General features: G+C 45.8%; 1 protein-coding gene and 1 pseudogene across 1 annotated transcript in view; both read left to right on the forward strand.

Moving 5' to 3' along the window:
* Nucleotides 1-4,711: 4,711 nt before the first annotated feature.
* Nucleotides 4,712-22,358, forward strand: LOC120849651 (annotated as a pseudogene).
* Nucleotides 22,359-66,626: 44,268 nt separating this feature from the next.
* LOC8038712 (carcinine transporter) overlaps nucleotides 66,627-72,089 on the forward strand; it is a 242,551-nt gene continuing 237,088 nt past the window's right edge. Inside the window, exons 1-2 of the mRNA XM_042291995.1 lie at nucleotides 66,627-67,161; nucleotides 67,395-67,498. Of these exons, the coding sequence (XP_042147929.1) occupies nucleotides 66,760-67,161; nucleotides 67,395-67,498 (506 nt within the window). The 5' untranslated portion in view covers nucleotides 66,627-66,759. The remainder of the gene's footprint in view (nucleotides 67,162-67,394; nucleotides 67,499-72,089) is intronic.

Genomic DNA, 72,089 nt, shown 5'->3' on the forward strand with positions numbered 1-72,089 from the left:
AGTCGTCGCGTTTTGTGGACGGCCTATGGCTATGCAGTCAGATGTACGGGTGCGCGTGCTTGAACGACGATTATATCTGTGCATGCGCCCTCCTGTCGAAAATGCCACTGAAAGCTGACCACGAGCATAGCGCTCGCAAGCTGCACCAAAGAAACCATTCCTCTCAGCTTTATTTATTCACACTCGCTCGCAACTTTTGAATTGTTTAACTTTCCTCAAGAAATGTTTGCGTTGGATTTCCTTGGTAGATTTAGAAAATAATAGAAACTTGAATGCAGCCTTTTTAAAAGTGCAACCCATGGTGCCGCTAGTCTTCGAGGCCGCCTTATTTTGGCCAAGTGTCAAGGGAGCAAGAGAGCTACGTCATTGTTTGTCGCGGATGCGAGTTTAAATGTATTAGACACGAATGCTGCGTCAATACTGAATATGAAATGGGTTCTAGTCACAAGTCTCGCACTAAAAGCGATGCCCAAAATATGGCGGCCGAATATGTTACCCGGTGGTGTTTTGAAAAGAGTTACCAATAACGGTCGAAAGAATATTCCACGTCAATTTTTTGTCCGGTGAAAACCAGACAGGCATAAACAATGCAAAATTTAGCAAACACAACCCTGGACTTCTAAGCAATAGTGGTAGATTAGAACAGTCTTCAGAAGTTTCGTTTTGAATTCCGGCGTAGCGGGCCTCGCATGCACAGTTTGACGGTCTCAAACCTTAGCAGAATTAAGAAACAACTATATATATATATATATATATATATATATATATATATATATATATATATATATATATATATATATATATATATATATATTAATTTACGATACCCAGTTTTTTACAACCCTAAAATGGAAATACGCTTTATCTTAGAGGAGTAACAAGTCCCATATCACATGTTTTGGTAGTGCTTAAATACTGCCGTGTTGTAAGAGTGTTTTTTTTATTTGTCTTTTTTATTAGGCCGTCAAGGACAAGGGTTTTGTTGACCGCACAGCATGCCCATATGCCGTCCATCAAAAAAATTAGAAGAAGACCAAAGGAGGGTGCTCGTCGTGAAGCACCAGGCAGTGATGTGCGCAGACGGCATAATTTGACGGCTGGACGAAACCTACAAAGACCATGGGCATTTTTTTGTTTGTTTAATATTAGAATGCATAAAATTATCACAGTAAATCATGTTCAAGCTTTTGTACTGAGCGAAATACCTGTCCAACTGGGCTGAAAGGCATCTAGAAATATTTTAATAAAAAACGTTTACTAACGACTCCCATTTTACTTCTCAGATGTGCGTGTGAATATTGCATCTAACCAAATTACAGTGTTACTGTTGAATTCAGCATTGTAAGAGTAGACTATGTTGCGTGGCCTTCTATTGCAAGAAAAGACCGTAGCACAAGTGAGGCAGAAACTGGCCAGGAGCTTAAGCTGAAAAACGCACTGTCATAAACACAGAAAAGAAATAAAAGGAAGTGTATAGTGAAGCAAAATGATTTCATGTCACCCCCCAAGGCAGATACATACACTGCGCTCCACTGTTAATACGAACACGAAAAAAAATCGCTTTTATTTGCAGTTTATTTCTTTGACAGCTATTGAAAAAGCTGAAAATTTGTCGCTCAGATTAGTGCCCCAAACGAGCGCTTTATTCCACACCAATAGGCAAATGTCAGCCCCTCGAATTTAAGGTGAAAAATGAAAACAGGATATTGAATGCTCCCGCTAACAGTGTCGCGCAGTGTACATAAACACCAAGGCACCATATCACAAACCGAACCATACGAAGAAGAAAAGAATGATTTCATTGGGAAAAAAAAAGTAGAGATATATATGGAGCACTCGCTTTCGCTAATTTTCACTGTCTTGCTGCCTGAAGTAACCAAACAAAATATCTGTCCGTTTGCCGACTGCTTTCGTCTTTGGTTTTTAACCTTTAATTTTTGGCTCTGGAGAGCTGCGGCACCGCGGAAAGCAGCAGCCCGTACCACCGAGGCCCGCGGTGCCGCGTCTAGGGAACATGGTAATGTGATGAGTATATAAGTGCAAGATGACGACGACATGGGTTGTTGGTATTGGGGAGGGTGGCAGTCCGATTCGCAGAAGTCCAGACTTCGTGGAGGCGGGTTGGGCGGGTGAGCAGCAAGCTATGAGGATCTTGCACGCCGTTGGATCAGTGCATGAAGCAGCACCAGGAACATAATGGCGCTATTGCTCACTGGGGTCCACTGGGGTCAAAGAATCATGCTCCAATGAGGTAGTCCAGCCGAAGTAGAAGCTGCCGCCTCCGAGGAACCGAGGCCCAGGGCTCAGATTGAGACACCGCCGTCGCCCGGTGTGTCATCCTCTCAACGTCGTCGTCGTCATCTCGCATAGAAAAATCGAGCCCGCTGGCTTAGACAAGGCAGCACCTGTTCCCACCGTTCAGGGGCCGTGAAAGGATTGCGGCCAGCGATTTTTCGAAGCAGCCAGAGGTTCTTGACTACCGTGAAACGTTTTCTGGGGAACGCCTTTTCAAACAAAGTCTGCGCAGCTTCTTAGTGCAGCGAGGTTCATAAGGGTCAAGCGCGCTCCCAAGCATGATTTCAAATAGCGAGCACCCGCCTTACCAGAAAAGCACCATCTAGTGAACCTTCACTGAGAGTGGAACGTACTTCTCAAAATGGCGACGATAGCGGAGCTGACGCTCCACGCTCAAATCCCAGAGCGGGTCGCGCATGCGCGATGGCGACTCCGCTTTCCATAGAGCGGAGCGGGAAACCGAAAACGGTCTACTAAAACTCTCTAGTATCTGCATACCTCGTTTCACCTTGCGATGGACTGCTGCGGACGCTACGAGTCATCCTAGGCAATCCAGCACCGTGAGCGGGACTGCAGGGTCACGCGACACTCAGAAGGCACTTGATTGGTTTCGATGGCTCTCGTGCTCTGTTGAGGTCTATCGTAAGGTGAAGTAGACTATTGTTACCGCTATTGGTATGACCGAACTGGCTAGACCTGCAGAAAGACCGACCCGCTCCAGACGAGGCGTAACCGTTGCTGTGAGGGCAACTGAGAGGAGAGCAGGGTGCTAGCTGCCACGGAGGTTGTGGCTTCCACGCGTCTCGGCTGTCCGGTCTGCATTCGTGCTCCTTGTCCTGCACCCTGTTTGACGCGGTGAGAAGTCAGTTGGACGGTGTTGTTGAGAAAACACGGAGAATGTCAATTCGAACGGTGCGGTATTACTCCGTTAATTGTATCTTGATGTGAAGAGCTTTGTCAACGCTGACTGCCCGACCCGTCGCCACAACGCGAACAACCGACACCGAGGTAGAAGAATAAATCGGTTGGTACCAACTGCTGCCTAAAACCGCCACTCGATCAGCGCAAAGAGGAACATCACAATTCGGACGAGAAGACAATATAAATACAGATCGAGTCATGGCATCGTGGAAGAGATTTTTCGACATTAGTCGCGAAGAAAATAAACAAGCTGCACGCTAAAAGTTGTGCAACGAAACTATACACGGCGCTGTCGGCGTATATCATCAAACTTTATTCGCCATCTGAAGAGGAAACGTACGAGAATGAGTATGCGAAGGGTGGAAAAGGGCAGGCGAACCAGCCAAAAATTGAATTTAATATGATAAGAAATATCCAGATTCGTGAAGGAAGCGTGAACTTATGCGTTTAAAAACAGGTATCGGTGACATGGTCTATACGGTCCCTCGTGCAGCGCCGTAGAGGTTGCATTTTGTCAGAGGATGTGTTCTTGCCGCTTTGCATGGAGTCGCTTCCAGCAGTGTACTAGCCGTGATGCTGTATTTGAAGAATACAGTAATATAGCTTATTCCTGCGCCACGCACGAACTAGATATTTTTATGGTCTTATCAAACAAACACGCTGGCCGCGTATGTCCTGAAAGTTAAATGCAAAAAGCTTAAAAAGAGAAAATAAAATGAGTGGAATTGAGTTTTGCTGTTTGTTGCGAGCCACGTGGTAGCGTGACCGATGTCTTAAACAAGCATCGACATATCAAGGGGCTTTCTCGATGTTTTTGCAGTACATTGTAAATAAACACTTTGTGCCACCAGCGGTCTGCTTAGTAAAATCAGAGCTCTTTTAAGGAATTTAGCTTTTTTTTTTTTTTTTTTTGCAATTGTCTCTGCATTTGATAATGTCATCTTTATGCTGCTTATGCCGGCAACACAATGTAGCTGTCAAGTGCCAATTTTTACGTTGAGGAATTAAAGGAATAGAATGGGACGATTCAGCCATTCCAGGAGTGGGAATGGGCCCAGTGTCTCCATTCCTAGGAATTGAAAGGAATTGAATTATCGAACTCTAATTCCCCGGAATGGAATTGGAATGGAATGGGGCTGCCCATTCCGCAACACTGATTGGGACATTTCTTCGTCACGTGATCCGTGGAACCAATTAAATAAATACTGACAAGTAGCTGTTCTTTATACAAAGGCACTTTTCTTTCAGGTGTGCCAGCTTCATTTTGCTGACGGCGACATTCTTCGAGTGACATCGCACATCGATGCTGCTACAGGGTGCACCTTAACGGTACCCTTACAGTACCCACGACTCTGCCAAAGTGCTGTGCCGTACAAATTCCGACACTTCCCAAACTACTTGTCGACTGATGTAAATGTGAGAGAAGATCCAGAGGCCAGAAGAGTACGCCTGAAAGCCGATGCTCTCCAAACGGCAGTTGCAAAATCTATGGACAATGCCTAGGCACATTGTTGACGATGAAGGACCATGGATCAAGTATTTAATTGTCGTGGATGCTGATTTGCGTCTTACATTCCACGCTGGGAAAACGGCGACCAAAAGGCTAGGATCCAGTTTACAGATTCCTGCTGGCGTCAACAGCAAGAGGGCACTAATGAAGCTCCTAGAGGGCATTGAAATGTGGGACGACAGCGTAAGCACCCGGTATGTAGATGAGGACATATTCGAGATCATTCATCTGCGACTTGGCCAGTTGTCCACAACACCAGCAAGAGGACAAAGTTCATGCCATTCTGTTCCTTAACGAGCAGTTGGCGCTACTATTGAAGAAGATGAAACAAAGGCGTTACTGAGTCGACTTTATGATTTCCTCCTTTTTTTTACAATATCTGCAGCAGTGGTTACATTTTTCTCCCACACCCTATGACCATCCGCTCAATCTGCTCATCGTACGGGATGAATGCCCAACACGAGCATGGAAGTTCAACATTCCTGAGCTATATGAAGGAGACGATTTTTGACTTTGATGATCGCCAGCGTTTCGTGACATGGATGAGGTTCACATCAAGCCTTTTTTTTTTACTATAAAGGTGGAAACATCACCGACGTGGCACTCAACTCCACGGAACCAGCTAACAGTGCGTTTGTTTTTATGCTTCAAAGCATCACGTCCAACATTAAGGAAGTTGCCCACATATTCCCTGTACACCGAGCGGACGCGAAGTGTCTGCACAAGATGTTAAGAGACGTGATTTGTAAGCTGTAGAACATCGGTTACAGGGTTGTGTGTATCGTGAGTGATAACAATGCGGTGAACAGAAAGGCGATGTCCGACTTTGGTACACCGCCACCCAAAGAACCACAGATCGTGTATCCACACCCATCGGATCCTTCCAGGCCACTTTTTTGTGATAGATCCGGTGCACATCCTCAAGTGTATTTGCAACAATTGACTCAACCAACAAGATGACTAAGTTTGTTTCTACTACCCAGAGTTTCAGGGTGAGCCGACATGGCAGAGCCGTATGCTGCGAGCATCTTATGAAACCATCAGAGATGCTCACAACTTGGAATGCGAGCAAGTGCCGAGGTTTGGCAACACTCTGTCAAGGAAGGCTCTGAACCCGTCAAGTATTGAACGGCAAATTGTGAAGCTTGCTTTGCTGATCTTCCGTGAGTCCTTGCCCCATGCCCTTCGTGCATTCGGATCGAACGCAAGCCTCCGATACTGTGAGGAAACAGCGAGCTTCATCAAAATCATAGTGAAATGGTGCAACATTATGAATGTCAAAACACGACGCAAAGGAATGGAAAAAAGGAATGACTCTCAAAAACCACTCTTTCCTTCGATGGATGATCCCAAGGTGGATTTTCTGTACAACCTTGTTGACTGGCTCGAAAAGTGGAAGAATAGGGACTTTACCGGAGGCAAGCTAACCCCGGAGACCCATGCTGCTCTCCACCAGACGATAAATGCACTCTTGGAGTTTGCCAGGTACTACTTCGAAGAACTGCAGCTGTCGTGCTTTCTCTTGGGGAAGATTCAGACGGACCGCTTGGAAGAGCGCTTCTGAAAGTACAGACGGCTGACTGGATCCCAGTATCATGTGTCGACAAGGCAATTTTATGAAGCTGAGTATAAACTGCGGCTGCAAAGCATTCTGCCAAAAATCGCCACAGCTTCCGGAAGTAGCAGCGAAAGAGGCGAGCAATGGGAAGATCTCTTCAAATGCACGGATGCCTCATGCCCCAGTTGCAACGTCGTAGTATCTGAGGAAGCGCTGTCACAGAAAAAGGACATCATCCCGGTCCTTGTCTATGTGGCATGATATGCGGTGTATGCAAATGTGAACAAACTCAACTGTGAGAAATGCAGAGGTGCATTGTCAATAGACAAGACAAACACGGTTTCAGTCATGCAGCAGCACTACCACCTTATGAGAGAACTTGACAGGGGAGGACTCATTCATCCGACAATGTTTGTTGTAAATGCAGTGGCAAACAACATATGTTGTTGTTGTTCAACTGTCGAAGCAGCCAGAGTTCTTGCAGATGCGGAACCAGCGGCAGGCGGCAACAGAGCTCAGTGGTGAACTTCTAGCCAACGACGAATCCTCGGACTTTGACAGCTGTGAAAATGGACACACGAGCGAGCAAATGCTTAAGCATATTTTATGGTATAGCACAAACAATATGTTGAAGAATCTGTGCCGCAGGTTAAATGACAACATAATTGATGCGAACGCCGAGGCAAAGAAAAGGGAAGCAGAAACTCTGAGAGCCAAATCAACCATCACTGAACCTGCGCAAGTTCGCCACAAGTCTTCCGATTCAACTGCCACTCAGTGATAAGTCTTTCGGCTTTTGCACCTGTGAAGGCCTCCATCACATTGCAGGCACCTCGGTCTTATATTTCATTTGTGATATCTTGTTGATGACCAACTGGGATCTGAACATTATAATTGTTTATCCTGATAGTCACCCAACCAAAGAACTCAAGCCCTTTACTGAACAGAATGAAGACAGTATGTTTGTGCCTCTAACTTATGTGCTGCAGGTTTATGCCACATTATTCTGTGTTACTTGTGCTCTTTCTAGAGTACTGTGGTGGTGATACGTCATTGAAGTCGACATGCAGTATGAGTCGTCCATGTCACGTTGTCGGAAGAGCTACAAAACTGCATGTGAAATGCACATGCGCTTCTATATGAGAACCATTCGATAGACGAGAAGTTTTCTTCCTCAACTGTCTCAGGTGAGAACTGCAGTATTTACAATTACCTTTTATAGTGCTGAATGCAAGTCATGGGCATAAAAACTCTTCAACTATTTACCTTTAAACTGAAAACCTACTTATCAGAGTGTAATGCTGTCCAGATTCAGTTAGTTGGAGTTTGTAGGTTTGTCAGGTGGCATTGAAGTACTATTTTTTGTACCTGAAGAAACTTTTTTTGCCACAGTTTTCACAGAACACTGCGATCTGCCTAAGAAACTAGATTGGGGCTCTGTCACTGCTGCCAAGCACGAATATTTCGATGTAATGCGACTAACATATTGAAGCAGGCAGAAGCAACAGACATGCTGCACCAAACTAGTTACAACTAAGTTCTTATGACAACATTACTGGCTTGATAAAAATCTTTCCAATTTGTTTCAGGCATGGGATGGAGTACACAAGTTTTCTCCTATTAAAGCTTTTGTTGCAGTGTAAGGTAGCCATTTACCTAATGACTTACAAGAATATGAATGATAAAATTTTAGTGACATTGTAGCTGACAAGTTTCATGCAATCTTTCTCGTAAAATGTTCACTGCTTTTGTAAATATTGCAATGGCAAGTATTTGGTGCTGTACGTTTTGCATTTACGCATGCAAAAAAAAAAGGAAAGAAACAGTTTGAGATCTAAGGAATTAGACCACTAATCTTCAGTGATGACTTCCAACATTTTAATTTCACGCAAGGTTGTGGTTAATTCGCAATCACTGCATCTAGTCATTTCGTGATAATTGCTTTTTATAGAATCATTCATCTTCAAGGAATTACACCACAAGGAATATTGCTGTTCACATATGAACTCGACATATCTTGTGACAATGTTAAACACGTACAGCATTCTTCCATTTATCGTCGAAAATCCGACGCCGCAATACTTTTACCGGGTAATAAAATCAGCTTCCGAGCTTACATTATGAGGGCAGTGGCAGTTTAGCTAATGAAACACGCTTGTGTGACTAAAACGCGCCGCTGCGATGCTCGATCCACGTGCGTTGCCTTCGCTTCGGCGCTTCGACGCGAGCCCGCCTTTCTTTGCCCCCTTTACCTTCCTTGGCGAGGTCACACAAGGAGAGCGCTACGGCCTTCTCTTCTAGGAGGTGTTGGGTGATATCACTTGCCTGCACAACGGGTAGCTGGCATCTCCCCTCCTCCTCTTCCCCTCCTCCTCCCTCCTCATCTCCTCTTCCCTTCACCTCTCTCCTCCGCCACCTCCCTCCTCCTCATTCTCGTTCTTCCTCCTCTTCCCTACTGCTCCCCTTCTCATCCTCCATCCTCCTTCCACATCCTTCCCTCCTCCTCTTCCTCCCTTCTACCCGCGCGATGCATCATAAGACGTTTCCATAATGCAACACGCGGGACACTCGTGACGTCCCTCGTGACATCATTATGGGACTTTTTCCATAATGCACCGCGCGGTTACGCCGACGGCGACGCCACTCAAGCCGGAAACGGGCGCCTAAGAGCTGCGCTCTAAAAGGTAAACATGGCCAGACAGAGCGGCAAAAAAAATGGAGCGTTTCTCTATTCGTTTCATAATTTATATCCACCCCATTGCACGTTAGCTAAGCGTAACGTAACACATGGCGTGCCGAAGTTTTCCGTACGTAGGAATCTACTGGGCACTCGCTCCGTACCGGTCTATCCGTTGGTCTACCTCAATCGGAACCTCCGCACTGTTTTGCGGCGGCCATTTTTAATGCACGTTCTGCTCGATGTACTTTGGTGGTTATAACAATTATTGCGACGACAGGTTTCGAGCACAATGTTCTTCAAAGGATCAGGACAACCACTACAAAAAGAGCAGCAATTTCCGTTATGCATCGCATGAAAAGGAAACGACTTTTATGAAGCAGTCTTCTTTTTTTTCTAAGAAAACATGAAAAAACCATATAATATAATTTAGAATTGCAACACTTACCGCCAAAAAGGTAGCGAATGAACGTTGTGGTGGGCTATTATGCCACAACTTGATTTTGACTGGGGCTACTGATCCATTTTCCATGAACACCATTCAAGAGCACATAAAAAAGCTTCCAACGTCAGGCGACCATTAGCGCTGGGAGCTTGCGTAAGCAAAATAAAATTGTATAGAAACTGTGCACGAAACCTCAACTCCATCCAGAATTTTCAGGTATCTGGCACGGTCGGTTGCTTCTTTTGGGAAGATGCAAGTTGTTGCGGCGCGTCAGGCATGGCCTTTCTGTAGATCGTTTCTTCTGTGTGCAGGCTTGTCCCGCAGCTCATCTGTAACCTGTCTCACAGGCTGTCAACAGATTGAAACAACTTTTAAAAGAAAACTATCGCTCCTCGAGATAGTATATTTAGCTCTTCTAACTTCATTGTCGGTTAACTGTTGTGCACAAGCCTGAGCACTACCAAGCTCAGCTCAGTTTTCCACTCACAGTTGATGCTGTTTCTCGGTGCTATACCGAGCCGATAGTCCCTCAAAGTTTTATGTTTTTTGCCATTGAACTAGATGTTCTCTTGTTTCTAAGTTCATTGACACGTCCGAGCAAACTAAGTGCTCGAATAGTGGCATACCTCCTCTATACTGACAAAGATTGGCAGATCGCCACGAGAAGCGGCCGACGAAAGTGAAAAGGTAGAGCGGCAGACAAGAGGCTAGAGTGCCTTCATACACACGCGCGCTTTTGCTTGAGTGGTGACATCTCAGCCATTTTTCCGCCCAACTGTTTTTTTATGCATTTTGAAGTGCGTGCAATCCGGTGTCACTCAGCTCGAGCGCCTAGCTTTGGCTAATGCGTAGACGCCATTTTACCGCCCAAGTCACGCACCAAGTGCGCGAGAGCGCCACGCGCTGACACATTCAGGGCAACAATGGATGTCTTCACCCTGAGACAGACAGACATGTAGGCACCCTACAAGAGGCATGCAACGGGCGCCCCACTGCGGCGAGACGCCGAAACACACTTGTTCCGAACAATGGAATGTCCGCTCGTGCTTCTCGCGTTCCTCGGACTACCACTTCGTTTCTCGTCGGGTTTGAAAACCATGTTTCGGGTCCTCGCGGCTGCAAAAGCTGTGGGCTGACTACAGGCTCCCCGGGAAATGCTGTGTGCTACCATATCCTCGCGCTCCAAATCCGCAACAGGGCACTCTATGGCTCCGTCATGGAACTGCCAGCCTTCGTGAGTATAGAGGAGGCTATGGTATTAGCATCGTTGTTTTTTCGCTCCCGCAGCGGGAGCATTACGTGAGTGCGGTGGGTTCACGTGTTCACGAAGACAAACAAGCAGACGAGGACGAAGCAGACGACAAAGCGATTCTAAAGAGGTAAGATGACTGGAACTGCTTTTTTGCACTGCAAAGCGATGACTAAAAGTAGCATGGCGGCGGCACTACTTCCGGAATGCACGCGCCTACGCAGTTCAGTTAGTGACATCAGTATATTGTTGTCTTGTTTTTCTTTGATTGAAAAGCTGCGTATCATCGAACGATCATAGTCAGGCCAAATGTAGCGCTATCTGTCCGAACCAGATGCCAAAGTTTCAGCATCAATCGTTGTCTTAATACAAAGTTACGAGGAATTTTCTTAAATTTTTTTATGGGAAAACGGAGCCTGAAAATGCATGGAGCTGAATGGCCTGAGTTGCCAAAACGGACCTTATTTTCCCACTGAAATTTTCAGAAATTCACTTATAAATTTTGAGTAATCTAACGGTTAGATTTGAAACTTTGGTATCTGGTTCGGACTCCTAGCGCTACATTTGGGCGGAGACTGAGCGTTCGGTGATGCGTCGTTTATTTTTACGGTGAAAAACAAAACCTAGAAATTTCATTTTACACAATGTAGATGATCCATGTTTCCGCGAAATAAAACAAAAATAAATATCAATCATTTCGATTTACATGTGAGATTCAAAGATGCGCATATTTTCGTCGGAAGACCACTTTTTTTTCAGAGAGAGTCGATAAGAGTAGCTCATGGCGAAAAAGTATGTGTGCCCACTGATGCTCCATGGAACCTTTTGCTCGTACGCAGTACGCTTATGCTTCTCCAAGGGTTTGTGACTCATACTTCACGCATACTGAACGCACGATTCGATCTTTAAAATGACGCATAGGAGGAAATACCCTGAGATTTAGAAAATACTTCATTAAAACTCATTCTTCCTTACAAAAGTACACCCCCCTCCGTTTTTTCTTTCAACTTATTTTACTTGCTTGCAGATACATTTCGAGCCAACCGCATGTTCGATAAAAAAAAAAAAAAAGTCCGGCAGGATCCACTGGATGCAAGCACTGAAACCATCAACTGCTTCTTTTTTATGACACAAAGTATACTTGCTAATAAAATACTCAAGTTCCTAGAAAATGAATTTTATACAGCCAGCTGAAAACCACAGTCGACTTACAGAGCCTCATGGGTTAGAAAGCATTATTCGCTAAGCTCCTTATACATTTTACAGAACAAATGATACTCGCATGAGGAGAAGTGGGTGCACCCTAAGAAATAGGGGGTGTACAGGGATACACCCCTTGTCCCATATGTAACACATCAAAACTACATTTCGACGTCCTGTCCACCGACGTCGAGCTGGCGATCCCAACTTTTACGGGTGGTTTGATAGTTAAGCGATACAACTTATTAAAATAGCTAATGTACTCATTAGCTATTTAAGCTACATTTTAGGCTACATTAAGATAATCAAGGTTTTTTCAGCACTGCTGCAAAACCTCAGTATCTGTTTTTTTGTTGTCTTTGATACGCACATTAGCTATTTAGTACGTTATATTTAACAGCAATCAAGCCGCTTGCAAAAGTTGGTATCACCAGCACGACGTCGGTGGACAGGACGTCGAAATGTAGTTTTTGGGAGTTACATATGGAACAAGGGGTGCACCGCTATACACCCCGTTTCTTAAAGTGTGCGCGTAAATGGCGCGTTGCCACACTCCCCATTTAACTAGGGCTGAGCACTTTATTGATTAAGCTACCCATCGATCAATTATTGCTTTAATCGCGATTAACCTTTTTTAACTGGTTAATCATTTAAAAATTTAGAGACAAAAAAAAGTACAAATCTAACTCTTTCTACGCAGACGTGTATGGAGCTAAACTTTAGGGGAAATATTCACCTAAAGTAAACTGCAGGGGCGAGGTTTGCAACTCCAACGGGGGGAGAAGGTTATACGCCTCCCAGCTACGTTAAGGTGATACAGTGTCCATTTAACACAGCAGAGACTATAATGAACAATCAAAGGAGTTAGCTATTGCCTAAGAATATATACAAGGTGTCACAAAAGAATTTACATGGTTTTTTGTACCGCAAAACAAACTGTAGGCATCGCCGAACGCTCATTCTCCGCCCAAAGGTAGCGCTAGAGGTCACAACCAGATGCCAAAGTTTCAGCCCGATCCAATACATTATTCAAAAATTATGAATGATTTTCTGAAATTTCAATGGGACAATGGAGTCCATTTTTGCCCGTTTTCGGTTTCTGGTGCCATGAGCCCCATGTATTCGAAAACTCCGTCGGACGCCATTTTCCCATTGAACTTTTCAGAAAGTCACTTATAACTTTTGAATAAGGTATAGACCTTTCCAGCGGCAGTCTCGAACGAAGCGATTTACAGCGCGCGCCCCTGGTTTTGAGAGGGTACGTCAGTGTTGCCCGACTGCGCTGAGCTGTGGGTTTTCTAGTCAGGGGGCTGTGGCAGCCTGCGTAGGAGCACTTCCGGACGCTGATGGAGGCTAAATTGCCGCGTTCAATTTTTTATTTTGTGTTCTATGGTGAAAATAATGTCTAGGGGTCTTTAGGAATGCATTATATAATTTTTGGGAACCAAAACAAAGAAATGAAAGCTGTTTTCGTGAGTCCGTGCGCTACTCAACAAATGCAACTGGAATGTTTGGTTCATTTTATGTTGATCAATTTACGGCACCATACACTCAGTCGTGTCAAACTACAAAGGTCTTAACCGTCAAAAATATTTCACCAGATAGGATATCCAAACTGCATAGATATTCTTCGCCCACAACATGAACCGTTCAACAAGTCTCATCAATGGAACAACATATATTGTACGTACCCCACGGTGCCGCGTTATCCGAACAGGAATTGAGAAAGGTCTCAAATGACACAGCATTTCCAATATACACGGTCGACGATAGTCACTTCACGACGATCGGACGGAATCCGGTGTGCTTTGGGGCACATGTAGAAGAGAGCCGCTTTTTTGCACACTTTCAGAGCAAATGAAGAAGCGTGTCTATTCCGTCCCCACACCCCGGACCCGACCCTATCAGCTATTTTTCGCGAAGACCCGGAACATAGCCGGGAAGGCTTTTTGGAGATTATCTCAACGGAAATAATCCTCCAAGAACGTCGAACTGTCCGCGTCGCGGGCTGCTTGACGGTCGCTCGCTTCGTTCGCTCCCTGCGAAGGCCGAGCTGGCTACGAGCCCTAGAATTCCCTGGTTCTCATAGTGGAAGATAACACACAAGGGGTAAGCATCCTAAACAGGCAAAAAAAGTAAAAACTTCCAAGAAAAGCCGGCGAACTCCGAATGCACAATGCAGGTGGGGAGTCACGCTGACCGTGTTTCCACAGCTCAGGCGGGTGGCAGAAATTTCTGGCTGATAGGGGTCGCTCGATTCGCAAAATGGCGGCTGCCAGAGAGCACTTTTTGCAAAGGTCTATATGATCGGGCTGAAACTTTGGCATCTGGTTGTGACCTCTAGCGCTACCTTTGGGCGGAGAATGAGCGTTCGGCGATGCCTAGTTTATTTTTGCGGTAAAAAAACCCTGTCTTTTTTTTTGTGACACCCCGTATATACTGAAGTAATAATTTGTGAGCGTGGGTGTACTTTGTCTGTTCTCAACCACACATCAAGGTTCATTTAAAATCAGAAATTGTACTGCCCCGTTTATCACATATTCAGCAAAGGCAAAAAAAAAAAGAAACTAATTTTGACTTTTTTCAATGTAATTTTTAAGGGAATTTAACGAAACCGATTAATCGATTACCGTATAAACCGGAATATAGGTCAAATTTATTTTTGAAAATGAACCTGAAAAAGTCGACCCTCGTCTTATATAACGGTCATTAGCGGAAACAGAAAAATCATCTCGCAACACTGGGTGGCTGAAGCCACCATCTTGTTTTTCCTTGCAATCGCTTTGCTGTACAATCACAGAGTAATGTAGTAAACGTAAAGAGGAGGATACAGAAGCCCAGAGCCGTATATGTAGAGAGTGTGGCCATTCGTTGGGAAGTATTGGGGAGGAGGACAGATCGTGACGCCCCAAGCGGTTAACTTAACAACTACACGGATGGGGACAACAAATACAATGACGCAGCGCTCGGCCGGCATAACCGAACGCGGCGTCAGCGTTCGGCTGGAGTTCGTGCTCACTGGCGAGGAGGAGGAGGAGGGGCTCTTTTGTTTCCACTACGGCCTGCATGAACAATGCAGCATGCACGATCCCAGCTCAGCACAAAAGCCGAAGTGGGTCAAGCTCACATTCTGTGAGGATAGATCCGGCACTTAACTTCGCTCCGTCGATTGTTAGTATTTTTTTACATTAAACTGTGCCCGGCGCTCTATTGTAGAAGATGACATGGCCATGCCCATAAGGCCTATCGGCATGTGCACAGGCCTTGTGTTGAGTAAACACCGAGCGTGGGGAAAACAAACGGGTCAGAGCGCCCCCTATAGTTCGATCTCCTGCCCAAGAGGAGACAAATGAGGAGGCTCCATTGGCCGAAAGTGGGCTGGGCGTGTTCCAGGGCGTCTTCAGAAATTCGAAAGTGACCAACCAGAAGCCGGAAATAATACCCTGGCGGTGGTCGCGAGAAACAAACCTGATAACTGCATCGGAGTAACTCTCGGTGACTGAAAATATGGTACACGTGATGTTTCAATCACGCTCATCCAAAATGATGGTGGAAGAGTAGCACTAGCGGAACGATCGATTTAATCCTAACGCCAAGCGCCGAGGGCCGGGAATCTGCCGTCCGAGCCAGTGGCGTAGGCAGAGGGGGGGTTTGGGGGGTCAAAACCCCTCCCGAAATGGCAAAGCTCCCCCCCCCCCCCCCCCCACAACGGGGCCCGCTCGCTTTCCTGCTCACGCAGTCGGTTTTGCACGAGGCACGAAGCAACGGGGGCGCACACCTTTTGTGATCAGAATTTCGTGCTTTCGACTAGAAATTACCGCGGATAAAAAGGTAACTGTGACTAGTGATATTAGAATGCAATTTACAGGTTCTCTTTATCATCTCATTTATGCCAAGTGCCTAAACATTAAAATGAAGCCACCTTCGTTCACGGAAAAAAACATCCCGGACGTCCTCCGCTTGAACTTTAATGTCGCGGTGAACATTCAAAAACGCTATACCTCGTTTCACCTTAGGTCCGGACGTAGCCGATGCTTCAAGCGCGAGCTCCGGGCTTTCAGCGTCCCTGCCAAACACGCGCGCTCGTGCTGTGCAAGCACTGTTCAGGGCCACATGTTCACGCCTGTAGCATCGGCTGCGTCTGGAATTAAGCTGAAACGAAGCACAGACCGAGCAGTCGCTCACTCGAAGTGGACTCTCTCACGTATGTTTTCAACCGTCGTAGTGAAGAGAACGAGCGCTCAGCTTCCGCCGTTGCTAAGGGGGGACACTACCCATAAAAGAAAAAATATTTCTGCCAAAAAAGTTGATTTTGTGAAATGACATATTTACATCCACCAGCGTCTAGAGAGTATTCCTAGAAAGTTTAATTAGTTTACACTGCATTGTTAATTTTTTATAAATTAATTTCTGTCCACCAAAGCAAAAGAAAAGGTAGGGTTGGGAGCACTTCGAACACATTTTTTTCCGTTCCACTTTTTAGTATAAATTCCATTTTAGTCAGTCTATCGTTTGATAATAGTAACACCAGGGAAGGCTAGTTCTTCATTTTTCCTGAATGAAATTTAATAAGGAATGCGGCTATGGAATTTTTTTGCCCTTTACAGGTGTCTTTTATAAAAAAAAAAAATGTTGACATTTTGTCGAAGGCACAGAAGAGCAAAAAGTTGACCAATTTTGCAGAAGAGACATTTTATAAAAGTAAATTACTTTTTACAAACATCTTTTCATAGCCGCACCCCCTAGGCATTCTGCTACATATCTAGCGCATAAAAAACCTTGAATATTGTGATAGTTTTCTGACGATAGATTAACTAAACAATGTAGGCGTGTTGCTGATAGAAGCTGCTCTAATTTGCTTCTCATTTAACCAACCGACAGACCCGAAATTTTGTTATGCACCCTCTAGCATGACCACCAGCCTACCCTGTAAATTTCATTAATTTTAAGCCAAGTGTTTAAAAGTTGACCCTCCCAGGGGGTGTGTCCCCTTAAGGGCAGAGCCACTAGGATCTTGAGGAGACGATGGACGTTCTGAAATAGTGCCTCGGGACAGAGGGTGACCGCCTCTATACCGCAGACGTGACGGGCGCTTCACGTTTCTCCCTGTTGCATTGGACGCCTAAAATTTCCCTATTTTGGCGAAGTTTCCCTCACTTTGCGAAAATCGTCGCTCACGGATGCGATGAAGTCCGAAGTCCGTCTTGTTTTCTGCTTTGTATGTCAAGGTGGCATCCGATGCAAATCCTTATTACTATTAGCTTAATCTCTTCGTTGCACGGAACATCAGAAACTTGAAGAGACAAGCCTTCATACTCTCACTACGCACAGGCGCAAGGCTAGTCAAGTTCCTTTCCACGTTCGGCGAGTAGTTTCTTTGTGGTGCGTCATGTCATTTCTCCGAGTGACGGAACGACGAGTTCGGACTGATGACTTCTCCTTACCCCGAGGATATGCTGCTGCTGCCTTTGGATCATGCTGCAAGATAAAACGGCCTAGCAAAGATAATACTTTCTTTCCTTCGGCATCTGGTTCTGTAGCACGAATTGGTTAAACGTTTAATAGATAATATATTTTGTTTTTGTGATTGTTCAGAATTACCTTCGCCCTAAATATGGGTCCCTGGTGTTTGTGCGTGGCCGGTTGCTCCAAGTTTACAGTGTCGAAAAAAAAAATATTTTTTGCTGTTTAATTTTAATTTTCTTTTGTGAAAGTATAGCTATTTTTGTGTTTTGTCTGGCCTTCACGCGTTGGTGTTGCGGTGCTACTTCGAAAAGCGAAGGGAGTTTTGTGTTGTGAGAAAGCGTTTAAAGTTGGTGGGCCGCAATTTCGCAATTACGACGACAGTAGAACAGTGAGCCACCCCGCCCGTATTCCTGCAAGTGCTCCGTTTTTAAAAATGACAATGCAGCGTTACCCGTTTTATCTTAACAGCGTCTCCCTAATCTTTGCCTGAGCGTCCGTGTCGGCGAGCTCACCCTCCGTCATTGACGGTGGGGTGGGAGGGGGGGGGGGGGACATGCCGTTGAACCCCTCCCGAAATAAAATCCTGGCTACGTCACTGGTCCGAGCGGTCACACTCTGTCCGAGCAAAACGGAGTTGAGCGGCGCATTCATTTCTTACATCTCTCTGCATGATCATGATCAAAACAACATGTGCACCCTATTTTCAACCACAAAGAGTTACTATTCTTCACTCTTACGGGCTTATTAAATCCATTTACGAATATATCCTTTTGATCAGAACTGTTTCTTGCTACCGCCGCTAGGGGATTCTTTTCGGCTTCTGGTTGGTCAAGAGAGCACGCCAAGCCCTCTTTCCGAGTCTGGCGCACGCCCCGGCTCTGCCCGCACCTCCCATTGACCAAACTCTCTCTATATACGGCTCTGCAGAAGCCGATTCGCGGCCCAGATAATGCGTTTAATGCCCTCCGCTACGTGGCGCTTTTCTGTAATTTGGTTAAAATTAGTTAGAATTCTTTCTGTGAGAAAGATTAATTTTTGAAATTGTTATGCTTTAGAATTATTTTAAGTACTGAAAACAACTAAACAGCTTTTATCTAATACGTCACAAAAACCACGTGGTGAATGGCGCCTGCCATAGCCTGCCATGGGCCTGCCCGCCTGCACGCCGTCACCTCAGCATCATTCTGCGTGGTCTCTGCTCGTCAGTGCATCATTCGTCCGTGCCGTGCGTGCCATCCGTCTGTGCCTTCTGCTGCAGCATGTTCGGTCGACTTTGCATCAAACAAGGTGACGCATCACCGCCCGCGTGCTCGCATGCTCGGTGTGAGTTTGTGGAACCGAGTGGCTTGAGCTTCTCGCGCTGTTGTTTCCGTCGGGCTGTCGGGCTGCAATCGTATGTGCACCTTGATTTTCGATGAGATTTCTTTTGAAAGGGACTTGACTTATGACCCTGCGAACGACATTGCCCGTGGATTTACAGATGACAGTGTTGAGCGGTAATGCAGATAGCGCCTTGATTGTCGTGCTCTCTGGAATTTCCAGGAGGTGGGTTCAGCCCCTTGCATACACAGTTGCGCACACTTCAACCATTTCAACACCGTCTTCTGTTATCCGCAGTCTCCTCATTGTTCTCACTGCAGGAGCGTAAGATTGTTGGCTTCACAGTAAAGGCTTTGGTCTGTGACCAGGGGGCTTCTAAAGTAAGCTTGGCCAAATAACTAGGTGTGTCTGTGGGTAAGCAATTTTCTGAAGTTGACAACGAATATGTTTACTTTATTTTTGATGTTCCGCACCCCATCAAAACAACTAGGAACAATCTCCAAACAATCAAATTTTGCACTGGAAATGAGGTCCTTGAGTCGTCCCATAATGTTAAACTTTATCATTCTACCCATAAAATAAGTTGCGATTGGCTCCGAAACTTACTGACACATTTTTCGAAACCCTTTCAATAACATGAAAGTAAAGCGTGCCGCAAAGGTAATGAGTGACTCAGCCTTGCAATCCTATCCCTTGTTTATGTCAAGGAACTACTTCAGGCAGCCATGGCTATAGCCTATTTCTGCGATGGGGATGGACAAACTTTCTAAATAGCTCACAATTCAAGAAGACAGGGCAAAAGTTCCGTCATGCCATTTTGAAAGGAGAATCTGAGGCGCTCAATTTCCTTCACCTGCAACTCGGATGGATTTCAGCATGGAAGTTCCAAAGTAGGAGGCAGCCACAAACCATTGGGTTACATTAGGTTACGTCCATTTTTATTTGAACCGCAAACAAAACCGTGGCGGTGGTGTGTCCATTTTGATAGCGGACACTGGTTTCGAGATTGTACCCGAATTTTCTATGATTACAAACGACTACGAAGCATTATGCATACGCAAAAACCTTGAAGTGTATTGTGTTATCTACCGACCACCAAATGGAAATGTATCCCAGTTCTTTGAATTTTTAGACAAGCTATTCACCGCTATCACTGAAGTGACGTGCAATTTCACCCTTGGCGGTGATCTAAATATTGATATGCTTGATGTATCGCGCAACCAGACTGAACTTTTATTATTGTTGTCCGCAAATAGTCTTCATAATGTAATATCTCATCCCACACGTATCACAACATCATGTTCTTCCATGCTCGACTTGTTTATCACAAATCATGAAAGCTCTGATATTACTGCTGGGGTGCTGTGTTCGGACCTAAGTGATCATTTACCTATATTCATGCTGATTCATAAACAAAATCTGTCATCAAAAACTCAATCCAATAAGGCTCCTCCCCCGAGATATGTACAAGATATCAACGAAAAAACACTGCAGGCATTTAGACGGAACATAGAGACAACAAACTGGAGCAGTATATTCGACATAGCTGATGTAAATCAAGCTTACGACAAATTTATCGAGGTTTTTAAATATATTTATAGTCTTTCATTTCCATTAAAACTACTTAAGAAAAATAAACGTGCGCGCAAACCATGGATTACTGGGGATCACTTAAAATCAATGCGTATCAAAGCTTGCTTATATAAAGATTTTTTAAAGACCCGAAACTTAGTTGTGCTTGCAAAATTTAAGACGTTGAGAAACCGTCTGAACGCAGATTTGAAGCGTTCAAAACGTAGCTACTACAACAATCTTTTTGACTCAGAATGTATGAAACACTCGGACTTAATTTGGAAGAGGCTTGGTGATCTCTTGGGTAAAAAAAACAAATTGTACTAAAATAGAATCTTTAAGTATTGATGGAATAGAAAAATCTGGTTCTGCACTTTCAGATGCTTTTAATCATTATTTTGTAAACGTTGGGTCAGGAACTTACTGTAGTGACGCAGGAAATAATATACCAAGAGTTTCTGAGACAATATTTTTTTATCCTGCCGATGAACACGAAGTTTATGCGGCGATGGCCAATTTACGCAACAACAACAGTTGCGATGTTGATAACATAATTATTAAACCTGTTAAACTTGTCATAGATATCCTTGCGCCTTGTTTAACACATATTTACAACCTTGCTCTGACATCAGGAATATTTCCCATGGGTATGCAGACCGCGAAAGTAATAGTATTGTTCAAGAAAAGAGATAGAAATTGCATAGGGAACTACCGACCTATTTCTATTCTTCCCATTTTCTCAAAAGGCCTCGAAAAAATTCTGCACACGCGAATTACAAATTTTTCAAATAAGCATAAACTCCTAACTGACTCTCAATTTGGTTTCAGGAAATTCAGGTCAACCGAGTGTGCACTCTTACACCAAAAAGAGATAATACTGGACAATTTAGAAGAAAAGTTGTCAACAGTCGGTATATTTTTATATTTCAGTAAAGGCGTTCGACTGTCTTGATCATGGTATTCTTTTAGATAAATTATTTTTACATGGTTTTCGGGGTGTTTCTTTTTCTTTGTTAAAATCATATTTTCAAAGTCGTCGGCAATATGTTTCAATCAACGACCATATGTCCTCTTTGCTAGGTATTAATTCTGGTGTTCCCCAGGGAAGCATTTTGGGACCACTTCTATTTCTTTTTTATATTAACGATATTGTAACTATTGACCCTGATGTAAATTTTATAATTTACGCAGACGATACGAGTATAATCATTTCTGATAAAAATTATGAACATCTTGTTACCAGAGCAAATATTGTTCTATCTAAATTAAAATGTTGGTGCGAAATTAACTCCCTCCATATAAATACTAATTAGAGCAAGGTTGTAATATTTCAGCTACATTCTAGAACTCAAACAAATTTATTCCTTCCTTTCAAATATGGTTCTGATATTATTCATTGTGTTGAAAATGTCAAAACAAATATAGAAACATTTTACCTACCAATATCAAACTTCAAATTTTTAAATCATTATTTTTCCCCGTCTTAGGATACGCGCATCTGATATGGGGATCCACTGGTTTAACCAACTTAAATTTGCTCCGCGTGCTGCAGAAAAAAGCTCTTCGTGCAATAGCCAATGTTCCTGCGACCTCACCATCATTGCCTCTCTTTGATAAATTTTCCATAACCGACGTGTCAAAACTTTACAGTCAACGCTTAATATTAACGTACCAATCGGCCCTAAAAGGTAAATCCAAAACATTTCTGAACCTCGCTGACCTTCATTTGCAAATTCCAATTTATCAAACCCGTCAAATACATCCATGGCAAATACCAACATCACGTACAAACTTTGAACATCAAAGAATTAAACATGCACTTCCTCACTTACTAAATCATATCGCATCGCTAGAAATTGATATCACTTCAATTAATAAAAATAGCATCGTTAACATTGTAGAAAAAAATGCACATTTTATGATTTATTAACATTGTATAAAAATGCACATTGTATTGTTTTTCTAGATTTATTTGCTTATGAGATGATCTCTTGTTGCGTTGTCTGCCATGTAGGGGTGCCAGGGGCTCGTCAAGCTGCATATAAGCAGCTTTTTTTCTTGGTATCCCCCATCATATCATGTGATGGAAAATAAAAGCTGATTTGATTTGATTTTATTTGATCATAGGGTCGCAAGTTAGTATGAAGAGTGTCCTCGTGCTCTGGGAGGAGTTTTCAAACAGCCATGACCATAAGTTCTTACTTATACAACACCTGCAGCAAGACCCACATGAGAACATTTTTGGAGCTATATGACAAATGCTGGGCTCCAATACAAGCCCAAAGGTGTATCAGTTCACCTCAGGACTAAAACACATAGGGATAAAGAAACTGTTCAAACTGTCGAACAATGGAAACGTATAGGATGACAAGGCTGACCTAGTTGCCAATATTTTTGCACCATGACAGTTTAATTTCAGACAAATTGGAATGTCTTCGAATTGATAACTTCCCGCCACTAGAGGATATTTCTGAGCTGACATCAGACATCAGGTCTAACATATTTGATGACTCGTCCACTTATCATATTGGGGGCTATTTGATCAAGCATTTCCTTGAACTGACAACCCACAGTTGTGGCTGCTCTCAGCTGCTGAGGGAAGTGTCTGACCGCTTGACCAGGCATCACCAGTACTTTCTTGTGTTTAAAGCATACCACGTGCCTGAAAAACTCTTCGTGAATCTAGTGTGCCATCCCAGGCTTCCTTTAATTTCATTCAGCAGCTAGAAAATCGCTTTCTTGCCGTAATTCCATCGTAGAGTGTGGCGCATGTTCGAGGAGTGTGTGCTGTCTTGTATCACACTTTCAGGTCTGGGTAGTTTTAGCTTTGCTCAGACTGCCACAAATTTTTTTTTTTTTTTTTTTTTTTATGTTTTGCAGAATATGTTTGTGTTGGCATGTTCGATTTCTTAACCGGAACTTGGACAAAGTTTGGTTGCACTCTTCAGTTGCTGTAAAGCAACTACACAGGTTAAACTGTTAATAGTGTATTAACCGAGGTAGTTGCCAAATTAAAAACAAAACGTGATTAATAATTGAGCGATGCAGCTTGCACTCTAAACATTTGTTTTCCTTATTTAAAGCAAATGTGTATCACAGCCCTTTGCAAAAGTATTTATCCACTTTCTACAGAATGTCTATAGAAAATAGTGTATAGAGGCTATAAATATTAGAAAGAAAATGTATCCACTGTCTCTATTTTTAGCCGATTTTTTAATCCATACTTCTTTTCCGATGAAATGTATTTCTGGGAATGTTTAGGGACCTTGAATCTTGTCAGATTCCGAATAGAGTACTCATTGTTTTGTGATGGCTCGCCCGCAGTGTGTTTCAAGCTATGTAGATTCGTGTTTTGTATTTGCCAGAAATTGGGAATTTGCACTCTCTTCGCTGTGTGCTTTGCACTCTTATTATACTCTTCAGACCGGTAATGATAGCGATGTCTTATTTATTTCTGCACTTACTAAAGTGACCGAGTCGGCATGAAAGCGAATGGATCATTCAGCATGTTCCCTGTAGAAAAATTTTGTTAACTTGGTTCCGTTAAAAATCTATTATGAAGTGTACGATATGCCGAACTCCTTCATATTCATTTATTCTTGTGAGTACTAGTATACGTTTCTTAAAAAACATACAGAGCGTCTGAAGTAAATCATGTATATACGAATATGGTCCAATAAAATGTTTTCGAACCACGTACTGTTGTTGATACCAAAATGCTCCACCAGTCAGGAGTAACTGTGGAGATTTTGTAACTTCAGTGTTTTACAAAAAAAAAAAAAAAGATATGCATTTCTGTTTTGTGAAGTAGAAGCTTTGTTTTACGCATTTTGCACGGATTCTATCGTAAAAATTAAAATAAAACTGTGTCAATATTAAAAAAAAAAGAAAAAGGAAAGAAACAGCGGCTCCGGGAGCCGAGGAGCACCCGAGAGCCTAGCAAGGCGCCACGTGAGAAGGAAAGAGAGGGAGGAAGGGATAAGGAAACGGGTACTAGGAAACCGGAGCAGAAACGCCCAACCTGAAACCGAAACCAACTTGACCGGAACAGGAACTAGATTATACTGAATGCCGCCCATTAGGAGAGCTAGCTGTCACTCGTCTATCTGGGCCGCTAGGGCCTACGGCAGTGTCCGATCTTTACCTTGTGTATATTACTCTATGGTACAATCGCCTAGTACTCGTCCACTTGTCACGACGTTCACGATTAACTATCGCTTGTGATCCTTGGTTTGTTACATCTAGAGTTGCCGCTCCCGGAGTGATAATGAGCTGAAGTAGAAGACAGCTTCCAGCCAGCCTTTAAGAAGAAGGCAATCAGCAATGCAGAGATCCACGGGAATCTTGCAGCGCAGCGAAAGTTCAGTGTGTCGGAGGAACGCATACGCTACCGGCGAGGCCAGAGACAAAAACAGGCGGCGTGCAGCAAGGCGAAGGAAACCTCATTTCGTGAAAGGCGGTGTCCCCGAATCGAAGACAAAGGTGGCAAATTTTATTCCGGATCTGCGCGCCAGATCGCCACCTTTGACGTCGGAGTGCATCCGTACGAAAGCCGTCGAAGTCGCTCGCTCGTGCCTCCGGGCTCTCGAGGGCGCAATTCAAAGGGACGATATCGTCCCTTTGAATTGCGTCAGCGATCTTGTCGTCGGATGAAGGTTCTGAAAGATCCGAGTAGTAACGCTCGCGCACTTCCTGTTTAATTGCGTGCGAAGCAATTAAATAAATGTGCCGTATTTCCTCGTCCTTCCATATACTTGGCCAATTTTGTGACCAAGGTAAGGTTGCAGTTCCTTGCCATAAAAACTTTTTTTCACTTTTTTCAACTTGTAAATTAGGGGGTCGACCTATATTCCGGTTCGACCTATATTCCAGTTTATACGGTAATTAATCGGATAAAGCATGGCGATAAATAGGTTAAAATTTTTATTCACCTCCCAGCCCTCCATTTAATATTTTTTTAAGCAATTCATCGTGGAAATTGTGGTCCTCAACTGGTTGCACAAAACAGCAGGCCCGTGGACTGTTTAGTTCATTCATGGAAGTGTTATTTACAAGTTTTGATAAGCGTATAAAAGCCCTTCGGCGACTTGAAAAAAATAGACGTTGTACCTTTAATTCAACATAAATGAAAATATCATATCTTTATATTTTTGTGCTTTATTCATAAGTGTAACATATGCCTTTGAGGTGCGGCGACACTGGTTTACACTGTAGACAAGACATTTAGCCAGTGCCGTACGACTGCTAGCCTGGGGTCTTTCCAGTGCATCGAGCTGTAGTGATACAGGACCGCACGCCAGTACGCTGCCCATCCACATCGAAAAGGGCAGGAGTGGCAACGAACCCAGGATCCCTCGGTTCTGCAGCGCTAACTTTCGCTCTACGTGCGGTACACTAACACGTTCGGTCACCGAAGGAAGACATTCCTTTCTTAGGCAGTGGACTGCATACGTCGTCATGAATGAATGGGCGGGACTATCTTTCAAAGGGGAAGGAGGGAGGAGGGGGGGGGGGCTCAGTTTACACTTACATTCTGTTACAGTTGAAAATGGGGTAAACATACTAGGTTTGTGAAAGCGGCTTTGCTTCGACTTCCCCACATTCTTTTTTTTTTTTTACATTTTGGAATATTCGTCACGTATCTCAAACCTGTTTTTTTGTTGCCTATTCCGAAAGTCGGAAATTAAAGCTAAAAGGTTCCTGTTCACCAAGAATGATGATAGTGGAGAGTGGAGACAAATGGGACAATTTTCGTACTATAACTTCGTGTGCTGTTTATTGGGACCACAGAAACAACTTAAATTGTCCTAAATGTAATGTGAAAGACCACTCACATCTCCTGAGCTTGACTTGTACGTAGTTCAACTACTCTGCTCAAGCAACTGTAGTTTGTCTACTCTTCTGAGTAGTTTAGTAACTTTCAATTACATCTTAATTTTGGTAATTAGTAGTTTACTTTAATTACTTTTTCCGAGTAACTTCTACTCAAATTACAAATTACGTTCAAATTTTAGTGGTAGGTTTGCTTATAAACAAAAGTAACTGCACAAAAAGAGGTATCTTGGAAGATCAGCTGATATTTGCAAAGAGGGGAAAACATATGGCGTCGGCAAAGGGGGGGGGGGGGGCGGGCGGGAGGGAGGGTAATAGTACGAACGGTCCGAAACTTCCTAAAATATCCACGAGCCCCCCCCCCCCCCCCCCCCCCCCCATGCTACGACCCCGCTACGAGGCCCGGAGAGCGGACAGACACGTCGCAAATGAGGCCGAATAAATGCAGCATCAGCGCCGAAGGCTGGCGTTTCTTTGTGTCCCGACGCTCAAGAAGGTTTGAGTGATATGTATCGCTAAGCGAAGAGGAAGAGAAAGTCGGAAACGAGCTTCCATCGCGCGCTCAGAAAAAGACCTTTCTTACCGACGCCATGAACTGTGGCGGACCTTCAGTTTAAACTTGTAAATAAACGTGTGTCTTGATCGGGAAGAATGTATCAAATTGGCGACGAGGATGGGATGGCGAACCCCGAAGATGGACGATTACGGCATTCACGGACGTATTCCGGAGTATAACCCCGGAGGTAACTGGAGTTCGGGGCTCGAACGCTTAGAATTCTATTTTGAAGACAAGGACATCACCAGCCCCGGGAAGAAACGAGCAGTGCTACTGACATCGTGCGGTGAGACGACCTATGACATCGTACGGGCCTTACTTGCACCGAAAAGACCTTCGGAAGTCGAGTTCGAGGAAATCTTGAAACGCCTCAACGATCACTTTGACCCGAAGCCAGCGGAACTGCTCAGCCGTTTCAAATTCCACCAAAGAAATCAAGCGCCTACAGAAACCATTTCTGAGTACGTCGCCGCTCTCCGAAAGATAGCCATACACTGCAACTTCGGAACGGTGACAAACATCATGGCCACAACCACAACCACGGTGACGGCCACGACAAGTGCCAGTTCGTCAAGTGGGGAGGCACAGGCGGCCCAAACGCCACAAACGCCGCAAACTCCGGGGGCCATTTCTTCTACGGTACTGCCGCTAGAGGTCATGCTACGCGATCGATTCATCTGTGGCATTAAGGACACGCACCTTCAGCAGCGCCTGTTAGTCGAGCGGAACATCACGTTCGACCGAGCCTACACGATGGCCTTGGCGACGGAGTCTGCCACCAGCCAGCAACGCCAAATACAGGCTAGCAAGGAAGGCAAGGTACAGAACTCCACGGCAGTGAAATCCGCAAAAGACGACAAGCAAGCGAAGAAACCCTGCTTTCGTTGTACAAGCATGCATTCACCGGATGACTGCAAGCACATAAAGGCAATATGCAACTTTTGCCACAAGAAGGGACATTTGGAAGAGGCGTGTTTCAAGCGTAAGGCCAAATTCCAAGAGACTTCAATAAGTCGTACGCATCACGTGACAGAACCGGAACACGAGACCCATGGTGACCTGTTCGCTGTTAACAGCGTTACACAGGGAGACTCCTCAGGGATTATCGCGGAAGTTCTCGTAAATGGTCGACCTCTCAGCATGGAAGTGGACTCCGGAGCCTCACACCATAGCCTCCTCTATACGGAGAAAGCCTGGCACATCGACGACGGAGCCATAGAGCGCGCGGCCGCAGGAAAAAGGAGAGGAGGAGCGCGCCGAACGGTGACCAATATGGTAGCGCAGAGCAGAAAGGGCAGACCTAGACAGCGAGCGCTTGGGTCATGAGCGGCCGCTCCCCGAACCACGCTTGTTTTTGTGTTTTCGTCACCGTCGTTTTTGTACTCCGGGAGAAACGGGCGCGGCGATTCGAAAGGGCGCAGGGAGAAACGGGAAAGGGTGGACGTTGAGTTTCTCCTCTCCACGATAGCGACAAGAAAAGAGAGAGAGAAAAAAAAAAAGATTGTTTCTGCGTTTGGCCGCTCGCTCTTTTGTGGCGCTAGCGGGCAAGGTTCTCTCCGCTCCCGTTTCTCCGCCCCTCCTTTCCCATTTACGGCGGCCGTCTTTTCACGCGACGCGCCAGGCTTTCTCCGTATAGACCTTTTCCACAAGGGCGCCGCCATCTTGAATTGACGTCACTTCCAGTATGGGCGAAAACGTAACTTTGCCGTTGCCACGCCAATAGAAGACATTTAGGATATAAGCCTAACCGTCACACATTCTCGTTTTGGCTCGCCTCTATTTTTTTACTAGTTACAGGTTGAAACGTTTTACTTTTTTTTCGTCGCCCATACTGGAAGTGACGACAATTCAAGATGGCGGCGCCCTTGTGGAAAAGGTCTATACACCTTTCCAAAAAACACTCGACCCCAGGGGCAACAAACCGTTCGTGAGCCCAGTCACTGAGTTTGAGGCTAGACTCTCACTGGCGTCCCTCCTAACCCTAACCGAGTGGACTGTGATTTCAATTGGCGCAGCCTGCGTAGGCGCAGTTTCAAACGCTGCTGGCGGCTAAATTCTCGTCTTTTCCCGCTATATTTTGTGTTTCATGGTACATGTATGTTCCCGAGGACATTGAGAAAGCATTGTGCCACATTTAAAAAAACAAAAAAAGTAAAAAAAAAAAAAAAATCTAAACTATTTTTGTTGGGTACACGCGCGACAGAACGAATGCGACTGGAATTTATAGTTCTAGTTATTTGTTTTTTTCTTGCGATAAGTTTTGACGGCACCGCGGGATTCGCCGCATGTGAAACGACAAAGGGCTTTGCTGACAAAAATAAATTGCAACAGAAGAGGGCCGAAAGGCATGCATTTTACACGCTCGCAAATAACGTGCTTACCGATGGACAGGACACGGACATACAATTGAGGAAGTGTTAACATTCGTACGTACCACACGATGCAGCGTTATCCGAAACGAATTTATTTGAGAAAGATCTCAAATAACACAGTCACAGTCGACGACAGTCACATCTTGACGATCGGACGGAATCCGGGATGACTTCGTTTTGGGGCACGTCTTGGGGAGAGCTTCCTTTTTTCACAACCGCACCAAGGCAAAGAAACAAACGTGACTGACCCGTTTCTCACCCCAACCCGGACAACTGTTTTTGGAGATGGCTGAGGACTTTACGCGGATTATCTCTGGGAGGGGGAAGAACAATGTTCGCAAAATCGCGTCGAGACCCTCGACGCGATTTTGCGAACATTGTTCGACGTCCTTCACGTCTTTCGTTTCCCGTGAATGTCGAGCGGAAAAGCTTGAATGGCAGGCACTTACCAGCCTTATTTCTCACAATGGAAGATAACACAGAAAGGGTACCCAGCACGCATAAAAAAAATTAAGTGGAAACTTTCAAGAGGGGCGAGAAAACGTCGAATGCAAAACCGCAAAAACGTAGGTAGAGAACCGCGCTGAGCGGGTCTTCACAGCCCCAGAGAGTGGCAGAAAATTTCTAGCTGATAGAGGGCGCGAGAGTCGCACCAACCGCATCAGCATCAGCAACATGGCGGCGGCCTAGGAGCGGTTTTTGGAGAGGTGTATCGAGGAGGCTATGCTCCCACACAATAATCAGCTCCGACACGTTTGAGCATCTTTGGCAGGGACGGCCACCTAAGCTCGATCAGTGTGACCTCTCCTTGAGCGTCTGGGCGGGAGACCGCATGCACCTGGCTGGGAAGTTGCCTGTGAATGTACGATTCAAGTACAAAGAAGCTCGTTTGGAACTTTACGTGGTTAATGGAAGAGCAAGTCTTTTTGGTCGAGACTGGTTTCCTGCGTTAAACATTAAGGTGTCCGGAGTATACGCAGTGTCTCCAACAACTCTGGAAGATCTTCTGACGAAATATAAACAAGTGTTCCAGGGTCAGCTCGACGGTCATGTCGGCGAACCAATACACATAGACCTACGACAAGATACATCTCCGAAATTCTTGAAGTGTCGGCCGGTTCCCCTTGCCCTGCCTACCGCCGTACACGATGAGATAAAAAAGCTACAAGCGCAGAAAATTTTCGAGCCTGTGAAATCATCGTCCTGGGCAACACCGTTAGCGATCGTCCGCAAGAAGAACGGCTCACTACGGTTATGTGGAGATTACCGGTGCACAGTCAACCCCGCACTTAAGCCAAACGTATATCCCCTTCCCACGGCACCGGACTTGCTGTCCATTGTACAAGGAGGGAAGATCTTCTCCAAAATAGACCTCCAGCATGCGTATCAGCAATTGCGCGTCGACAAGACCACGGCGGAGCTACTGACTGTGACAACAACAATGGGGCTCTTCCGCGTAAAACGAGTTCCTTTTGGAATTTCGGTAGCGCCTCTGCTGTTCTAACAGTTTATGGATACGCTGTTCGCAGGTATCGAAGGCACCGGAGCATACCTTGATGACATTATGGTCACAGGGTCAACCGCAGAAGAACATCTACAGCGTTTGGAAGCCGTTCTTCAACGCCTCGAGGAAGCTGGACTCCGCGTCTCTCAATCTAAATGTAACTTCAAGGTTCCGGCGATAGAATTTCTGGGTTACCACGTTGACGACAAGGGCGTCAGACCAACAGCTGAAAAAGTCAAGGCCATCACCGAAGCACCGGAACCGAGCAACAAAAAGGAACTGCAAGCTTTCCTTGGCATGCTGAGCTTTTACAGCCGCTTTCTGCAGGACAGAGCATGCACGGCCGAAAGGTTGCATCGACTTCTTGACAAGGATGCCAGGTGGTGCTGGGGCGAGAAAGAGCGCATGGCGTTCAGACAGCTCAAGACACTCCTGAGCTCAGCACCAGTGCTTGCGCATTACGACGACAAACGACAACTTGTTTTGTCTTGCGACGCCTCGCCCTACGGCGTTGGGGCAGTATTGTCGCAGCTGAACGACGAAGGAGCGGAAGTTCCAATTGCCTATGCGTCCAGAACACTGGGCAAAAGTGAATGGAACTATTCACAACTAGACAAGGAAGGACTAGCCCTAATCTTTGGCACAAAGCACTTCAATCAGTACATCGCCGGGCGACACGTGACTATCTACACCGATCACAAGCCCCTCCTGGGAATAATGAGCCAAGGTCGGCAGATCCCTGCAATGCTCTCACCCCGCATGACCCGGTGGTGCCTGCTACTTGGAGGCTATGACTACGATTTGCGCTACCGGCAAGGCAAGTCACATCAAAATGCAGACGCACTCAGCCGTTTGCCTTTGCCAAGTAAGAAGGACGAAGCTGCACCTCCAGGAGATATACTTCTCCTGGAAGCTATAGAGTGTCCACCACTAACAGGCCAACACATAGCACGACTAACCAAAGAGGACCCGACGTTGTCGACGATCTACCAAGGTTTACAAGACGGTACCACCTCAAACTGGACCGGAGACGAGTTCATGCCATACAAGCGTCGGGAACACGAGTTGTCAACACATAATGGTTGTGTAACGTGGGGAGCACATGTAGTTATCCCGCAAGCGGCTCGCGAGCAAGCTCTGAAAGCGCTGCACGCCAATCATCCAGGTATTGTTGCTATGAGGAGCACTGCCCGAAGCCATTTCTGGTGGCCGAGACTGAACGCAGACATCGAAGCCACCGCAGCTGTGTGTTCCCCTTGTCAACAACACCATCGCTCCAAGCCGACAGCATCAGCATCTGACTGGTCAGCTGCTACTCGACCCTGGGAAACTATCCACATTGACTTCGCCGGACCAATCGAAGGAGTTTCTTATCTGATCGTCGTCGACGAGTACTCTAAGTGGCTGGAAGTCAAGCCGATGCAATCTACGACGTCCACGCGCGTCATCGATGGTTTGCGCACTGTAATGGCAACTTTTGGAGTGCCAAGGATCCTCGTCTCTGACAACGCACCGAATTTTGTGTCAAGCGAAATGAACGAGTTTTTAAAGAAAAACGGTATTAAACACTATACAAGCGCGCCATACCACCCGGCAACTAATGGTCAAGCAGAACGGATGGCGGGTGAAACAAAGAAAGCTCTGTTGAAGCTTACGGAGGGAACAGTGCAATGCAGGATCGCCAGATTCCTTTTCCGACAACATACGACAATTTCCTCTGCCACGGGGAAGACACCCGCCGAGGCAATGTTCGGTCGACGAATTTACACACCCCTCGACCTCTTGAGGCAATGGGAAACTGGAAACGAAGATCGAGAAGTTTCTACAGATGGAGTGACAGAAGATTATTCTACAGGACAAACTGTCTACATAAGGAACTTTAGTGGAAGTCCTGCATGGATCCCAGCAGTAATAGTGAAACCTATGGGGATTCGCTCATTCCAAACAAAGACAGTGGACTCAAAACTTCAGCGTCGACACGTGGATCACATTCGCCACCGACGAGAGAACACAGAAGCTGTGAATGTGGACACATCTCCGTTCATAGCGTACCCAAACGTCGAGGTCACTAACGAAGCATCCACGGTAAAACCACTGGAAGCACAGGAAGGCCACGGAGCCTCCATGGACAACACTACGGACGTTCAGGCGGACATCGGCCCCAGAGCTACAACTAGATGCGGTCGCAATATCAAGCAGCCAGCACATTTGATAGACTTTGTGTTGAGCATTAACCCAGAAGGGGGAAATTGATATGTATCGCTAAGCGAAGAGGAAGAGAAAGTCGGAAACGAGCTTCCATCGCGCGCTCAGAAAAAGACCTTTCTTACCGACGCCATGAACTGTGGCGGACCTTCAGTTTAAACTTGTAAATAAACGTGTGTCTTGATCGGGAAGAATGTATCATTGAGGCATTTGAAGAAAGGGCTTGCCCCGCTTTTCCCTACCGTGTTAACTCTTACCCACTACAGGAGGTGTACACACTGCATCCTCACTCAAAGGAGGTAACAAAATACAGCACCCGCTCTGAAGCTCATCTGGTGCTTTTGTATAGTTCGTGCTGTCTTTCGAGACGCCATCAGATCATTTCTCTAAATGAAGTAATAGCGGCTATAAGACCGATATAAATGAGTGCCTTATAAGTTGATTGTGTTAAATAGTTCGTCAACGAGAATAAAGTAATTACTCTGTGGCGATTTCTATTATTTACCGCCATTTCTGAAAATACTGAAGCACCTCTGATTTTGCCGCCCTTTAAAAAACAACTGATGAACCTCCGATTTCCCCTGAAACAATGCGTAAATTTAAGAAAAGGCTCTATAGGGGATGAAAGGGCATTCTGAAAGATTGTGTTAAAAAGTACTTCTACTTTAATTTGAAAATACTTTGTATTTATAGTTCTTTACTTCAAGTACATTGCACCTGGTGTGCTTACTACTTTACTTGAAGTACATAACCTCTCGTTTACTTTTTACTTCCAAGTAGTTTTCGGACGTGCTTTACGCAACACTGCAAACAAGCAAACACTCTTTGCAAAATCAATCACAGGCAGTTCTAAGCCTCAAAGGAGAAATGACACATCCGCAGTACGTCATTGAACAAAAAGAAAAAGAAGTACAAAACAATTAGGCATGCAGAAACAGACAGCATTTCTAGGAAAACACAAGCTGCTTTATATTCGGCTAGCAGAATTTCACTAACGAATCAAAACCTATGTACTTCCTTCTTAGCATAAAAAAATATATAAAAGTAGCTTCAATAGTAATTCGCTAGTAAGTTCAAAGGTTTGTAATTTACTCATTTACTTTACATTTGAGTAATTTCTACTCTACCTAAATTACTCTTGAGGCTAATACTCAGTAACTTAACTTAATTACATTTTTTTAGTAACTTGTACATGTCTGCCTGAGCAGCACTTAATTTTCGTCCTAAATCTTCTCAAACAAAGTTTAAAGAAGTTAGAAAAAATATCCCCTATTTTACACCTTTCTCGAGAAAGGAGTGGGTCATCAAATGGGCTGAATGGGACACATGCAAGGTTGCACTAAAAATTGTACCAGAGAATAATATAGCCTAAAAGCTGTCAACATCAAACATGAAACGTAGTTTGGCAGCATTCGTTGTTGGGCTAGTTGGTTCACACTCACAGTACTGAGTAGACTTGTGTGCGCCAACACAGAGGATGAACACGAAGGAGTGTACAAGGGCAAGCGCTTGACCTTGACCACTCCTTCTTCGTGTTCATCCTGTGTTTGCACATCCAAGTTTAATCAAACATAAAAACCGATTGCAATAGTTTTTTTTTTCTTTTGTGCGTACCTGCAGTTCTGGCAACTCTGACACGATGCCAGTCTTCAGTACTCCCCTTAATGGCGCGTTCACACATGCAAATCGCAGCTGTCGCGCGACAACTTTTGTCGCAAAAGCGACAGGTTTGGGGCAGTCGCTTCCAGACCGAGTTTTGCGACTTGTCGCCGAGTCTACCGGTGGCTGAACCGACCAACGGCGCCTCGGAAGTGACGGGAGGTGCGCCTCGCGTTTGTTTACATCCGGCACGTCGAACCTCTGTGGGAGAAGCAGCAACCAACGCGTCCGTTTAACGCCTCGGCTCGCCGCGGTAGCGACCGTGGATACAGGGCCTTGGAGGTCTCTGCGGCAGCTCTCGTCAGCGTTTTTGAAGAATACCCATGGCCTTATAAACTCAGTACCCCGATTGAAACTCGCCCTCGAATATAAACTCGGCCTGGCAGCGAATCCGTGCCACTTCTTGAAAGGTATGTACTGCGACCTGGTAGCTCGAGCGAGAGCAGGCCGATGTAGCAATTTCGCTTCTTTGTACGCTTCCAAAAAAACCCAGGTCAACATAACGAGTATTTTTGGTATGGCCACGACGTTTTTGGTATGGCCGCGAACCCACGCTGCGGCGGCTGTGTTCCAAAATTTACCCTGGAGTAATTCAGGGTGAGAGTTTTGTACCTTGGCGTTCGAAGACACACTCGCGTCTAGCGTTTTTATTTTATATCTGTTATCACGTGACATGACCCGCTGGAGTAGCTCGGATCCCTTTTGGGTAAGATTTGGAACGCAGCCCGAGAAGAGACTCGCCGAGAGCGACTCGCGGATGGCCCGCAGTGCTAACGTCGGTGGTCGCATGTCGCATGTCGCTAGTCGCTCTCGTGACTGTTGCTAGTCGCCCGTGTGAACGCGCCTTAAGACCCCCTTAAGAGAAGGGTAAAAAACTTAAGCTTATCATTTTTACTTCAAGAACTGCGCAGTGGCATCAATGTTGCAATTACCCTCAACTCCACAAAAAAAAAAAAGAAACAACGAACATTTCTTTTTTTTTTTTTTCAAAAACCTCATAAGAGGAGTCATGGTCATGGTTTATCCAGCATGCCTGGAAGACCGCTGAAAACGGTGAACCGGATAATACAAGCATATGGGGACGAGCTGTCCACGGCAAACACAACTCGCGTAGAAAGCGCGTGTGTCCGCCGGAGCACGCAATGTTGTGTGGCAGACGACAACACGAGCGCTCGCCAGAGCGAACACGAGTCGCATAGGAGACGACAGCGTGAGCGGCCGCCAGCGCACACAAGAGTCGCATAGCAGACGCCAGCACGAGCGGACGCCAGCGCGAGCATGAGTCGCATAGGAGACGACAACTTGAGCGGCCGCCAGCGCACACAGGAGTCGCATAGCAGACGCCAGCACGAGCGGACGCCAGCGCGAACACGAGTCGCATAGGAGACGACAGCGTGAGCGGCCGCCAGCGCACACAAGAGTCGCATAGCAGACGCCAGCACGAGCGGACGCCAGCGCGAGCATGAGTCGCATAGGAGACGACAACTTGAGCGGCCGCCAGCGCACACAGGAGTCGCATAGCAGACGCCAGCACGAGCGGACGCCAGCGCGAACACGAGTCGCATAGGAGACGACAGCGTGAGCGGCCGCCAGCGCACACAAGAGTCGCATAGCAGACGCCAGCACGAGCGGACGCCAGCGCGAGCATGAGTCGCATAGGAGACGACAACTTGAGCGGCCGCCAGCGCACACAAGAGTCGCATAGCAGACGCCAGCACGAGCGGACGCCAGCGCGAGCATGAGTCGCATAGGAGACGACAACTTGAGCGGCCGCCAGCGCACACAAGAGTCGCATAGCAGACGCCAGCACGAGCGGACGCCAGCGCGAGCATGAGTCGCATAGGAGACGACAACTTGAGCGGCCGCCAGCGCACACAAGAGTCGCATAGCAGACGCCAGCACGAGCGGACGCCAGCGCGAGCATGAGTCGCATAGGAGACGACAACTTGAGCGGCCGCCAGCGCACACAAGAGTCGCATAGCAGACGCCAGCACGAGCGGACGCCAGCGCGAGCATGAGTCGCATAGGAGACGACAACTTGAGCGGCCGCCAGCGCACACAAGAGTCGCATAGCAGACGCCAGCACGAGCGGACGCCAGCGCGAGCATGAGTCGCATAGGAGACGACAACTTGAGCGGCCGCCAGCGCACACAAGAGTCGCATAGCAGACGCCAGCACGAGCGGACGCCAGCGCGAGCATGAGTCGCATAGGAGACGACAACTTGAGCGGCCGCCAGCGCACACAAGAGTCGCATAGCAGACGCCAGCACGAGCGGACGCCAGCGCGAGCATGAGTCGCATAGGAGACGACAACTTGAGCGGCCGCCAGCGCACACAAGAGTCGCATAGCAGACGCCAGCACGAGCGGACGCCAGCGCGAGCATGAGTCGCATAGGAGACGACAACTTGAGCGGCCGCCAGCGCACACAAGAGTCGCATAGCAGACGCCAGCACGAGCGGACGCCAGCGCGAGCATGAGTCGCATAGGAGACGACAACTTGAGCGGCCGCCAGCGCACACAAGAGTCGCATAGCAGACGCCAGCACGAGCGGACGCCAGCGCGAGCATGAGTCGCATAGGAGACGACAACTTGAGCGGCCGCCAGCGCACACAAGAGTCGCATAGCAGACGCCAGCACGAGCGGACGCCAGCGCGAGCATGAGTCGCATAGGAGACGACAACTTGAGCGGCCGCCAGCGCACACAAGAGTCGCATAGCAGACGCCAGCACGAGCGGACGCCAGCGCGAGCATGAGTCGCATAGGAGACGACAACTTGAGCGGCCGCCAGCGCACACAAGAGTCGCATAGCAGACGCCAGCACGAGCGGACGCCAGCGCGAGCATGAGTCGCATAGGAGACGACAACTTGAGCGGCCGCCAGCGCACACAAGAGTCGCATAGCAGACGCCAGCACGAGCGGACGCCAGCGCGAGCATGAGTCGCATAGGAGACGACAACTTGAGCGGCCGCCAGCGCACACAAGAGTCGCATAGCAGACGCCAGCACGAGCGGACGCCAGCGCGAGCATGAGTCGCATAGGAGACGACAACTTGAGCGGCCGCCAGCGCACACAAGAGTCGCATAGCAGACGCCAGCACGAGCGGACGCCAGCGCGAGCATGAGTCGCATAGGAGACGACAACTTGAGCGGCCGCCAGCGCACACAAGAGTCGCATAGCAGACGCCAGCACGAGCGGACGCCAGCGCGAGCATGAGTCGCATAGGAGACGACAACTTGAGCGGCCGCCAGCGCACACAAGAGTCGCATAGCAGACGCCAGCACGAGCGGACGCCAGCGCGAGCATGAGTCGCATAGGAGACGACAACTTGAGCGGCCGCCAGCGCACACAAGAGTCGCATAGCAGACGCCAGCACGAGCGGACGCCAGCGCGAGCATGAGTCGCATAGGAGACGACAACTTGAGCGGCCGCCAGCGCACACAAGAGTCGCATAGCAGACGCCAGCACGAGCGGACGCCAGCGCGAGCATGAGTCGCATAGGAGACGACAACTTGAGCGGCCGCCAGCGCACACAAGAGTCGCATAGCAGACGCCAGCACGAGCGGACGCCAGCGCGAGCATGAGTCGCATAGGAGACGACAACTTGAGCGGCCGCCAGCGCACACAAGAGTCGCATAGCAGACGCCAGCACGAGCGGACGCCAGCGCGAGCATGAGTCGCATAGGAGACGACAACTTGAGCGGCCGCCAGCGCACACAAGAGTCGCATAGCAGACGCCAGCACGAGCGGACGCCAGCGCGAGCATGAGTCGCATAGGAGACGACAACTTGAGCGGCCGCCAGCGCACACAAGAGTCGCATAGCAGACGCCAGCACGAGCGGACGCCAGCGCGAGCATGAGTCGCATAGGAGACGACAACTTGAGCGGCCGCCAGCGCACACAAGAGTCGCATAGCAGACGCCAGCACGAGCGGACGCCAGCGCGAGCATGAGTCGCATAGGAGACGACAACTTGAGCGGCCGCCAGCGCACACAAGAGTCGCATAGCAGACGCCAGCACGAGCGGACGCCAGCGCGAGCATGAGTCGCATAGGAGACGACAACTTGAGCGGCCGCCAGCGCACACAAGAGTCGCATAGCAGACGCCAGCACGAGCGGACGCCAGCGCGAGCATGAGTCGCATAGGAGACGACAACTTGAGCGGCCGCCAGCGCACACAAGAGTCGCATAGCAGACGCCAGCACGAGCGGACGCCAGCGCGAGCATGAGTCGCATAGGAGACGACAACTTGAGCGGCCGCCAGCGCACACAAGAGTCGCATAGCAGACGCCAGCACGAGCGGACGCCAGCGCGAGCATGAGTCGCATAGGAGACGACAACTTGAGCGGCCGCCAGCGCACACAAGAGTCGCATAGCAGACGCCAGCACGAGCGGACGCCAGCGCGAGCATGAGTCGCATAGGAGACGACAACTTGAGCGGCCGCCAGCGCACACAAGAGTCGCATAGCAGACGCCAGCACGAGCGGACGCCAGCGCGAGCATGAGTCGCATAGGAGACGACAACTTGAGCGGCCGCCAGCGCACACAAGAGTCGCATAGCAGACGCCAGCACGAGCGGACGCCAGCGCGAGCATGAGTCGCATAGGAGACGACAACTTGAGCGGCCGCCAGCGCACACAAGAGTCGCATAGCAGACGCCAGCACGAGCGGACGCCAGCGCGAGCATGAGTCGCATAGGAGACGACAACTTGAGCGGCCGCCAGCGCACACAAGAGTCGCATAGCAGACGCCAGCACGAGCGGACGCCAGCGCGAGCATGAGTCGCATAGGAGACGACAACTTGAGCGGCCGCCAGCGCACACAAGAGTCGCATAGCAGACGCCAGCACGAGCGGACGCCAGCGCGAGCATGAGTCGCATAGGAGACGACAACTTGAGCGGCCGCCAGCGCACACAAGAGTCGCATAGCAGACGCCAGCACGAGCGGACGCCAGCGCGAGCATGAGTCGCATAGGAGACGACAACTTGAGCGGCCGCCAGCGCACACAAGAGTCGCATAGCAGACGCCAGCACGAGCGGACGCCAGCGCGAGCATGAGTCGCATAGGAGACGACAACTTGAGCGGCCGCCAGCGCACACAAGAGTCGCATAGCAGACGCCAGCACGAGCGGACGCCAGCGCGAGCATGAGTCGCATAGGAGACGACAACTTGAGCGGCCGCCAGCGCACACAGGAGTCGCATAGCAGACGCCAGCACGAGCGGACGCCAGCGCGAACACGAGTCGCATAGGAGACGACAGCGTGAGCGGCCGCCAGCGCGCACAGGAGTCGTCTAGCAGACGACAGCACGAGCACGAGCCAGCGCGCGCATAGCAGACGACAGACGGGGGTTGACAGTCAAAGCGAGAACAGCGACAGGATTTCTACACGCATGCGCAAAACTTCACAACGGCGCCGCAGGGCGGCGCCTCAGGTAGCGGCGACACGCGGAGGCGCGTTCACGCTCATATTGTTTCCGATAGTACCTTTCAGAAGACGGCCCCATATTTGCTTCCAGCCGAGCGAACTAGCGGTCGCGGCCCGAATAATGATACGGTATCTCAAGATAAGAGGCGTGCGAATTTTCGTGACTTTGTCAAAACCAATTCGCAACTTTCAGCGATAGTGGTACCACGGTGTGAGAATCGTGCTCCCTAGCTCCTGGATGATTGGCCTCGTAATAAAACGGCTTGCCTACACCTTCCTCACGTGAAAAAATAACGTAAGGCTCTGATACTGCTCGTATATAGCAAAACTAGTATTACTTACGCGTCGCAGACCCAGCCGCGTACCGCTCTTCTACGACGATCATCCAGGTGACAGCCATTTTGATATTCACCAGTGCGCCCCCTACAGGTCGTGAAAGTTGCGAATAATAAAACCGGGCAGTCTTTATCTTGATATCTCTGAAACATGTGGTGCTCGACTACCTCCCCGCCGTGGTCCCACAACCGGGACAAGAGTAGCGTGTATGCTATTTCGGCGACAATCAGGTAAAAACACTTAGGATGTGCGCCGTGCAAAAATTGTTTTCATGTAGCACAAATGAGCAGCTAAACGCTTGATATTAAATGTTTGCATGAAGGTACCACCAGCGGTAATGCTGAAGCGAAAACCATGCCGTCTATACAGTTACGTGATCAAGGGCCTTTCTGAATTTGGCAATGTCCGCTCGTAAACAAATTTGAATTTTTTTTTCGATTTGTCGGTTAAACATTTATAGAAAGAATTGTGTTTTATGAGGAACACAAGGAACGCTAACTCCAGTCTCAAACTTCCAGGCACGTGACGCTGTGCTTACCATCGCTACGTCCTCTTTTTGATTGTAATTAGTAAATATTTTGTCGAAAATAAGTTCTTTGTCCTTGTTTCCCTTTCTAGTCAAAAATAGAGAAAAGTTTTTGAAAGTAAGTGCAGCAGTAGTTATAACTACACACGCGTGCATTTATGCTGATCATCCCAGAGAGAAATGCTAAAGTTGTCAATCCAAGCACTCTGGTACGTTCAAGGAACGCCCGAACTGACAAGCTCAAAAATGAAGAAAAAAAAAAAACAGCAGTTGACTCCAACATTTCATATTGATGCCACAGAAGTGTTTCAATTAAGAGTACTATATCTGATTTATAATTGTTTATACCAATCATATGTTCATGGTGTTTAGTGTTCGTTGTACCATTTCACATCTCGCCATTCGTACCAATGAACGTGTCATATTCCAGGTGGTTTTCCTTTGTTTCATTTCCTGCACATCTGGCCATTTTTATTCAATTTGTTTGTATTTAATTCGAACAGATTTATAAAAAATACTCCGTAAAATGTACACCAATGCGGTTTGTGAATGTGAGATATACGGTCAGGTGGACATTATATGTATAGGCGGCTAATCCTCACAGTAGATTAGATAATCAGCTAAACTTTCTTAGTGAGCTTTTTTATTGGTACAAATGCACATATGGTTTCAATTGAAAACTTCCTCAGCGTCACTGTAGAACGACTTGAACCACGTGGGAAACGCGGGAGTACACAAAAGTTACCACTCGCACAGCAGGCGCAAGGCTAGCAGTGGTGAATGGAGGATGATTAGATTATCATCCGCGTTTCCCCACCGCTAGCTTTGCGCCTGCTGCACGAGTGGTAACTTGGGCGCACCCAAGCGATGCCCTCGTGCTTCAAGTCTTTCTAAAATTGACTGATGTAGTGGCTTTCAATGACGCTCAGAAAGTTTCTACTTGAAACTATATGTGCATTTTTACAGAGTAAAAAGTTTATTGAGAAGGTTTAGTTATTACCTGATTAATTTTGCAGATACGCCGCATATATATGTCCTGCTGGCCATGTCACTCACCTATATAAACCGCATTGGTGTATATTTTACGGATTTTTTTTATAATAAATCTGTTCGCAATAAAATAAAACACTCTGTATGTTAACGGATAGTTGAGGTGAATGTAAACCAGGGACTCAAACCGAAACACATAACGTTTCGGTTAAGGTTACGGTTACCGTTTCATGTTGTTATCGGTTTCGTTGCGCTTTTTTTAGGGTTTTAATTTTTACGGTTTTGGTTACCGGTTACACGTTCCTAAAAACCGGCTGCTGCTGTTTTTTCGGTTTCTCCAAGAATTTGTTTTATTAGAAAACTAGACAGCCGTTTCGTAATAAACGGTTTAAAGTAGTCCCAGATATCCAACAGGAAACAAATGGGTCGTACTCGTGGGCATGTTTATACCGCCTTGTAGACGTCTGCCTTGAACGAGTGATTTATAACTCAGCTGTAGATGAGCAATTTAGCCTGCGCAGTAGTACCGCTAGCCTGAGGTCTTTAACCTGCACCACAGAGTAGTGATACACGACCACACGCCGGTATGATGCTAATCCCGATCGAAACGGGTAGGGGTAAGATGCAGCGCGTGCTTTCGCTCCACGTGCTCCGAGCTGCTGTGCGCAAGACCACTCGGAGACCGATCACCCCCGAAAAAGGGGATATTCACAATAACAAGAGCTCAGAAACGCCTTAGTATTTATAACTGGCCAAAAGTTGCACACGTTTCTAGCTTCAACACTTGTTCTTTACACTACGTTGTATTCGCTCGCTCTCTTTATCCTTTGCAAAAAGGCGCGGACGGAAAAAAGTAATGTGTGTGTGTGTGTGTGTGTGTGTGTGTGTGTGTGTGTGTGTGTGTGTGTGTGTGTGTGTGTGTGTGTGTGTGTGTGTGTGTGTGTGTGTGTGTGTGTGTGTGTGTGTGTGTGTGTGTGTGTGTGTGTGTGTGTGTGTGTGTGTGTGTGTGTGTGTGTGTGTGTGTGTGTGTGTGTGTGTGTGTGTGTGTGTGTGTGTGTGTGTGTGTGTGTGTGTGTGTGTGTGTGTGTGTGTGTGTGTGTGTGTGTGTGTGTGTGTGTGTGTGTGTGTGTGTGTGTGTGTGTGTGTGTGTGTGTGTGTGTGTGTGTGTGTGTGTGTGTGTGTGTGTGTGTGTGTGTGTGTGTGTGTGTGTGTGTGTGTGTGTGTGTGTGTGTGTGTGTGTGTGTGTGTGTGTGTGTGTGTGTGTGTGTGTGTGTGTGTGTGTGTGTGTGTGTGTGTGTGTGTGTGTGTGTGTGTGTGTGTGTGTGTTTCACGTAAGAGTGACAATATTTTAAAAAATAAGGAATCTTGAAATGTATGATATATTGTTCCTTCAGGACTACGTTGTCTGCCTCGTTAGTGCTCATTAGATACATAATTACCAAGAGACACTAATTTTTGTATTTTCTTTCAACAACCATGTTTCAATTAACTTTGAACTTTGAACTCTGAACTTTATTTCAGCAACGTTATGCCGAGGACACCGGACAAAAAGCTAACAGAAGCTAGCTTGACTGGGTCCGGTGCCCTTGCATGTACAGGGAACACAATCATATTTAAACAATCCTAAATATTTCTTACAATATTCAAATCAAACAATTTAAAATGTTCCAATAAAAATTTTAAAATCACCGACAGTAGAGAAAATTGTTTTTCTTAATTTAACGACACAAGAAGGTACGCAATGTTTTCTTAGTTATACAATGAATATCGATGCGGTTCATTACAATGTTGTTAAGCAATGTAGGTAGATTATGAGCAAGAGACTGCAGTGCATAATTTGTACGGAAATGGGGAACCTTCCAGAATTCTCTACGACGAACATCGAAGACTGTTTTATGCTCAGTCAGGTTTGCTAGCTGTGACAAAAAAAGCAATAAACTCCAAAGTTGAAAAGGCGTAAGAAAATAGCAAACGCAGCCCCTCGTTTATAGAAGCGAAAACAGTTAAGGGCTCTAAAAAAATAATGATTTAACTTCGAGGTATTTCGTAGCAAATTCGGCAATGACGAAAGGGGGAAATCCAAATTAACTCGGAAAAAGCGTGGTAAGGGCGGGGATAGTTGCACTCCGCAAGAAGCGCCAGGGCGTGAGATCAGTGACGCGCAAGTTGCTGTCAGCACGTGACCAACAGCTTTGGACCAATCCCAAATCGGCTCACGGCCCGCTCCCCGAGAGCCGACTTAAAATTAAAAGGCATCGCATGGTTGTGGTAGGTCCGAAATTGATACTTATCACGCGCGTCTTTCATTGCGATAGCTGGCGCCTCTTGTTTTCACTGATATTTTTCACACTGGTGAGGCAGATCTCTGGGCTTCAAATAAAAGAGCCAATTAAAAAAGAAAAACTGCTGGCCGTACACTAATGGCTGTTACCAAAAAATCAAACCGCAAGCCGCTTTGCTTGCTTGCTGTACGGGGGCCTCTCAGCAAGTTTTTTCAACTGAAGAAAAGGTATACATGGTACTTGCTTACGTCAGTACACAAGGCATTGTTACTTTAGCATCGTCGATTTACGCCGCTAAACATCCGCAGTGCCGTGTGCCAGCTCGTGGTTCGTTCATTAAAACCTTTAATCGGCTTCGCTCGACAGGATCTGTTGAACCTCCTTAGCAAAAAAAGCCTGCAGCCGTTTTATGGAAGACCTAAAGACTGCTATTCTCGGATATGTAAGCAGGAGAGAGATTGCGAGGGCCTTTGAATTGAGCCCGTTTTCGGTGTGAAGAGTGCTTTCTGAAAACAAGCTTGACCCTTATCATGTATGCCTCCACCAGGATTTATATCCAGAAGACTTTGAGAAACGCCTAGATTTTTGTAATTGGGCGACCTGTCAGACTGACCAGATGGCAATCTTTTTAACCGTGTTTTATGGGCAGATGAGGCAACATTCTGCAGAAATGGAAACGGAAATCTGCACAACGCGCATTACTCGTGAGACACAAATCCACACTGGCTCCGCCAGCACAAACACAAAGTGCAGTTGTCGGTGAACGTGTGGTGTGGTATACTTGATGGTCCCATTGTGGGCCTCAATTTCCTTGAAGGCAGACTTAATAGGAAAAGCTTCCTTGACAGCCTCCTAAACGAAGTTGTGGCCGAGTTTATTTTAGAGCTTCCTCTGAACATTCTTAACTCAATGTGGTTTCAACACGACGGTGCCCCAGCACACGCCCGTTCGCAAGCGGTTCGGCTCCTTGACAGAAACGTCCCTCATCAATTCATTGGACGTGGTGGACCAATGCCCTGGGCTCCAAGTTCGCCAAACCTTTATCAACTAACTCTTTTTTTATGGGGTTATATTACTGGTTAAATTTATGCCACCGAAACGACAAGAATCGATGAGTTCAAACAGAGGGCTGTCACTGTTTGTGCGAATGTTCCACGAGAAATGCGACATCGAGCAGTGTCCAGTATGAAATATCGATTATTTATGAGCATCGTCATGAAACCCAAATCGGCTCACTGCCCGCACCCACAGAGGCCTTGTTGAGGTAGGGAAGAAATCGAGCCATCGCGTGCGTCTCATGTCGGTGCTTCCGAACACGCCTGATAGATTTCACCCGTGCGTTTTGCTTTGAAATAATGAAGGCAGTACTGTGTTGTAGTTGTCTCCGCCATACCTCGGCAAACCTCACTCATGAGGGCCCTCACTCACCCTCACTCACCCTCATCTTCACAGGTGAGATGAGGGTGAGTGAGTTTCTGAACCAGGAAAATTCATGAGTGTGAGGGTGAGTGAGGGCCGTGAGGGCCGTGAAGGCTGTGAGGGCTGTGAGGGCGGTGAGGGCCGTGAGGGCTGTGAGGGCGGTGAGGGCCGTGAGGGCCGTGAGGGCCGTGAGGGCGGTGAGTGGCGTGAGGGCGGTGAGTGGCGTGAGGGCCATGAGTGAGTGAGGGGCGTGAGGGCGGTGAGTGGCGTGAGGGCCATGAGTGCGTGAGTGGTGTGAGGGCGGTGAGTGCGTGAGGGGTGTGAGGGCCATGAGTGCGTGAGGGCAGTGAGTGGCATGAGAGGCGTGAGGGCCGTGAGGGCGGTGAGTGCATGAGGTGGTGTGAGGGCCGTGAGGGCGGTGAGTGCGTGAGGCCTCCTTCAGATCGAGCATCTTTCTCAGCAATTTTGGTGTTAATGGCGGGTTGTTCCCTAGCTTTCCCTAGATCGACACGAATTGCTGAAATCGGATCCGGCTCGAAATAAGCAAGCAACTCGGAGCAATTCGAATACGTTTGAAGCGGCTGCATCTAATTAGGGACGCAAAATTTTCACGTGATACCTCGTGCCGGTGATGATGACACCGAAAGACTTGGTTCTCGTTTGAAATCGATCGTTTTTTGGAAATAAACTGTTTCAGAAAGGTTCATTAGTATTCTTAACGAGATTTAAATGCATAAAAACACGTTTATAACGCGTAATTGTGTCTAAATAGTGCAAGAAAAATAAAATTTTATGATGACGATGGCAAATTGCAGCAATTGGTTGCTGCGTGTGATCGCGGGCGGCGCGTGTTGCTGGTGTTGCGACGTAAAGTTTCTGGGCGAAATTGCCCCATCTGAAGCTGGCCTGAGTGGCGTGAGGGCCATGAGTGGCGTGAGGGCGGTGAGTGGCGTGAGGGCCGTGAGGGCGGTGAGGGCGGTGAGGGCGGTGAGGGCGGTGAGGGCCGTGAGGGCGGTGAGGGCCGTGAGGGCGGTGAGGGCCGTGAGGGCGGTGAGGGCAGTGAGGGCCGTGAGGGCGGTGAGGGCGGTGAGGGCCGTGAGGGCGGTGAGTGGCGTGAGGGCTATGAGTGCCTGAGGGCCGTGAGGGCCGTGAGGGCGGTGAGGGCGGTGAGGACGGTGAGGGCTATGAGTGCGTCAGGGCCGTGAGGGCGGTGAGGGCGGTGAGGGCCGTGAGGGCGGTGAGTTCCGTGAGGGCGGTGAGTGGCGTGAGGGAGGTGAGTGGCGTGAGGGCCATGAGTGAGTGAGGGGCGTGAGGGCTGTGAGGGTGGTGAGGGGCGTGAGGGCCGTGAGGGGCATGAGGGCCGTGAGGGCGGTGAGTGCGTGAGGGCCGTGAGGTTCAGTGAGGGTGAGTGAAGTGCTGAAGGTGAGTGTGACTGTGAGGGTGAGGGTGAGTGAGGGGCTGAAGGTGAGTGTAGCTGTGAGGGTGAGGGTGAGTGAGGGGCTTAGGTGAGTGTGGCTGTGAGGGTGAGGGTGAGTGAGGGGCTTAGGTGAGTGTGGCTGTGAGGGTGAGGGTGAGTGAGGGCGACCAAAAATGCCGACCTCTGGTCTCCGCTTGCGCACAAGCACAATCACACTTTCCTAATCAGCTTTAGGTTATCCGTTTTCATAGTGCTTTCCTACAAGACGCACGTGCAATGTCATTTGTGCTTCGTTTAACGTCCCTCATGCAGGGGTCACAATATTTGTTAACATTTTTTTATTGATTGGCTTTAATCAGGCTTTGATTTTACATAGCACGAGTGCTCTACAAAATATGTTCAAAGTGTTCAAAGTGCCTGCATGGCATGCAGGCACTTTGAACATTATTTGTAGAGCACTCGTGCTATGTAAAATCAAAGCCTGATTAAAGCCAATATATCAAAAAAGATGTCGTTAACATGTTTCCTTTTTTAAAAAATACTGTCACGTGCGACACGTTCTGTGTATATACATATGGGTGGTTTCATTTGGATTCAGGCAACGAGGTGCAGTCGTTATTTTTATTTTGCCTCAAATTTTTATATTTTGTGGCGCATGTTCCAAGAAGAACAATCCTTTTTATCGTAATGTCCTGACATGTTTAGTTTCACAGAAGAAAAATCTCAAAGAAGCGGGAAATAACGACGAGGTTTTGTCGATTGTCGTGTGTGGCGTTTTTGAATAATTCTGAATCTCAAAGGGTATTGAAAATAGAGCGTCTATATTTTTTTAGTGTGATATATATGAAAGTAGGTAAAACGACATTATAACTACTATTTATTATTCGTCGCTCCAATATTTGTCAAAATCCCCAAACATGCCTCCGCGAACAACTGTGACCTAAATCGCGGATATATATATATATATATATATATATATATATATATATTTTTTTTTTCTTAAGTCGATTATGTTTAGTACTGCTTTTAAAATAATACCACGTGTAGAACCTTTCATTGCCTTACAAATTAAACAAAATTTGTGCCTTTACTGTGTACCAGTACTGAGAAATATATTACGAAACAGAGAAGGTTTTCATTTTTCGTTCAACTTCAGCACGCTGCATAAATTTTTCTTTTTTTTTCATTTTTTTCGCGTCGCGTTTTTTTCACACCCTTCTTTTACACAGATTACATTGCTGCCGTTTCGTAGTCTTGTGTTACTGCTGCGTTACGTACAGTTGGACTGCTTTTGACTGGGATAGATTGAAAGTAGTTCGAGTTTAGTTTATTGCTCTGAAAACGTTTGCCTCCCCCCCCCCCCCCCCCCCCCCCGCGGCTCTTGGACATTTTGCGGTTTTGTTTGCGGCCCTTAGGCCGGGTGAGCCTGGCCACTCCTGATATAGCGCATAGGGTTTAGGCTTGAGGCCTTTCCAATCATGGCACCGGTAGAAATACTAAATTGTAGCTCAAATGTCGTTTTAGCAACTTGCATATATATTACAATAAAAAAAAATATAGAAGCTCTCTTTTGATTACTTGGAAATTGAAAGTAATTCAAATACGCCACACACGACAATCGTCGGAACTCACCGTTGGCATTTGCTCTTTTTAGCATATTTAGAGGCTTAAAACTCAGAACCAGTGCAATAAATCGTAGCTGAAATGTCGTTTTACCAACTTGCATATATATTACAATAAAAAAATATAGAAGCTCTCTTTTGATTACTTTGAGATTGAGTGGTTCAAATACGCCACACACAACAATCGTCGAAACTCACTACTGGCATTTGCTTTTTTCTAGGATATTTAGGGGCTTAAAACTCAAAACCAGTGCATCTACATCTGACGGGACATATGCCGGCTAGAAAAAGGGTGTAAAAAAAACGCGAGGCAAAAAAAAAATTAAAAATGTTTTTTTTTTTTTCTTGTAGCGTGTTAAAATAAACGAAAAGTGAAAACTTTCTCTGTTTCACAATTTATTTCTCAGTACTTGTACATGATAAAAACAGAAACTTTGCTTAAATTAAAAGGCAATAAAAGGTTCTACCCGTGGTATTATTTTAAAAGCAATACTAAACATAGTCGATTCGAAAAAAAAAAATCTGCAATTTAGGTCACAGTTGTTCGCGGAGGCATGTTTGGGGTGATGAGACTGCTGACTGGGCGAGTTGGTAGTTCATGTCGAATCACGTAACAGCGCACAACTAGAGAAACACTCGCAACATCAGACGGTGCCGAGTGAGTATATTTTTTGGTGTGTCTGAGTTTGCGAGTGTTTCTCTAGTTGTGCGCTGTTACGTTATTCGACATATTTGGGGATTTTTCCAAAGATTGAAGCGACAATTAATAACTGATAGTTATATCGTCGTCTTACCTGCTTGCATATATATCAGACTAAAAATTTAGACGCTCTCTTGTAAATATTTTCAAATTGGGAGTGATCTAAAAACGCCACACACAACCATCGTCAAAACCTCGTCGTTCTTTCCCGCTTCTTCGAGATTATTTTTTTTCTCAGAAACTGAACATGTCAGGACATTAAAATAAAAAGTATTGTTCTTCTTGGAACATGCGCCACAAAATATGAAAATTTGAGGGAAAATAAAGAATACGAATGCACATCGTTGCCTGAATCTAAATGAAATCCAAATGAAATATGGTTGCAAAAGTTGCGAAAGCTACACTTGTGTGTTATATTTCTTTTTCAGCTGAGTTATACGGTTAGGGGGACACTATGCGGGGGGCTAATCTTTGCGATAATCGCCTAATTAACTCATATTCGTGAAAAGCTTTTTAATTAGTAAAAATGGACATATGGTTCCAATTGGAAACTTGCTCAGCGTTATTGAAAACCACTAAATCAGTCATTTTCGGAAAAACTTTCAGCGCGTGAGAAGCGTAGTAGTGCACTAAAGTTACCACTCGTGGAGCAGGTACAAGGCTAGCGGTTGCAGTAAGGCGACCGTGCGATTTTTCCGTCTCTTATCTAACCCCAGCCTTGTACCTGCTCCACGAGTGGTAACTTTAGTACAATACTACGCTTCTCCCGCGCCGAAAGTCTGTCTGAAAATGACTGATTTAGTGGTTTTTGATGACGCAGATCAAGTTTCTAATTAGAACCATATGTCTCTTTGTATTAATTAAAAAGTTAATTAACGAATTTTAATTAATTAGACGACTGATCCTTACAATTAGCCCCCTATAATATGTCCCCCTGGCCGTATAGCTCGCCTCCACAAGCCGCATAAGTGTAACTTTCACGGCTTGTTTTAAACAAATCTGTTAAGCTTAAAAAAACACCCTGTATATATATATATACCGGGTGTTTCTGTGAAGACTTTCAAAAATCCTAAAAATTAAAGCGCCAAAAAAAAAAACTTTCTTCGGGAACAAACTACCAGCCATGGCGGACGTCAGGGATTGCCAAAAACATAGTAATTAGCCAGCTAATTAATTAAAATTTGTTAATTAACGTTTCAATTAGGGGAAATAGACATATGGTTCCAATTAAAAAGTTGTTGGGCGTTATCGAAAACCACTAGATCAGTCGTTTTCAGAAATACTTTGAGCGCGTGAGAAGCGCAGTAGTGCTCTGAAGTTACCGCTCTTTGAGCAGGTACAAAGCTAGCGGTTGCGATAAGGCGCCCGCGCGATTTTTCCGTCTCTTATCTAGCCCCAGCCTTGTACCTGCTCCACGAGTGGTAACTTTAGTACAATACTACGCTTCTCACGCGCCGAAAGTTTTTTTGAAAATGACTGATTTAGTGGTTTTCGATAACGCTCAGCAACTTTCCAATTAGAACCATGTCTATTTCCACTAAATAAAAAAATAATTAACAAATTTTAATTAATTAGTTGGCTAATTACTATGTTTTTGGCAATTCTTGACGTCCGCCGTGGCTGGTAGTTTGTTCCCGAAGAAAGTTTTTTTTTTTTTTGACGCTTTAATTTTTAAGATTTTTGAAAGTCTTCGCAGAAACACCCGGTGTGTATATATATATATATATATATATATATATATATATATATATATATATATATATATATATATATATATACATACATACATATACAGTGTAGTGGCAAGCATACATGACCGGACATTGGAAGGCCCAGAGTTCAAATCCTGGCTCTGCCGTTTATGTTGGGTTTCGGCGGGTTAGTAAAACTTTCATTCATTGGATTATGTACAGTTCATTCCTCTGCATATGGCAGTTTTTATATATTTCTATACATATACAGAAATAGATCTATATATATAGGGGGCAGAGTAGTTTGAGAACAATAGACCGGGAAAACGTAATAATTCAAAGATGCGAACTTTTGGAGTTGCTATACTAGGAAGTTTATTGTATATGTTATGACAGTTTCGCCTAGAGGCTCGGCTTCGTCAGGAGATGGCATACACTTGAGAACATCAGACTGCGCAAAGCAGTAAGCGGCCAATTGGGCGAGAAAGGCGTGACGTCAGAAAAAAAAAGATATATAAAAGAAAGCAAACGTACGAAAGCAAAATCAGGCGTCCAATATCGGGCAAAAGAAAATCTGTAAATCTTTTGAAAAAAAAAACGCCCTGTAAGTCATCTGGCATTTTGTTTTTTTACTCTGTTGTTCCAAAATCGTCACTCGCGACACGTGTCAAACAAAATGAATACCAGGTTTTCTTTTCCGCCAACTCTGTATGATAGTCAATTTACCTCGTTTATTCATAATGGCTACTGTAGGTCAGGAATATCAGTGGGTTTGAAAGAACCGAGTTGGATGAACATCTTAAAATTATAACTTATAGGTAATTTCCTGAAGACAACACGTGCTGAATGCATGTAGGAATATTGCGAGTGTGGCAGATTGAGAAATATAAACTTTTTATTACAAGCTCGACCACTGATTCCAACTAAGTATTCTAAATTTAGCTTTTCCGACAATCTATTACCGGAGTCACCACCCACTGACAGTAACTGTGTCAAATGGCCGCGACATTTCAAGATCCCTCTTTGAGGCCATTATTAAGAAAAACTAATAATTCGATTTTTCGGTTAATATCGGTCAATCTCGGCTACCGGTAAATAATTTACGGTTACGGTTACGGCTACGGTTTTTATAAATTTCAAAAGACGGTTTCGTTCCGGTTACGATTACTGTACTAATATCGTTTCTAAACGGTTTTCGGTTTCGATTACGCTTGTGGTTTGAATCCCTGCATCGAAGACAGATGCATGCACCTGCACTTCACGCACTGTCACCTCTCACCTATTTTGCTCTCGTATATTTTCACCCTTCTAGATCGTTTGTTTATCGGTTATTGCCACCATTTCTTCTTTTAGTTTAAGTTCTAAATGTGCGCGATCATTGCCTCGCTCTTACAGCCAACATTTTTGTCTCTCCCCTTCAATTAACTTGGAAAGGAGAACGTACCGTGAGAAGCAAAACCGCATGCGTGACGCCATGGTGCTCATCCACGCCACCGTAGACGACACTCTCGCCGATCAGAAGACTTGGTTTCCTCCGGCCGTCCACGAGGGAAGGGGAGGGTGGAGGCGGAGGAAGTCCAAGCCGCAGTTGCTCAACCATTACGCCTCGCATCAATCTATATCGCTTCATCCTTGGTGAACGACAGAGGAGAGGGGCACAATATTTTACATCTAGAGACACTGGTGCTCTCCATGCAATTTCCGCATCGAACAACGGACGTGACACACACACTCAGATTTCGACAAGTGACGCACAAGTGGTTCATCGTCCATGTCCGGGAGGGCTTTTCTCTCGAGCGCCCTTACCCGTCCAGACTCTAGGCCAAGCATTCGGAGTGCACTTCGTGTATCACCATCTTACGCAGGTGAGTTTTGCCGTTTGTTTTGATTGTGTACGAGGATCAAGTATAGCGTACTTGTTGCTGCTATGAAATACTACACACTAACAGGTTGCTTTCAGGCCGCAATCATTTCATCGCATACCTTGTCCAGTGTTTTCGATTCAACCACGTTGCTTTGATCGTTTTGCTAAATATTAGCAACTAGTATTTGCGCTTTTGAGAAACATATTATTATCTAAAACAAATACAGCACACTCAGGCGGTATAAAACACACATCTGCGGAGATCCTGAAATCATATTGCGCTTATTTTTAGTAGCCCTAACGCAAACTTAGAGCAGAAATCTTTAAAACTGACACTTAAAATTGCAAGAGTGACGAAAGTTAATGACCGCGGACCTTTTAGGTTTCAAAACAACAGCACCAAGATTTATAATGCAATTAAATGCAAAGGTGCAAGCGAGCTGGACAAGAATGACGAAATGAATCCCTGCAGAAGGGGCACAAGAGGGACAAAGGACAACCATAAATCTCCTAACACAGCTAGGTGACTGGTGAGCGACCGAAAAAATCCGCCTCGTCCAGGTATCGAACCCGGGACCTCTCCATTACAAGTGGAGCGCTCTACCAACTGAGTTAACCAGGGGTTAGACGTCAGTAGAGCAAACGGGTTTTATCAGCTGCCACCAGTCTAACACCAACAAGGGTGAAGCTTGCAAATTTAAGGTTAGAATTATAATGCAATTAAATGCAAAGGTGCAAGCGAGCTGGACAAGAATGACGAAATGAATCCCTGGAGATTTATGTTTGTCCTTTGTCCCTCTTGTAGCACCAAGATACTCCATTTCTACATAATAATAAAAAGCTTCTTGCCTTTAGTCAATTTATATGCCTCACACAAGTGCCAGCTGCATCGGTCTTTATGAGATTCGGGAAATACATCAGTTGTGTGTATAATACAAACCGCTGACATATGAAAACAGTAAATTGTGATTTCTGTGCCATCTTGATATGGAAGCTCCATTTTGCATCCAATTACGGCAAGCACAAAATTATGACCACTAAATCAGGACATCAGACAATGAGCACTTTGTTGGTTACCATATGCCGTACGAACTGTAGTGCGCTTGATTGATAAGAGAACAAAATTATAATATTTATTTATTTATTCATTTATATATTCAGTACCCACAGCGCTTTCCAGTAGTACACTGCGTGCTTACGTGCGTGCGCGCGCGATTATGCGTGTGTGTATTTTTAGACATCCAAATATGGGGATATCCGACGGTGTCGAGTCAGGTCTATCATTCACATACACATTTGAGGTTGAAGGACACCATTTGTGCTTTCCTCATTCACACTGCTCGGCCATTTTAATATTGACAACATCACTTTTATACTTGTTTATTGTACATTACATATGCCCCAAACAAACAAAGTCGTTCATTTAATGTCTGCTGAATTCGTGTTTTCCGTTTTGTCATGAAGGCAGAGGCCTTCATGACAAAGCGTTTTGATGTCGTGTTTGTCGAGAGAATCTCCAAGAGATGGTCACCAGAAAACTTGAAGGAATCTGTGGTTTTATCCCACACCAGTCCCAGTACCTTTGTGACTTTGTGGTACCTGATTAACGTGACGTCAGGTGAATTATCGACGTTCCCCTCCCTTTGATTGAAGAGGCTCTGCAGTTGGCTGGAAGTGGTATTCCATTTGCGTAGTTTCATGCCGGCCTCTCTGAGCAATGTCTGTGCTCCGTTAGCGAGTCTTCGGGCTTCTTCGATGCTTGCGGCTCCAATTAGTAGGTCGTTCACGTAAAAGGAGTCAAGCAAAATAGCCGCGATGCCTTTGTTCGAATCACTCACGTTCTCTAAGTGGTAACGAATTGTCGCCCCAAGTAGGAATGGACTGGCAGTTGTTCCAAAAGGAACTCGCGTCATGCGCCACTCTTTTATATCGGGCAACGGCTCGTCCGGTCTGGGTGTCTTCTCAAACCAAAGAAACCAGAGAGCGTCTCTGTCACGCTCTGCGATTTCTATCTGCAAGAAGGCCTTTCGGATGTCAGCTGTGAGAGCCACGTTTTCGCATACGGTATCGGAGCAGCACCGCCAAGAGTTCTGTGTTGATAGCAGGCCCTTTTTTAAGATGGTCGTTCAGGTATCCGGTGTTTGGCGCGTGTGACAAAGCGTCGAACACCACCCGAACTGTTGTCGATACCGAGTTGGCCCAAATCACCGCTCGATGAGGCATCTAATAAACGCGTCCGTCGCATAGAGGCTTTTCTTGCACCTCTTCCGCGTGTCCGTCCTCAAAGTAATTGAGTATCGCTTTGTCATACAGTGCGATAGAGCCATCGTGCCTGAGACGTCGGATCAGGCTGCGGAGTCTAGACCTGGCTGTGACTTAATTATTTCCACGTGTTGCTGCTGTCTCCTTCCATGGTAGAGCGACTTCGTAACCGCCATTCTTCCAACTTATTTTCTCTGTGAGTTGTTCGAGTACCGTACTATCTTTCTGGGGGTTTCATACTGGTCGGTTCATCAATTGCCTCCAGCTCCCAGAAGTTTCTTCACGCTGCCCCGTCGTCTTCGGTGGTCACAACCACTCCAAACACGCATAGCATCAAGTTTGTGGTAGTATTCGACAAGACTTTCAAGGCGCCTGTTGGACCCTGAAAGGTTCATCCTTGGCTAGTTGAAATGGCTACCTGGCCGGGACTGGATCATGAGCGGCGTTTTTCACCGTTAACAACCTTCACATCTGGTCAGCTCCAATGAGCAGGCTTATGCCTTCCTCTGTTTGGACCGAGGGAAACATCAACTCGTCAGTGATGGGCCTCGTGATTGTTTTAAGGAAGGAGCGTTCGGCGGGTGTATCGATGAGATCTTGGCAGATGGATGGGACGACAACGGCTTCTAAGACATACTCCGTCGTGGCATACTGGCTTCGATGTCGTAGTCTGACCAGTGTGAAGTTCTGTCTTATTACGTCCGAGCCGCTGTCGGCAAACGTGTTAAGCTGCATGCTTCGTTGGCCTATAACTTTCAAGTGAAGTTTCCTTGCCAAGACCTCTCTGATTAACGTCGTTTGGCGTCCACCATCGATAATACCACGGATACATGCGCAGCTCTCATCACTCACGACTCAGCTCCTAAAAGTTTGCAGTAGAACGCTCGAAGCTCGGTAAGGCGCCGTATTGCTATTTGTTAGCATATTGGCGGTCTCTTCCCGAACCGTTATTGGTGGCTGCCAAAAAGGATTGCACATTGACGAGACATGTCGTCCCCTGCATCTAGAACATCTCGTTTGGCTGCGGCAGTCTTTGGACCCATGCCCTCGTTTGGTGCAGCGAAAATATCTCATGTCTTTCGCTCATCTTCCTTTCTTTTCATCAAGTGCGATATTTTCAGTACAGGCGCCGGTACTGTGATTCTGCTGGTTGCAAAAAAAGCAGTGGTTGTCAGTCCCGTTGGTTTGCAACACGAACATTGATGGTGGATAAACAGTGTGTTTCGGTTTAGGAGCTATCATCAGCACGCTTGCTGGTCTTCGCTCGAGCGGTGCCGATCGTTCTCTGCTCTCGATTTTCACGGGTAGAAACCGCAAAAGATTCGCCAGCTCCTCACCAGCATCCGTTGTCGATGCACCAACATTTGCTGCTCTATCGCCAGACGTGCTAGCTCCCTCTTCTCTGCCGTCGGAAACTAGAAGCGGTGTTTCGTAGCTCTTGCGTCGGTGGTAATTCACAACGATGTCCGTCGGAAGACTGGACATTAGTATGTCCACCATCATTGTGGCGTACGTCGCGCTTGAAACGTCCAAGGAGCGCAAACTGCGAATGTTAGTCTGTATGTGATCGAACACGTTACGCAGACCTTGGACATCACGCACTGACGTCACCGTTGGAAGGTTTCGAAGCCGTTCCAGATATTCCCGCTGAATGTTTCACTTGTCGCCAAAACGTTCACTACGTATCTCTGTTGCATCTCTGTAGCACGCTGCCTGCAGCCCAGAGACGGCACTGTCGGCAGGCCCGATCAGGAGTGACCGCAGGTACTGGCTTTTTCTCCATCAGAGAGCTTGTTCTTCCGATGTATTCAGGCGTCGAATTGCTTCCAGAGGGGCTGCCACTGCGTGAGCTCCCCTTGATAATGTAGAAGTTTCAGTGTGGGGAGCTTCACTCCCGTAGCCTGGGATGGGTAGCCCCTGTCGCCGTCGGCTCCCGTAGCGGGGGTGGTTGGCGTTGCCTGAAATCGCGCGATCTTGTTGCGCAGTTCGCTGATGCTCCTAGCCACTTCCGTCTTCATAATCTGCGACAGTGATGTAGTCTGTCTCTAGGTCAATATCGCTTATATGTGGTTCGATCTCCTCGCTAAATTTTCGGAGTTCCTCTTTGCTCGTTACCAGTTTGTCTCCCAGGTTCTCAAAAGAAGAGGCACTGACGGCGACGGACTGGAGCATGGTCGTTATGTCGTTGATTATCTTTGTATTCTGACTGCGTCGGACTTTACGCTTGGTCTTGAACCAATCCATTTTAAGGTTGATTCTTCAAGTCAAAGTCCCGAGTTTCGGCACCAAGTAATTGTTGCGTTTTTAGGCGCTTTTTCGCTAGGTATTCGTTGATGACATTGAGGTTAAGAAAGAATCACAGCAGAACGGGCTTCTGTTAAACGGTCTTTCCGACTGCCCGTTCCCTCGCCCTCGCGATTCCTCGTCCCTCTTGTCTTCTCGCTCCAGACTAAATGCATCATGCCAGTGGTCTCCATTGTTAGTTTTCAACAATTGCTTTGTGTGAATGACATTACTGCGAGCCATACGGACCATCACTGTAACAAGAACAAAGCTCACAGCCAAATCCTGCACATAATCCGAATATAAAAAAAAATACTCGTCGTTATTTATTCTTTTTTTTTTTTTTTTTTTTGTGAACGACTTAATCATATGAAATAAGACCTCATACGCGGGTCTGTTACATATTTGCCACGCGGAGATTTCGGATGATATTCGGACTAGCTGAAGCGCCTTTCTTACGGTAGAGCGCCGACTGAAACACACGCGAAGAATCAAGATCGCAAGTCGACCCTACGCTCGCCCCAACTGCGTTTGGAAAAGTGCCACTCAAAATGAGCTCGTGGCAAGGGTATTAATCTATCCGATCAATACCTTTACCGTCGTTACAAAGCTCAACGCGCCCCTTCGCCTTATCCTGAGATTTCCCTGGCACCGTCGAATGATCATAAAGCTAAGTGCTTCGATAATGTACCGTGATATACAACTTTCGCCGCGTTTTGCGCAATCATATGTGCGTATATATATATATATAAACGAACATATGCAGATAAACATCCTCCTCGGAGGCCAGTACGATGGTGCGAAGTGCCTTTGTGTATATATATATATATATATATATATATATATATATATATATATATATATATATATATATATATATATATATATATATATATATATATATATATATATATATATATACTGGGTGTTTCAGAGAACGCAGGCCAAATCGCTCCTGCGAAAACTACTCATCCGAATGAAAAAAGGCTTGTGGCGTTGTGGTCCTGGGCCAGGGGCCCATTTAAAAAATTATTAAAGTCCAGGATAATTTACTTGTTAATTATTTTTGCCCAATTAACTTTTTTAATATTGTGTTTAAGGGCATGGTTTAAATTAGAAAATTGCTCAGCATCATCAAAAACCACTAAATCAACAAATTCCAGAACGATAGAAGGCACGCGAAGCATTTTACGGCTTTCTGAAAAACCGCACAAATTCGACGTTTGTTTAAGTTTCGGTTTGTTATCGGATCGCATCACCGCCCCGACGGCACCACGCCCCGTGGAGATATAGTGCAACCAACCTCTGCTGCGCTGTCATCGCGCGACGCAGCAGAGTCTGGTTGCACTATCTCTTCACGGGGGGCGGTGCTGCCGGGGCCGAGATGCGCTCCGATAACAAACCGAAACTTAAAAACCCGTCGAATTTGTGCGGTTTTTCAAAAAGCCGTAAAATGCTTCGCGTGCCTTCTGTCGTTCTGCAATTCGTTGATTTAGTGGTTTTCGATGATGCTGAGCAATGTTCTCATTTAAACCATGCCCTTAAACACAATATTAAAAAGTTAATTACGCAAAAATAAGTAACAATCTAATTATCCGGGACTTTAAGAATTGTCTTAACTGGGTCCCTGGCCCAGGACCAAAACGCCACAAGCCTTTTTTCGTTGTGATGAGTAGTTTTTGCAGGAGCGATTTGGTCTGCGTTCTCTGAAACACCCTGTATATATATAATCAGGGACGGGCAAAATACATGCAAATATGTATCGAAATACAAATACAAAATACTTCGTCAAAAATGTATTTAATTACAAATCTAATTACATTTCCAAAAAAGCATTTAAGTACAAGATACAAATACAACCAACTGTATTTGGTCTCCTCCAAATACTTTTCGAAATACATTACTCAAAAATTGCGTCAGCGACTTCAGGGCACCTGAAACGGGTTTCTGGGCGTCTCATTTTAATTTTGCATCGCACGCTTGGGAGCTAGTGTGCGAGGCTCTAGTAACGTAATAGAAATATAATCATTAAAAAAATGTAATCAGCATGGACGTAATAAATGAAAAAAGTGCAGATCTTCAAGCAGCTTTTTTTGTCGATTACATTTTGGTATAGACCAACAAGGAACCGAGACGACCAAAGCGCGCAGCACTAGCTAGATAATTTTTTATTGTTGCAGCTCGCACCAGTTACGAAAATCTAGACGACCCGCGCATTCAGAATGTTCCAGGCAAAAATATGGATGGAAATCAGGCTGGAAAGCATCACAAGTTGTCACAGGCACTTATTTAGCGAATCTGCCCGTGAACAGTCGATTTCGTCACTATTCTTGCCCTGGACTAGCACCGTAATCACAAAGTCACTAAACGCTTCTGCTTGATTGAGAGACACTGCATTCGGTGCAGAACGTAGCTTTCTTCCTGCTCTGGACAGTGACAATAAATTTAACGGATGTCTTTTCGCCCACAAAATTGTATTTAATTACAATTGTATTTGAAATACCCACGTTCTAGTATTTAAATACACATGTCAAATACAATACCCAATTTGTAATTAAATACAAAGGCAAAATACACAAGGTATTTGAAATACGTATTTTAAATAATTGTATTTGAAATACGTATTTTAAATGCTTGTATTTGATATACTGCCCCATCCCTGATATATATATATATATATATATATATATATATATATATATTTACCATCTGTCAGGCTTTATTATTCGGCTTTCTTATCGGCTAATAGGGTGTTTTAGTAGACCGTTCTAATACCCCCGATATCTATACGATGCAAGCGAAAAGGCGTGGGCGGACTACCGGCTATCGTTGCCGGAGGCAACGGAACGATTTAAAAAAATACCCTATTGCCACAATGCCACTGGCCGAGAAGAGATGATATGATATTCGAGACCCTACAGGCCCTCTGCTTCTTTTGAGCCGTCAGTGACTTTGTATACCGTCTAAATGAAATCTTTGCTCCGGTCCCCTTTTAATATTATCAAGTTTTGTTCTGGAGTTATACCGATGTCGCAACGGTCAGGACAGAAGGGCATAGCAGAGGTTTCTGGGCGGGTATAGTACAAGTCAACCGAAGTAAGCCCGGTGAAATTCTACTTTTAAATGCGATACAATTTCCAAGGCCACTGAACACTATGGAAGTGGGCGTCCCTCTACCCCGACTCGGTGGCCGTATTTAATGGGCAAATCCGAATATGCAAATCATTAATCTCCCATTAATTTTAACCCCTCAATCTAGCGTGAAATGTTTTAGTTCGTGCGCAGTTATAAACCATTCCGATTCCCCTGCTTAACTTTCAGAGAAAACTGAATTGGTTTAAAATTATACTTTATTTTCAGACCGAGAGCGTGGAGCTCGACGGACGTCTGAAACGTACTAAAATATGCCAAATGTCTTTGGCACCACTCAGAGGAAATGCGTAGATTCCTATGAGTTTGGTTCGATCATTTTTGGCCCTATCCTAAACTATTCGCGATGAACGTTGATCACTCTGGCGGCACCCAGCACCCGGCCCCGTAAGAAGAGACGTCACGAAGGTTTTCCGATAATATAACGCCAATACAATTACATCGAAAGCTTTGCCATAGGAAGGTCATGCACACTTTTTACATCTTACATAACTCGCATATTAAATAAAAACACATTTTTGGCACAAACGTGTATTTTTTGTTTGCATCGTTCCATATGCCTCCCCTCCTCCCCCAACCCCCCTCCCGCCCCTTTTCTTAAAAGAAATGAAATTTAAAGCCACGAGCCATTAAGAGACACTAAGAAAGGCAGAAAACTCAGGCAGCCTCAAAATATCATGTGTTATGCACACAACAATTTGGCAAACAAAAGACATGCGGTGTTTGTCCTTTCTTTCTTGCCATGAAATTTATGGTGTTGTTTGTAGCAATCTGTTTTATCACTCGTAAACGTTGCTGCCCCGACCTTTAATCGCAGGAGTTTAATATATTTAACGGTAGCATTTGGAGCTTCGTTTGTTTGAACAAGCGATAAGTCTACGCAAACGAGTCGACAATCGACGCTGAGTAGACTAGCAGGTTTCTTGCAGAAAACCTTAAAACAACTTTTTTAGTCGAAATACAACATATAAGTGGCGCGAACCGTTTCAATTATTTATGAAAGCAGTTTTTGGCCAGTATTTAGGAGAGAAAAGAAACAAATTGAGTTTAGAAAGTACGGAAACACAAAATGACCCGTCAACATACCCGCCGCCAAGCGGTGGAAGAGGCGGCGCAGGCGCCCACCGTATGATTTCGAAGTGCGCTCGCTTCAGGATCTCGGGGGCCATGCCCAGCGTATCGTAGCAGACGACGCACGACGCCGGCGGCACATTTCGCAAAAAGCGAAAATACAAATTTGTCTCCTCGCTAGACCACAGGAGACCCGACCGTAATTGTCCTGAACTTGAGCGCCGTCGAGTTGGAGCCGATAGGTTTTGCCAGCGCACTCCGGGCACTTGCCGTGAGTGTCCTCGTACGGTACTACTTTCAGCTCCTCACTTCTATCGAGAATACGGAGCTCCAACTCTGACAGACCGGGTAAATGTATGCAGGCAAGCGCGGCGGAGGGCTGAAGCAAGCAACGAGCCGTTCACGCGCATGCGGTTGCAGGGCAAGCGGCCATCAACGTTAGCCGCAGCCGATTGGCCAGTCGCTTCGATTCCACCATTTGCCACCCAAGCCAGGACCAGGGACGCCATGAAAGAGGCTATTTTTGGCTTATTTATGTAATTTAAGTTTGGCCATAACTTTCAAACTAAAGCGAATTTAGAGAAATTGTTTTCCACGTTACTACGTTCCGTGCGCTCAGGTTCGGTGCAAATTAAAAACCAGTAAAATAGTCGTTGCAGGGACCCTTCAGAAGGCATCCTTTCACGTTGACATGGCTGGCATATTTCTGAACCAAAGATAACGCGTACCAATCACAACTCTAATAAACTCAATAGGGTCGCGCACCATGTTAAGCTATAGGATAGCATTTGGATTTAATACAAGAGCCATAATGAAGTGGTTGGGTCACATTTACTACAGTCACAATCGTAACTTAAGGTCACAGCTGCGCTCGCCAGATCTCTGTTTCAAATTCTTTGTGCATTATGCCACTTGCCCATTTTGTGTACTGTAAATGACTAAATTTTCGCGAGGACCTATTTTTCGCGAATTTCACGAATCGCCTACAATTCGACAAAAATACGACCCTCGAAAAATCCCGGTAAAATGTAAACATATTGGAATCTATATTGAAATCCCACCGCGTCCCGAAAATTAGAACACGCCAATTATTCCAAAACTTCAGCTTTAACCTAAATCACTGGAAGGTCATTTTTTTTTTTAGATGCGAAAGTTAAAGAGATAGATAAGCGGTTACTGCGAAGCTTAAGATTTTATACTTTGTTTCACCCTAAAAAAACACTGACAGGTCAAAATTATATTTTTTTTTATGTATTCCAAAACGATTGATAACGATGCTTGGATATTACCCTCAAAATTCGAACCTTGGAAACCCAGTTTTTGTGAAGTAAAAAAAAACAATTTCCCGAAGCCGAATTTGAAGTTCCCAAACAATCCGCGCACATGCAATGACGTAAAAGATTGAGTCGTTCTGCAACTCGAGTTTCTCGCACGCCTCCGAACCATCCCGACCCGAAGTGTCGGGTTCGCCCGCGTCCCGCGATCAAAGCTTATCGCTGTGAGCAGACGACTCTTCACTTTCGAGTTTGAAGTTATTTTACGGCCTTTCCAGCCATCTCAGAGTCTTTGAAACGGTGTGAGGTCAATAAAGAACGCGCGGTGAACTTTTTTGAGAGACGTAAGGGCCCATGTCGCGCCGGTTCTGCGTGAAAGGCTGCAGCTGTGCCCTGCAGGAGTCACAACCGAGACTACGGTACAGACACCAAACCCAGTTGCTCTGACCGTTTGACGATTTCCTTTTCGAAATCTAGGAGGTCGACGGGCACCTAAAAGACTGAAATATGTTTATAATTCTCTGTAATGCAAAATTATGTATTAAAACTACGAGTTGGGCTAGTTGGTACTTAAGCATGGAGGTAAATACGCCTCAAAAACCACGGAAAAGAAAGAAGCACACAGGACGAGGCGTAACTTGCAACTGAACTTTACTGAAGGAAACATAAGAAGAAGAAAACTGTACATGCGCAAACATGATGGACCTTCATTAACCACCTGGAAAGCCTGCCGTCACCGTTGAGGGACCGATAAAAGCCTGCTCCTTATCGGATAAGGCGACAGAAGGAGCACTAATACTCACATTCGTGCCATGGGCCCTTATCATGAATGCCTCATGTATCTCGCGTTCCAATTTTGTTTTGAAATTTCCCATAATCTTGGTACTATTAAACTCGGCCTGGACACTCACACCTATCACAATGTACAGCCAAGTGGCCAGACGGGGATTGGCTGATGGCGGCGGAGTGTTCTCTGATTCTATCGTTAATGCACGTCCCCGTCTGGCCAACATAAACCCTACCGCAAGACAGGGGGACCTCGTAAGTGACCCCTAAGGCACATTGCCGAAGCTTGGTGGCATGACGCTTGGCGCACATCCTTTCCGCGTCACCCGGCATACTTCCATTACTAATTCTTTGGCAAAGCTGAGAAAGCTTTTTTTGTTCAGAAAAAACTACAGGAGTGCGAAACTTGTTCGTCACCTTTTTGAGGTTGTGAGAGACCCTATGTACATAAGGCAGGACGACAGGTCTAACTTCAGGCCTTGCCTTCTCAGCCTCCTCTCCCCCAACAAGCCCCTTGAGCTTCTTTAACAATCCTTCAGCAACATCACATAAGACCCGGGAAGCTAACACCACATCCTGCAATCTCTCTAGCTGCAACTGAACACTAAAACTGATCTTGTGAGCGCAAGATTTTTTCAAAGGAGGCAGCCAGACAACTAGAGGCAATACCCCTCTTTACTAGCTTCGAATGGGTCGAGTCATTTGGAAGCAGCTTTTTTTTTTTCGATCGGGGCTCATACGCCAAACACACATGGGTGCTCTCAAAGAAAAGGCCCAAGTCCAAAAACTGCAGGCGCCCGGCGCTCGCGGTTTCATGCGCACAACTCTTAAAAACCTCAAGCACTCCAGAGACTACATTATCTTTTTAGCCTCTGCAGGATGACGTGGAGCGGGTGGGCGCCAAGCGTCATGCTACCAAGTTTCGGCTATGCGCCTTAGGGGACACTTACGAGGTCCCCCGTCTTACGGTAGGGTTTACGTTGCCCAGACGGAAAGGTGCATTACTGATAGAATCAGAGAACACTCCGCCGCCACCAGGCAATCCCCGTCTGGCCACTTGGCTGTACATTGTGATAGGTGTGAGTGCCAGCACGAGTTTAATAGTACCAAGATTGTGGGAAAATTCAAAACGAAATTGGAACGCGAGATACATGAGGCATTCATGAAACGGGCCCATGGCACGAACGTGCGCATTAGTGCTCCTTTTGATGCCTTATCCGATAAGGAGCAGGCTCTTATCGGTCACTCAACAGTGACGGCAGGCTTTCCAGGGGGTTAATGAAAGCCCATCCTCTTTGAACATGTGCGGTTTTATTCTTATGTTTTCTTCAGCAAAGTTCAGTTGCAAGATACGCCTCGTCCTGTGTGCTTCGTTCTTTGTTTGTGTTTTTAGGCGTATTTATCACTATGCAAAATTGCGAAACTAGAACGCAGCTCTTGAGGAGGAGGAGGGAGGGTATGCCCCTCATCTCCCTCCGTAACCGCCCATTTAGCAGAAAAAATTTCAAAAAATTCCCGTAAACTTGGCGAGGAAATTTTACCGCTAATTTTAGCGGGAAAATTTCCCCGCTAAATCTAGCAAGAATTTTAACGAAAAGTTCCCCGCTATGCTTAGCGTGTCAAGTTTTCCTTCTAAATTTAGCGGGGAAATGGACGTCCCGTGACCTCAACGCCAATTCAGTTTTGCCGCAAAATTTAGTGGGGAAACTGTGACGTCCCATAATGCAACACGGGCGGTTACGCCGACGGCGCTCAACCCGGAAATGGGCGCACAAGCGCCGCACCCTAAAGGCGAACTTCGTCCGATTCCCCGACTGGCCGATCATCCTCAGTGCTACATGTGCCGAGCGCCGCCAGCCCCGCCATGTTTTCTGGGGAAGAATAAAAAGCCAGGAGGGCGACATCGCTGAGGACTCCGATTTTCGCTATTTCAAAAAGAAAGGCCGTGGTGCGTTCGCAATTGCTTTAAAAAACATGTTTTATGAATGCCATTAATAGATGTTACAGAAATTTCACTTACCAAGCTTCTAAACGTCATAATTTGGGGTCACAAATAAAAAAACGGAGGGAGATGTGAAGAGGGAGAAAAAGGCGCCAAAAAAAAACAAGGCGCGCGTGCGCATGTGCAAACAGGTTTTTCACATAGTGTTATTTCTTTCTTCTTTTTTATGACTACAACTTGCATCGTTTTTAACAACAAAAAATATACGAGCTTTGGGGTGTCAGTTCCCCTTTAAGTCCAGACGCAGCCGACGCAACGTGCTGATGGAACCAATCAGACAGCGTCAAAAGGGCACCATCATGGCGTTCGTCACGTTTTGGTACGTGATCTATCATTGCTGAACCAATCAAAAAATAGAAAAGGCACAGTGACTTGCGCTTTTGAGGCCGCTTCATTAGTCCGATTAGCTCGGCAGCTGCATCTGGACTTAAGCTGGAACGCAGTATAGTGTCTAGGGCTGTAATTTATATCGTGGCATGTAATCAAAATGTGCTCTATTGACAACAAAACGAACTTTTTCTATATAATCAGGAACGGCATGCGCAGAATATGGTTATTATTGTTTTTTTTAACAAATTAAAAAATAGCGTCTTCATTTTTTACACAACTGTTCGATGACACATTTTATTAACATGAATCTCAACATAATGTGAGGAAGTGTGTCTTTTTGTTAACTTGTCAGAAATGAATTCGTATTAAGTCGATGTTTAAACAATACTGCGTGGTGAAAATATCAGGAAAAGGAATCGAGTATCAGTATCAGGTACCAGTCAGGCTAACTTGTGTGGACAAACAAACCAGAATAAATTCAGAAAAAAGACAGAAGGAAGGGGAAAAAAAGAGATAACAGAATTCATGTGCCCTCTCCTTTCTGTGTATTTGTTGGCATTACTTATTTTCACGAAGACTCAAAAGGGCGACATATGCGTACCACAGCAACCAACGATTGCACGCTGATAACCAATATAAATACGTCATTCTATTAGAGTGTAAAGTGTGCCCAAAAACATTTTAGCTTTCTCACTAATAACCAAGCGGCACGCACGGTTACATTTATAAGATGCGAAGCCTCTTGAGCCGAAGTCTGCTCGTTCAGCTCTTTAGGTTGCTGCGCACCTGATAAGACCACGCGATAGCTCCAATCTAGAGAGACGACTCCGTCAGATAACGTGGTCCTTACTGTTATTCTTGCCTCTAGCAACTTGAGTACCGTAACACGCCGACCAGTTCACCTCAATCTGCATTCGCTCTTTTGCTTCCTCGTGGTCTCTCACTCGCACTTCGATTTTTCGTCCTAAAGGTGCAACCTGAGGTGCCAGCATGGAATTCGAAGACGTCATCGAGAAGGCCGGCGGTTATGGCAAGTTCCAGAAAATACTGGTTTGGGTCTACCTTGCACCCGCATCGTTCTTCATGCCCGGATGCTTTATGAACCAAATCTTCATGCTGTCCGTGCCTCAGCACTCCTGCCTGTTGCCAGACTTGGGAGAAGTGTTCAACCTTACGGGGGGCGACCTCGAGCTACTACATGACCTCCTTGTCAGCAAGGACAACTGTGAGGTGTATCCGCTCTCCGCGTTCAACGCCAGTGCTGTGCAAATGTATCTGGATCACGCTGGCGATGAGAACTGGACAAGGCTACAAGTGCCAGGTCTCGAAAGGATACCCTGCGCGCAGTTTACCTACGACAAGACAAACTACGAAAGCACTGCATCAACACAGGTAACCTGGACTGTTTTCTCAGACACGAAATGATAACTGTAATGGGTGAAGATATTTCAAAAAGTACTGATGCCGTGTCTGAGGCTTGGTTTGTTCCTTAAGCCTCTCTCCAGCGTGTGATACTGAGCCCCCCAAAAAATGTGTTCCTCTAATACATGATGGCATCCGGCATCCATCAAGTGATCAGAAAGTAAAGTGAGTGTTTATTTAGCGCATCAAACTTTCTGTTTCAGTGGAACCTGGTATGTGACAGAGCTCACTTGCCCAGTCTTGTCTTCACGCTATGCAGCGTCAGCTGCGCCGTGGGGACAGTATTACTCGGCATGCTGTCGGACAGGTATGTAAACATTATATAGGTCGCATTGTTTCGTGGCTGGAGATAACGTTGCTATGTAGAGGTTCAATATTTTAGCTGGCTTGACGAGAAAGTAAAGAGGGAAGAATTGTGTCTTAATCTAGCATCAGTCTAAACGTTGTAGATCTATGTTTATCGTCAACTTTCTAAACGCAAAAGTTGTTCCTGAGCAACATTCCGCTTCACCTTATGTCATACCGCAGTAAAAGGCTGGAATATAAACAAACGCCTACACACAGACTAAACCCGCGTCGCAGTGGAGCGCTTTTGAGCGTTTTGGACTATAGGGTACGTAATACCATAACCACAGAAAAATAACACTGGCAGTGACGTTGCGCTTTCCAGGTTGTTTGATTGCCCCATTGGTTCCTTCCGTCCTCTGTGCTCCGACGTATTGCCGCGTGCGCAGCTGGCCAAGCAGGCAGCGCGCGCGTGGCCTAACGGTTATCGTGCTTGCTTCCCACGCTGAAAGCCAGGGTTCGATTCCTAGCCAGGGTTCGTCGATTCCTGGCCGCGGAGACGCATTTTTGTTGACACTGTCAGGGTGTTGGAACGAAATGTTTTTCGTTCCGTTTCCATTTTCGTTCCGTACAAAAAAGTTCCGTTCCGTTTCCGCTCCGGAACGAATAATAAATGCTCCGTAACGGTTCGTAACGGTTTCTTTCTATGAAAAAAAATCGCAACAAAAATTAAAAGGAACGTAACGTTTATTTTTACACAAAAATAGATCATTCAGGCGCTCTAGAGGAATCCGCGGAAACGACATTGCTTCTGAGATCATGTTCATTGCCTTGAGAATGAGATCATGATCAAGGCACCGAGCATGATCTCAGAAGCAGCACGTCATCAAGTGTGCTCGGTGAAAGGCAAGACCTCTGGTCCGATAAAATAAATTTCAGCGCCGAGAAGGCCCTGAAGGCCCATAGGGGTGAAGTACACTTTTGCAACAGAGTCTAAGACTGCCGTGTCCGTAGAACAACAAAAGATAGACTTCTACAACGCCGGGTCACAAACTTCCCGCGCTTGCCGTGAGCTGTTGTCTGTCTGTGTCGTCAGAAGAAAGCATGGAGGAAGAGGGTGCAAGAGCCAAGGAGAGCATTGCGAGCGTGTGGAGGCGTCGCGCCACCGCGCTCTCACTGGTGGGAAGCAATGGCGCCTTGCGTCATGTTTTTTTGTTTCTCGTTGTATTTTTTGTCTTTGTTTTTGCTATGCTTGTTCGCCCAGAGTTTAGACGCGGGAGCGATGGCTTGCTTGTCTTCTCTTTAATTATTGTACAAACCAACGGCTGTCTCTTCGCTGCGTGAAACGAATTACTGAAATACCTGATATTTTCCCTTGAACCGAAAACCGATAAGAAAATTTTTCGGTTTCACTCCGGAACAAAATAATAAATAACGTTTCGATTACGTTTCCGTTCCGCCCAAAAATATCGTTTTTTTCGTTTTTCGTTTTTGGTTTTCGTTTTATTCCGATACCCTGGACACTGTAATGTCAGGTTCTGGTGAATTCGAGAACCGTCTTGCTGATTCGAGGTTAGAATGTTCCACGCGCCGAACCTTCTACGCCGGACGATCCAGAAACCCACGAGGGTACATAAGGGATTCCGCAAGGCGAGCGGAGTGAGTCTCGCCCCAGCGCTCGATTCTGCTGACACGCCGACTTCGACGCCCGCGACGCTCTGCTTTCTTCTGTTTCCTTCTTTATTTTTGGCACAAGTTCGCCACATTAAACGTTTATTTATTTCTGTTTATTTCTTGTTTATTGGTCACGACTCACCACCCGTGACAGTATGTTGAAACAAAGTATGTTATTGAAAAATAAACGAAGGAAGTTCCGAATTAGTGCTGCTCGAACATCATTTGATATGTTTCGCGTTCTCAAAGCCAACCTTCCAGAAATTTACAACGATTCTCATTCTGCGGTTACTATTCTGTGACTGTTAATTTTCAGAAATTTGCGCTTGCGCTAACCATTACTTAAATATTTCTTCGCTCTACTTTTTAAGCTCGAGCACTGACCCCTAATTTTTTTTTCTTTGTTTCGTTATCATCAAGTCTATAATAGATAAATGAGCGTCGGCGTCCCACAAGTTCGAATGTCACAATTCTAATTCAACTCACCTCCATTGCATTCTCCTTTCTAAATGACAATGTTGTCGTCAACGTTTTACGTTTCAAGTGCTTTTAGCTACAGTTTCGGGAGTTTGGTTCTCATGTAGATTATTATCGCTTCAATATTCTCGTATGAAATTCATTTCTGTCGCAACCCTCTACCATTATCCATATTAGTCATTTATTCATATTTACTTAACCATTATCATTGACGTAGCAATTGATGCTGTAGAGTAGCGATAAGATGGCGAACTCCTCGACTGACGTTATTGCAGTCCGACCTGTGTAGCAATCTGTGTTATGCAACGAAAAACACAAAGAAAAACATTAATGACAAAACTACGCATAAAAAGTTGATAAAGCTGTATGAAAGGCGAATATATGCGTTGAGTTTGGGGCCTAGAATATCCGAAAAGTCTAGATTTCCGGATCACACCATGTCTTCAAAACATAATCGGGCAATGTACGTCCGTTTTATATAAACAGGGTGTTGTTCTTTTTTTTAAGCTTAACAGATTTGTTTAAAAAAAGCCGAGAAAGTTACACTGATGCCGCTTGTGGAGGTGAGTTATACGGCCAGGGCGACATTATCTGGGTGGATAATCTTTGCGATAAGTCGGCTAATTAATTAAAATTCGTTAATTAACTTTTTAATTAATGCAAATCTACATATGGTTCCAATTAGAAACTTGCTCAGCGTCATCGAAAACAACTAAATCACTCATTTTCAGAAAAACTTTGAGCGCGTGAGAAGTGTAGTATTGTACTAAAGTTACCACTCGTTGAGCAGGTACAAGGCTGGGGCTAGATAAGAGACGGAAAAATCGCGCGGGCGCCTTACCGCAACCGCTAGCTTTGTACCTGCTCCACGAGTGGCAAATTTAGTCAACTACTACGCTTTAGTCAACTACTAAGCCCAGACGATCCACTACGCAGGCATGTTTACATGTCTACCGCGATCGTAAGTACACGCGCTTTGACAGCTTTGAGCTCTGAATCCAGCGATTCGTGGCGTTTTCTATACGCTTCGACCATACCGACCGCGGTCGCCGAGTGCGACGAACGCAGTTCCCGAGCGGGCGACGGCGTCGAAGACGCCATCAACGATGTTGTGGGCGCCGCCTTTTGCGGTACCCACGTTATTTTCGAGAAATACCGGGCCCCAAAGCTCGAGTCCTAATGCTTGTTTTGGGTCTGCGCATGCGCAGCAGCGACGACGTTATTTCCTTGGGGTCGCGGACGTTATTCTAAAACTTTCTAATGTTCAATTCTTGGTCAACGCGTCTACAATGCAAACAAAGAAGTATGCTTACCAACAGCGTTGAGTTGTTTCTTCTGTCGCGTCGTTGGTCTTCCGCGCTCTCCTTAAACATAGTCATCACAAGAGGGAACTTCACAGATAGATAGACTTGATTAAATTAGCACATTTCCATATCTAAAGGCATTTCCATCCCGCGACACGAACCTACACGATGCACCACAAACGCAACCATGACGGAGCAAACAAAGTATTGTTGTCGCTAGCGATGGAGCGTCGAAGACGCTCGTTAGAACACGAAACCGAAACCAGTGCGCGATTCTTACAATACGAAACTGAAACCAGTACGAGCTCCTTACGATACCGAAACCGAAACTGACTGAATCGTGATAAAGGGGTGCCGTAAAAATCTCTTTGGAAATTTAAAATAAAAGGAGGGTGAATACAGTTATTGTTATAAGCACAGGAAATAAACATGTAAATCACAACTAGCACCGACGCGCTATTTTTTTCGGGTGCAATGCAGTAGGGAGTAGATTTTTTCAAGACATTTTCTTTATTTTTCGTGGAGATTCCTTTTAATTTACACTCAGCTTACAGTATTTTATTAGTAAAATATTTTACCGCGCCATGCTCAGAAGTTTTATTTAGAGTGTGGTCCTAAAATTCCTTCAGAAAAGCAAGCACTGCAATAGGTATTTTCCTCTAAATTGTGACTGTATCTGAGTCTTTGATTCTAGCATTAATTTTGAGCTACAAAACTATTTGAATATTCATAACCTTATATATGCAAAACGATGGTGTGTTATGTAACCTGTGCTGAAACTATTTTGCCATCCGAAAATATTGAAAAATAAGCGTAACACCGTCGCATAATTAACCTGACTAACGTACTTTTATACATGCCGGAATTCTAGTGTGGACACATCCTTTGGACGTGGAACAGATATTTGCATCATACAGCCCAGGCTACATAACACATGCATCAAATGGGCCGGTGCATTTCTGACAGGGACTATTTTTACCTCAGTTGGATGTCTGACAAATACATCAGCTTCAATCAAAAACAACTTTCCAAGAGTACAGAAACATGTTGCCATTGACTCGAGTCTCCATTGTTTCGTCCAATATGCATCTACATCGTTCTGACAGACATACGTCTAATTGGTTCCTATTGCTCAAATCTGCATGCACAATTGGCCTA

This window comes from Ixodes scapularis, unplaced genomic scaffold (assembly GCF_016920785.2).
Source record: "Ixodes scapularis isolate PalLabHiFi unplaced genomic scaffold, ASM1692078v2 PGA_scaffold2__306_contigs__length_199485367, whole genome shotgun sequence".
Classification (NCBI taxonomy): domain Eukaryota; kingdom Metazoa; phylum Arthropoda; class Arachnida; order Ixodida; family Ixodidae; genus Ixodes; species Ixodes scapularis.